Raw genomic sequence first — 72,089 nt, 5'->3', positions numbered from 1 at the left:
GAGTGATCCTCAGGATAATGAGGATTCAAAACTCGGCAGGTCATATTGCCTTCAAAAGTCAATCCAGGGAGGTTTGGCGGTGTGTCAGAGGGTTAAGGGCTTGTGGCACTCGCGAAAAGAGGGGACAGGTGGAAGGATCTGGGTTCTGGCCCCCCAGACCCCCACCTGCAGGGAAGTCGCTTAAAGGGGGTGAAGCAGGTGTTTAGGGGCTCTATCTTTCTCCCCCACTCTGTATTTCCCCTCCTCTCTCCTTTTCTCTCTGTCCGATGCAAGGTCAGTAACAACAACAACAACAACAATAATAATAATAATAATAACCACCACAGTGACCAAGCAACAAGGGCAGAGAAAGGGGAACATATGGAGTGCAGGAGCTGTGGATTATTCGTGGCGCAGGCACTGAGCTGTGGCAATCAGCCCTTGAGGCAATCAATCAATAAATGAATTAGTAATACAGGTAACAGACACGTATATGTCCCTGTGTGTTTCCACTGAGTTAATGTAAATGCACTTTTATTCATTTCTTCATTTATTTATTACCTTGCCACGAGAAATTCTTTTCATTGCTAAAAAAAAGTGTCCCATCAATGGTACCAGGTGGTGCCACACCGAGTTAAGCACTCAGGTGACAGTGCAGGATGACTGGGCTTCAAGACCCTGGTCCCCAACTGCCGGGGGAAATCTTTACAAGTGGTGCAGAAGTGCTGCAGGTGTCTCTCTGTGTCTCAAACTCTCTATCCCTCCCTTCCCTCTCAACTCCTGACTATTTATTGCAATAAATAATCAAGAACATAGAATGTAAAAGAAGAAAAAGAAAAAGAAAGGAAAATGAAATATTCCACTACTCACGGGGCTACTCAGGACAATGCTTTCCTTGTTAAGATCCTCACAGCAACCATATTCAGAAAGGCAAAGACGCCATGTATGTTTTAACCCAGTTTTTATATTTATTGATTTATTTATTCATTTATGTACTTATTCAATTTTGTTATTGATGAATTAATGTTTTACTTTTGACAGCAGACTAGAGCTCTGACACCAGCGGTCTCAGCTACCCCTATAGATGGTGCTTTGCCATTACGAAACCTATCCATTGACGTGTCCGTCCATCCATCCATCCATCCATCCATCCATCCATCCATCCATCATCCATCCATCCACCAGTCAACCAAACTAAGTACAAAAGGAGATCTCTCCTTGAATGATGAAGACAATCAACGCTGCACAGGTAGGTTGCAAAGGGGCCAGTTCGGCTGAATAGAGCAGTGGGGCTGAACCAGGGAATGTGTTGGCGGGTGTGGGTGTGGGTGGGGTGAGCCGGTGACCCTGTGAGCTGGCTGGGTCACTTCAGGGAAGGGAGGGGGTGGAAGGGCTTGCAAGCAGCGGTCACTGGAGAACCATCACAAGTGCTGGAGCTGGTGAGCAGGGCACCTGGAAGAGAGGACAGACAAGAGGAGAGAAGCAAGGTGCAGAGGAGAGGAGAGGGGACAGGATGGAGAGGAGAGGAGAGGAGAGGACAGGAGAGGACAGGAGAGGACAGGAGTAGAGGGGACCTGAGAAACATACCTGGACATTGGCAGCATACAGACATCCAGGAAGGCAGGCAGGCATGCAGGCAGCTCTCTAGCCTGGGCTCCCTGGATCCCGGGCACACCTCCTTCTTTCTTCTCTTGGCTGCCAGCCCTGAGGTCGCTCGTCGGTCAGCACTGTCTTCCTATCCCTCCGTCCCTGTGTGCCAGGGCCCTGGCGTCTGGGCGCTGCTGCCTGACCTAGTGGCAGGGCAGTTGGGCTGCCCAGTGCCAGTGTGGCCAGCACACAATGCCGGGGGCTAGGACATCACAGAGGGCTCCTGCGGTTGCTAGGTCACGGGGACCCCGCCCATCCAGTTGACCAGCAGCCATGACCCCCACCCTGAACTTGACCTGAGGGCTGGTGGCCAGCCACCAGAGCCAGAGCCCCAGGCCAAAACTGGTGGTGGCCAGCCACCAGAGCCAGAGCCCCAGGCCAAAGCAGGTGCAGGTGGGCCGGGCCAAGGGGCTATGGGCAGAGTGGGGTGTGTCTGGCCACGGGGTTGGCATCTGACAGCCCAGGGCTGGGGGCCAAGGGCCGCCAGGCCCCTGTCCCACCATGTGCACTGACACACAGTCTTGCTGACTGACTGACAGTCCCCGCCCCAGAGATACCCCATCAGGGCCCTGGGTGCCCTGAGCTGCCCCTGAGTTTTGGTGGGTGCCTGCCTGGACACATGCCTCCGTAGTGGAGGCCTCTATTAATCCCATTGCCTACTGACAGCTGCCCTCCTTCCCCTCCTCCTCCTCCTACTCCTCCTCCTCCTCCTCCTCCTCCTCCTCCTCCTCCTGCTCCTCCTCCTCTTCCTGCTCCTCCTCCTCCTCCTGCTCCTCCTCTTCCTCCACCTCCTCCTCAACTTCCTCATCCTCAGAGGGACTCACTCAGGGCCCAAGAAAGCCAGGGCATCTGCTCTGGCTGCTCCAGCTTCTATCCAGTGGGTGGGTTCAGGTATCTGGTCCTGTCAGTCCCTGATTCCTGGGACCTTCCATGCCTCCAGCTCCCCCCACACTCTAGACCAGACACCTCCTCAAGGATGCCCTCGTTCCCCTTGCCCCCTGTCCCCCAGCTCCCCAACTGACATCTACTGTGTGCCTCCCTGCGCTACTTTCCTGCCACCCTGCTGATGCCCTTCAGCCCTGGGGGCCCTGGGCCAGCCCAGCTGCCATCTCACCATCCAGCAGGGGGACCTGCCCTAACCCCCTGCCACCACTCCCACACACAGCCCTGCAAACACTCAGGGGCTCCCCTGCCTGCAGCCCGCCTCTCAATCAGTCTCCTTCTGCCCCCTTGCCCCCTTACAGCCTCTGCCATGGCCCCCCACAGACACCTGGGCATGAGCAGCCCACACATGCAACACTCTCCCATCTCCCTGCCACTCCATTTGCTCTAAGGTTGTCAAGAGTCTTTTTTTCTTGCTGTAGGGGAGTTGAGACTGTCCAATGTCCTGGGGAGCAAGAACTGCAAACAATCCATCTACAATGTAACATTTGGGTCTCAGGCTGTCCAATCCCTAGTGCGCTGTGCAGGCCTAAGAGTGGCCAAAACACCCGTCTGAGCACCCGTCTGAGCACGACATCTGGCTGGGCTAGTGGCTCTTTCTGGGGACTAGGAGACAGACAGACAGACAGAGTTTTCAGGTTCAAAACCTGTACTTCCCAGAAGATGGTCATTCACTAGGGTAAAAAAAAAAAAAAAAAAAAAAAGGCTTTTCTATTTTTTTTCCCCCTGCTTGGGTAACCAGTCTGCTGCCTGTTTCTCAGTGAAAAAAGTGAAAAATCTTTTTTGGAGGGAAAAGGACCAAAATGCAGGCAGGTGGACTCCGTGGAGGGTGGATGGGAAGTTGCTCCTGCCCTGGCACTAGAGCCCCAGCTGCTGTTCCAGGTGCTCTCTGATACCAGAGATCTCCGTGTGTCGTGTCATGACACTGTCTCCAGGAGTGATCCTCAGGATAATGAGGATTCAAAACTCGGCAGGTCATATTGCCTTCAAAAGTCAATCCAGGGAGGTTTGGCGGTGTGTCAGAGGGTTAAGGGCTTGTGGCACTCGCGAAAAGAGGGGACAGGTGGAAGGATCTGGGTTCTGGCCCCCCAGACCCCCACCTGCAGGGAAGTCGCTTAAAGGGGGTGAAGCAGGTGTTTAGGGGCTCTATCTTTCTCCCCCACTCTGTATTTCCCCTCCTCTCTCCTTTTCTCTCTGTCCGATGCAAGGTCAGTAACAACAACAACAACAACAACAACAATAATAATAACCACCACAGTGACCAAGCAACAAGGGCAGAGAAAGGGGAACATATGGAGTGCAGGAGCTGTGGATTATTCGTGGCGCAGGCACTGAGCTGTGGCAATCAGCCCTTGAGGCAATCAATCAATAAATGAATTAGTAATACAGGTAACAGACACGTATATGTCCCTGTGTGTTTCCACTGAGTTAATGTAAATGCACTTTTATTCATTTCTTCATTTATTTATTACCTTGCCACGAGAAATTCTTTTCATTGCTAAAAAAAGTGTCCCATCAAGGGTACCAGGTGGTGCCACACCGAGTTAAGCACTCAGGTGACAGTGCAGGATGACTGGGCTTCAAGACCCTGGTCCCCAACTGCCGGGGGAAATCTTTACAAGTGGTGCAGAAGTGCTGCAGGTGTCTCTCTGTGTCTCAAACTCTCTATCCCTCCCTTCCCTCTCAACTCCTGACTATTTATTCCAATAAATAATCAAGAACATAGAATGTAAAAGAAGAAAAAGAAAAAGAAAGGAAAATGAAATATTCCACTACTCACGGGGCTACTCAGGACAATGCTTTCCTTGTTAAGATCCTCACAGCAACCATATTCAGAAAGGCAAAGACGCCATGTATGTTTTAACCCAGTTTTTATATTTATTGATTTATTTATTCATTTATGTACTTATTCAATTTTGTTATTGATGAATTAATGTTTTACTTTTGACAGCAGACTAGAGCTCTGACACCAGCGGTCTCAGCTACCCCTATAGATGGTGCTTTGCCATTACGAAACCTATCCATTGACGTGTCCGTCCATCCATCCATCCATCCATCCATCCATCCATCCATCCATCATCCATCCATCCACCAGTCAACCAAACTAAGTACAAAAGGAGATCTCTCCTTGAATGATGAAGACAATCAACGCTGCACAGGTAGGTTGCAAAGGGGCCAGTTCGGCTGAATAGAGCAGTGGGGCTGAACCAGGGAATGTGTTGGCGGGTGTGGGTGTGGGTGGGGTGAGCCGGTGACCCTGTGAGCTGGCTGGGTCACTTCAGGGAAGGGAGGGGGTGGAAGGGCTTGCAAGCAGCGGTCACTGGAGAACCATCACAAGTGCTGGAGCTGGTGAGCAGGGCACCCGGAAGAGAGGACAGACAAGAGGAGAGAAGCAAGGTGCAGAGGAGAGGAGAGGGGACAGGATGGAGAGGAGAGGAGAGGAGAGGAGAGGAGAGGAGATTACAGGAGAGGACAGGAGAGGACAGGAGAGGACAGGAGAGGACAGGAGAGGACAGGAGAGGACAGGAGAAACATACCTGGACATAGGCAGCATACAGACATCCAGGAAGGCAGGCAGGCATGCAGGCAGCTCTCTAGCCTGGGCTCCCTGGATCCCGGGCACACCTCCTTCTTTCTTCTCTTGGCTGCCAGCCCTGAGGTCGCTCGTCGGTCAGCACTGTCTTCCTATCCCTCCGTCCCTGTGTGCCAGGGCCCTGGCGTCTGGGCGCTGCTGCCTGACCTAGTGGCAGGGCAGTTGGGCTGCCCAGTGCCAGTGTGGCCAGCACACAATGCCGGGGGCTAGGACATCACAGAGGGCTCCTGCGGTTGCTAGGTCACGGGGACCCCGCCCATCCAGTTGACCAGCAGCCATGACCCCCACCCTGAACTTGACCTGAGGGCTGGTGGCCAGCCACCAGAGCCAGAGCCCCAGGCCAAAACTGGTGGTGGCCAGCCACCAGAGCCAGAGCCCCAGGCCAAAGCAGGTGCAGGTGGGCCGGGCCAAGGGGCTATGGGCAGAGTGGGGTGTGTCTGGCCACGGGGTTGGCATCTGACAGCCCAGGGCTGGGGGCCAAGGGCCGCCAGGCCCCTGTCCCACCATGTGCACTGACACACAGTCTTGCTGACTGACTGACAGTCCCCGCCCCAGAGATACCCCATCAGGGCCCTGGGTGCCCTGAGCTGCCCCTGAGTTTTGGTGGGTGCCTGCCTGGACACATGCCTCCGTAGTGGAGGCCTCTATTAATCCCATTGCCTACTGACAGCTGCCCTCCTTCCCCTCCTCCTCCTCCTCCTCCTCCTCCTCCTCCTGCTCCTCCTCCTCTTCCTGCTCCTCCTCCTCCTCCTGCTCCTCCTCTTCCTCCACCTCCTCCTCAACTTCCTCATCCTCAGAGGGACTCACTCAGGGCCCAAGAAAGCCAGGGCATCTGCTCTGGCTGCTCCAGCTTCTATCCAGTGGGTGGGTTCAGGTATCTGGTCCTGTCAGTCCCTGATTCCTGGGACCTTCCATGCCTCCAGCTCCCCCCACACTCTAGACCAGACACCTCCTCAAGGATGCCCTTGTTCCCCTTGCCCCCTGTCCCCCAGCTCCCCAACTGACATCTACTGTGTGCCTCCCTGCGCTACTTTCCTGCCACCCTGCTGATGCCCTTCAGCCCTGGGGGCCCTGGGCCAGCCCAGCTGCCATCTCACCATCCAGCAGGGGGACCTGCCCTAACCCCCTGCCACCACTCCCACACACAGCCCTGCAAACACTCAGGGGCTCCCCTGCCTGCAGCCCGCCTCTCAATCAGTCTCCTTCTGCCCCCTTGCCCCCTTACAGCCTCTGCCATGGCCCCCCACAGACACCTGGGCATGAGCAGCCCACACATGCAACACTCTCCCATCTCCCTGCCACTCCATTTGCTCTAAGGTTGTCAAGAGTCTTTTTTTCTTGCTGTAGGGGAGTTGAGACTGTCCAATGTCCTGGGGAGCAAGAACTGCAAACAATCCATCTACAATGTAACATTTGGGTCTCAGGCTGTCCAATCCCTAGTGCGCTGTGCAGGCCTAAGAGTGGCCAAAACACCCGTCTGAGCACGACATCTGGCTGGGCTAGTGGCTCTTTCTGGGGACTAGGAGACAGACAGACAGACAGAGTTTTCAGGTTCAAAACCTGTACTTCCCAGAAGATGGTCATTCACTAGGGTAAAAAAAAGAAAAAAAAAAAAAGGCTTTTCTATTTTTTTTCCCCCTGCTTGGGTAACCAGTCTGCTGCCTGTTTCTCAGTGAAAAAAGTGAAAAATCTTTTTTGGAGGGAAAAGGACCAAAATGCAGGCAGGTGGACTCCGTGGAGGGTGGATGGGAAGTTGCTCCTGCCCTGGCACTAGAGCCCCAGCTGCTGTTCCAGGTGCTCTCTGATACCAGAGATCTCCGTGTGTCGTGTCATGACACTGTCTCCAGGAGTGATCCTCAGGATAATGAGGATTCAAAACTCGGCAGGTCATATTGCCTTCAAAAGTCAATCCAGGGAGGTTTGGCGGTGTGTCAGAGGGTTAAGGGCTTGTGGCACTCGCGAAAAGAGGGGACAGGTGGAAGGATCTGGGTTCTGGCCCCCCAGACCCCCACCTGCAGGGAAGTCGCTTAAAGGGGGTGAAGCAGGTGTTTAGGGGCTCTATCTTTCTCCCCCACTCTGTATTTCCCCTCCTCTCTCCTTTTCTCTCTGTCCGATGCAAGGTCAGTAACAACAACAACAACAATAATAATAATAATAATAACCACCACAGTGACCAAGCAACAAGGGCAGAGAAAGGGGAACATATGGAGTGCAGGAGCTGTGGATTATTCGTGGCGCAGGCACTGAGCTGTGGCAATCAGCCCTTGAGGCAATCAATCAATAAATGAATTAGTAATACAGGTAACAGACACGTATATGTCCCTGTGTGTTTCCACTGAGTTAATGTAAATGCACTTTTATTCATTTCTTCATTTATTTATTACCTTGCCACGAGAAATTCTTTTCATTGCTAAAAAAAAGTGTCCCATCAAGGGTACCAGGTGGTGCCACACCGAGTTAAGCACTCAGGTGACAGTGCAGGATGACTGGGCTTCAAGACCCTGGTCCCCAACTGCCGGGGGAAATCTTTACAAGTGGTGCAGAAGTGCTGCAGGTGTCTCTCTGTGTCTCAAACTCTCTATCCCTCCCTTCCCTCTCAACTCCTGACTATTTATTCCAATAAATAATCAAGAACATAGAATGTAAAAGAAGAAAAAGAAAAAGAAAGGAAAATGAAATATTCCACTACTCACGGGGCTACTCAGGACAATGCTTTCCTTGTTAAGATCCTCACAGCAACCATATTCAGAAAGGCAAAGACGCCATGTATGTTTTAACCCAGTTTTTATATTTATTGATTTATTTATTCATTTATGTACTTATTCAATTTTGTTATTGATGAATTAATGTTTTACTTTTGACAGCAGACTAGAGCTCTGACACCAGCGGTCTCAGCTACCCCTATAGATGGTGCTTTGCCATTACGAAACCTATCCATTGACGTGTCCGTCCATCCATCCATCCATCCATCCATCCATCCATCATCCATCCATCCACCAGTCAACCAAACTAAGTACAAAAGGAGATCTCTCCTTGAATGATGAAGACAATCAACGCTGCACAGGTAGGTTGCAAAGGGGCCAGTTCGGCTGAATAGAGCAGTGGGGCTGAACCAGGGAATGTGTTGGCGGGTGTGGGTGTGGGTGGGGTGAGCCGGTGACCCTGTGAGCTGGCTGGGTCACTTCAGGGAAGGGAGGGGGTGGAAGGGCTTGCAAGCAGCGGTCACTGGAGAACCATCACAAGTGCTGGAGCTGGTGAGCAGGGCACCTGGAAGAGAGGACAGACAAGAGGAGAGAAGCAAGGTGCAGAGGAGAGGAGAGGGGACAGGATGGAGAGGAGAGGAGAGGAGAGGACAGGAGAGGACAGGAGAGGACAGGAGTAGAGGGGACCTGAGAAACATACCTGGACATTGGCAGCATACAGACATCCAGGAAGGCAGGCAGGCATGCAGGCAGCTCTCTAGCCTGGGCTCCCTGGATCCCGGGCACACCTCCTTCTTTCTTCTCTTGGCTGCCAGCCCTGAGGTCGCTCGTCGGTCAGCACTGTCTTCCTATCCCTCCGTCCCTGTGTGCCAGGGCCCTGGCGTCTGGGCGCTGCTGCCTGACCTAGTGGCAGGGCAGTTGGGCTGCCCAGTGCCAGTGTGGCCAGCACACAATGCCGGGGGCTAGGACATCACAGAGGGCTCCTGCGGTTGCTAGGTCACGGGGACCCCGCCCATCCAGTTGACCAGCAGCCATGACCCCCACCCTGAACTTGACCTGAGGGCTGGTGGCCAGCCACCAGAGCCAGAGCCCCAGGCCAAAACTGGTGGTGGCCAGCCACCAGAGCCAGAGCCCCAGGCCAAAGCAGGTGCAGGTGGGCCGGGCCAAGGGGCTATGGGCAGAGTGGGGTGTGTCTGGCCACGGGGTTGGCATCTGACAGCCCAGGGCTGGGGGCCAAGGGCCGCCAGGCCCCTGTCCCACCATGTGCACTGACACACAGTCTTGCTGACTGACTGACAGTCCCCGCCCCAGAGATACCCCATCAGGGCCCTGGGTGCCCTGAGCTGCCCCTGAGTTTTGGTGGGTGCCTGCCTGGACACATGCCTCCGTAGTGGAGGCCTCTATTAATCCCATTGCCTACTGACAGCTGCCCTCCTTCCCCTCCTCCTCCTCCTCCTCCTCCTCCTCCTCCTGCTCCTCCTCCTCTTCCTGCTCCTCCTCCTCCTCCTGCTCCTCCTCTTCCTCCACCTCCTCCTCAACTTCCTCATCCTCAGAGGGACTCACTCAGGGCCCAAGAAAGCCAGGGCATCTGCTCTGGCTGCTCCAGCTTCTATCCAGTGGGTGGGTTCAGGTATCTGGTCCTGTCAGTCCCTGATTCCTGGGACCTTCCATGCCTCCAGCTCCCCCCACACTCTAGACCAGACACCTCCTCAAGGATGCCCTTGTTCCCCTTGCCCCCTGTCCCCCAGCTCCCCAACTGACATCTACTGTGTGCCTCCCTGCGCTACTTTCCTGCCACCCTGCTGATGCCCTTCAGCCCTGGGGGCCCTGGGCCAGCCCAGCTGCCATCTCACCATCCAGCAGGGGGACCTGCCCTAACCCCCTGCCACCACTCCCACACACAGCCCTGCAAACACTCAGGGGCTCCCCTGCCTGCAGCCCGCCTCTCAATCAGTCTCCTTCTGCCCCCTTGCCCCCTTACAGCCTCTGCCATGGCCCCCCACAGACACCTGGGCATGAGCAGCCCACACATGCAACACTCTCCCATCTCCCTGCCACTCCATTTGCTCTAAGGTTGTCAAGAGTCTTTTTTTCTTGCTGTAGGGGAGTTGAGACTGTCCAATGTCCTGGGGAGCAAGAACTGCAAACAATCCATCTACAATGTAACATTTGGGTCTCAGGCTGTCCAATCCCTAGTGCGCTGTGCAGGCCTAAGAGTGGCCAAAACACCCGTCTGAGCACGACATCTGGCTGGGCTAGTGGCTCTTTCTGGGGACTAGGAGACAGACAGACAGACAGAGTTTTCAGGTTCAAAACCTGTACTTCCCAGAAGATGGTCATTCACTAGGGTAAAAAAAAGAAAAAAAAAAAAAGGCTTTTCTATTTTTTTTCCCCCTGCTTGGGTAACCAGTCTGCTGCCTGTTTCTCAGTGAAAAAAGTGAAAAATCTTTTTTGGAGGGAAAAGGACCAAAATGCAGGCAGGTGGACTCCGTGGAGGGTGGATGGGAAGTTGCTCCTGCCCTGGCACTAGAGTCCCAGCTGCTGTTCCAGGTGCTCTCTGATACCAGAGATCTCCGTGTGTCGTGTCATGACACTGTCTCCAGGAGTGATCCTCAGGATAATGAGGATTCAAAACTCGGCAGGTCATATTGCCTTCAAAAGTCAATCCAGGGAGGTTTGGCGGTGTGTCAGAGGGTTAAGGGCTTGTGGCACTCGCGAAAAGAGGGGACAGGTGGAAGGATCTGGGTTCTGGCCCCCCAGACCCCCACCTGCAGGGAAGTCGCTTAAAGGGGGTGAAGCAGGTGTTTAGGGGCTCTATCTTTCTCCCCCACTCTGTATTTCCCCTCCTCTCTCCTTTTCTCTCTGTCCGATGCAAGGTCAGTAACAACAACAACAACAATAATAATAATAATAATAACCACCACAGTGACCAAGCAACAAGGGCAGAGAAAGGGGAACATATGGAGTGCAGGAGCTGTGGATTATTCGTGGCGCAGGCACTGAGCTGTGGCAATCAGCCCTTGAGGCAATCAATCAATAAATGAATTAGTAATACAGGTAACAGACACGTATATGTCCCTGTGTGTTTCCACTGAGTTAATGTAAATGCACTTTTATTCATTTCTTCATTTATTTATTACCTTGCCACGAGAAATTCTTTTCATTGCTAAAAAAAAGTGTCCCATCAATGGTACCAGGTGGTGCCACACCGAGTTAAGCACTCAGGTGACAGTGCAGGATGACTGGGCTTCAAGACCCTGGTCCCCAACTGCCGGGGGAAATCTTTACAAGTGGTGCAGAAGTGCTGCAGGTGTCTCTCTGTGTCTCAAACTCTCTATCCCTCCCTTCCCTCTCAACTCCTGACTATTTATTCCAATAAATAATCAAGAACATAGAATGTAAAAGAAGAAAAAGAAAAAGAAAGGAAAATGAAATATTCCACTACTCACGGGGCTACTCAGGACAATGCTTTCCTTGTTAAGATCCTCACAGCAACCATATTCAGAAAGGCAAAGACGCCATGTATGTTTTAACCCAGTTTTTATATTTATTGATTTATTTATTCATTTATGTACTTATTCAATTTTGTTATTGATGAATTAATGTTTTACTTTTGACAGCAGACTAGAGCTCTGACACCAGCGGTCTCAGCTACCCCTATAGATGGTGCTTTGCCATTACGAAACCTATCCATTGACGTGTCCGTCCATCCATCCATCCATCCATCCATCCATCCATCATCCATCCATCCACCAGTCAACCAAACTAAGTACAAAAGGAGATCTCTCCTTGAATGATGAAGACAATCAACGCTGCACAGGTAGGTTGCAAAGGGGCCAGTTCGGCTGAATAGAGCAGTGGGGCTGAACCAGGGAATGTGTTGGCGGGTGTGGGTGTGGGTGGGGTGAGCCGGTGACCCTGTGAGCTGGCTGGGTCACTTCAGGGAAGGGAGGGGGTGGAAGGGCTTGCAAGCAGCGGTCACTGGAGAACCATCACAAGTGCTGGAGCTGGTGAGCAGGGCACCTGGAAGAGAGGACAGACAAGAGGAGAGAAGCAAGGTGCAGAGGAGAGGAGAGGGGACAGGATGGAGAGGAGAGGAGAGGAGAGGACAGGAGAGGACAGGAGAGGACAGGAGTAGAGGGGACCTGAGAAACATACCTGGACATTGGCAGCATACAGACATCCAGGAAGGCAGGCAGGCATGCAGGCAGCTCTCTAGCCTGGGCTCCCTGGATCCCGGGCACACCTCCTTCTTTCTTCTCTTGGCTGCCAGCCCTGAGGTCGCTCGTCGGTCAGCACTGTCTTCCTATCCCTCCGTCCCTGTGTGCCAGGGCCCTGGCGTCTGGGCGCTGCTGCCTGACCTAGTGGCAGGGCAGTTGGGCTGCCCAGTGCCAGTGTGGCCAGCACACAATGCCGGGGGCTAGGACATCACAGAGGGCTCCTGCGGTTGCTAGGTCACGGGGACCCCGCCCATCCAGTTGACCAGCAGCCATGACCCCCACCCTGAACTTGACCTGAGGGCTGGTGGCCAGCCACCAGAGCCAGAGCCCCAGGCCAAAACTGGTGGTGGCCAGCCACCAGAGCCAGAGCCCCAGGCCAAAGCAGGTGCAGGTGGGCCGGGCCAAGGGGCTATGGGCAGAGTGGGGTGTGTCTGGCCACGGGGTTGGCATCTGACAGCCCAGGGCTGGGGGCCAAGGGCCGCCAGGCCCCTGTCCCACCATGTGCACTGACACACAGTCTTGCTGACTGACTGACAGTCCCCGCCCCAGAGATACCCCATCAGGGCCCTGGGTGCCCTGAGCTGCCCCTGAGTTTTGGTGGGTGCCTGCCTGGACACATGCCTCCGTAGTGGAGGCCTCTATTAATCCCATTGCCTACTGACAGCTGCCCTCCTTCCCCTCCTCCTCCTCCTCCTCCTCCTCCTCCTCCTGCTCCTCCTCCTCTTCCTGCTCCTCCTCCTCCTCCTGCTCCTCCTCTTCCTCCACCTCCTCCTCAACTTCCTCATCCTCAGAGGGACTCACTCAGGGCCCAAGAAAGCCAGGGCATCTGCTCTGGCTGCTCCAGCTTCTATCCAGTGGGTGGGTTCAGGTATCTGGTCCTGTCAGTCCCTGATTCCTGGGACCTTCCATGCCTCCAGCTCCCCCCACACTCTAGACCAGACACCTCCTCAAGGATGCCCTTGTTCCCCTTGCCCCCTGTCCCCCAGCTCCCCAACTGACATCTACTGTGTGCCTCCCTGCGCTACTTTCCTGCCACCCTGCTGATGCCCTTCAGCCCTGGGGGCCCTGGGCCAGCCCAGCTGCCATCTCACCATCCAGCAGGGGGACCTGCCCTAACCCCCTGCCACCACTCCCACACACAGCCCTGCAAACACTCAGGGGCTCCCCTGCCTGCAGCCCGCCTCTCAATCAGTCTCCTTCTGCCCCCTTGCCCCCTTACAGCCTCTGCCATGGCCCCCCACAGACACCTGGGCATGAGCAGCCCACACATGCAACACTCTCCCATCTCCCTGCCACTCCATTTGCTCTAAGGTTGTCAAGAGTCTTTTTTTCTTGCTGTAGGGGAGTTGAGACTGTCCAATGTCCTGGGGAGCAAGAACTGCAAACAATCCATCTACAATGTAACATTTGGGTCTCAGGCTGTCCAATCCCTAGTGCGCTGTGCAGGCCTAAGAGTGGCCAAAACACCCGTCTGAGCACGACATCTGGCTGGGCTAGTGGCTCTTTCTGGGGACTAGGAGACAGACAGACAGACAGAGTTTTCAGGTTCAAAACCTGTACTTCCCAGAAGATGGTCATTCACTAGGGTAAAAAAAAGAAAAAAAAAAAAAGGCTTTTCTATTTTTTTTCCCCCTGCTTGGGTAACCAGTCTGCTGCCTGTTTCTCAGTGAAAAAAGTGAAAAATCTTTTTTGGAGGGAAAAGGACCAAAATGCAGGCAGGTGGACTCCGTGGAGGGTGGATGGGAAGTTGCTCCTGCCCTGGCACTAGAGTCCCAGCTGCTGTTCCAGGTGCTCTCTGATACCAGAGATCTCCGTGTGTCGTGTCATGACACTGTCTCCAGGAGTGATCCTCAGGATAATGAGGATTCAAAACTCGGCAGGTCATATTGCCTTCAAAAGTCAATCCAGGGAGGTTTGGCGGTGTGTCAGAGGGTTAAGGGCTTGTGGCACTCGCGAAAAGAGGGGACAGGTGGAAGGATCTGGGTTCTGGCCCCCCAGACCCCCACCTGCAGGGAAGTCGCTTAAAGGGGGTGAAGCAGGTGTTTAGGGGCTCTATCTTTCTCCCCCACTCTGTATTTCCCCTCCTCTCTCCTTTTCTCTCTGTCCGATGCAAGGTCAGTAACAACAACAACAACAATAATAATAATAATAATAACCACCACAGTGACCAAGCAACAAGGGCAGAGAAAGGGGAACATATGGAGTGCAGGAGCTGTGGATTATTCGTGGCGCAGGCACTGAGCTGTGGCAATCAGCCCTTGAGGCAATCAATCAATAAATGAATTAGTAATACAGGTAACAGACACGTATATGTCCCTGTGTGTTTCCACTGAGTTAATGTAAATGCACTTTTATTCATTTCTTCATTTATTTATTACCTTGCCACGAGAAATTCTTTTCATTGCTAAAAAAAAGTGTCCCATCAATGGTACCAGGTGGTGCCACACCGAGTTAAGCACTCAGGTGACAGTGCAGGATGACTGGGCTTCAAGACCCTGGTCCCCAACTGCCGGGGGAAATCTTTACAAGTGGTGCAGAAGTGCTGCAGGTGTCTCTCTGTGTCTCAAACTCTCTATCCCTCCCTTCCCTCTCAACTCCTGACTATTTATTCCAATAAATAATCAAGAACATAGAATGTAAAAGAAGAAAAAGAAAAAGAAAGGAAAATGAAATATTCCACTACTCACGGGGCTACTCAGGACAATGCTTTCCTTGTTAAGATCCTCACAGCAACCATATTCAGAAAGGCAAAGACGCCATGTATGTTTTAACCCAGTTTTTATATTTATTGATTTATTTATTCATTTATGTACTTATTCAATTTTGTTATTGATGAATTAATGTTTTACTTTTGACAGCAGACTAGAGCTCTGACACCAGCGGTCTCAGCTACCCCTATAGATGGTGCTTTGCCATTACGAAACCTATCCATTGACGTGTCCGTCCATCCATCCATCCATCCATCCATCCATCCATCATCCATCCATCCACCAGTCAACCAAACTAAGTACAAAAGGAGATCTCTCCTTGAATGATGAAGACAATCAACGCTGCACAGGTAGGTTGCAAAGGGGCCAGTTCGGCTGAATAGAGCAGTGGGGCTGAACCAGGGAATGTGTTGGCGGGTGTGGGTGTGGGTGGGGTGAGCCGGTGACCCTGTGAGCTGGCTGGGTCACTTCAGGGAAGGGAGGGGGTGGAAGGGCTTGCAAGCAGCGGTCACTGGAGAACCATCACAAGTGCTGGAGCTGGTGAGCAGGGCACCTGGAAGAGAGGACAGACAAGAGGAGAGAAGCAAGGTGCAGAGGAGAGGAGAGGGGACAGGATGGAGAGGAGAGGAGAGGAGAGGACAGGAGAGGACAGGAGAGGACAGGAGTAGAGGGGACCTGAGAAACATACCTGGACATTGGCAGCATACAGACATCCAGGAAGGCAGGCAGGCATGCAGGCAGCTCTCTAGCCTGGGCTCCCTGGATCCCGGGCACACCTCCTTCTTTCTTCTCTTGGCTGCCAGCCCTGAGGTCGCTCGTCGGTCAGCACTGTCTTCCTATCCCTCCGTCCCTGTGTGCCAGGGCCCTGGCGTCTGGGCGCTGCTGCCTGACCTAGTGGCAGGGCAGTTGGGCTGCCCAGTGCCAGTGTGGCCAGCACACAATGCCGGGGGCTAGGACATCACAGAGGGCTCCTGCGGTTGCTAGGTCACGGGGACCCCGCCCATCCAGTTGACCAGCAGCCATGACCCCCACCCTGAACTTGACCTGAGGGCTGGTGGCCAGCCACCAGAGCCAGAGCCCCAGGCCAAAACTGGTGGTGGCCAGCCACCAGAGCCAGAGCCCCAGGCCAAAGCAGGTGCAGGTGGGCCGGGCCAAGGGGCTATGGGCAGAGTGGGGTGTGTCTGGCCACGGGGTTGGCATCTGACAGCCCAGGGCTGGGGGCCAAGGGCCGCCAGGCCCCTGTCCCACCATGTGCACTGACACACAGTCTTGCTGACTGACTGACAGTCCCCGCCCCAGAGATACCCCATCAGGGCCCTGGGTGCCCTGAGCTGCCCCTGAGTTTTGGTGGGTGCCTGCCTGGACACATGCCTCCGTAGTGGAGGCCTCTATTAATCCCATTGCCTACTGACAGCTGCCCTCCTTCCCCTCCTCCTCCTCCTACTCCTCCTCCTCCTCCTCCTCCTCCTCCTGCTCCTCCTCCTCCTCCTGCTCCTCCTCCTCTTCCTGCTCTTCCTCCTCCTCCTGCTCCTCCTCTTCCTCCACCTCCTCCTCAACTTCCTCATCCTCAGAGGGACTCACTCAGGGCCCAAGAAAGCCAGGGCATCTGCTCTGGCTGCTCCAGCTTCTATCCAGTGGGTGGGTTCAGGTATCTGGTCCTGTCAGTCCCTGATTCCTGGGACCTTCCATGCCTCCAGCTCCCCCCACACTCTAGACCAGACACCTCCTCAAGGATGCCCTTGTTCCCCTTGCCCCCTGTCCCCCAGCTCCCCAACTGACATCTACTGTGTGCCTCCCTGCGCTACTTTCCTGCCACCCTGCTGATGCCCTTCAGCCCTGGGGGCCCTGGGCCAGCCCAGCTGCCATCTCACCATCCAGCAGGGGGACCTGCCCTAACCCCCTGCCACCACTCCCACACACAGCCCTGCAAACACTCAGGGGCTCCCCTGCCTGCAGCCCGCCTCTCAATCAGTCTCCTTCTGCCCCCTTGCCCCCTTACAGCCTCTGCCATGGCCCCCCACAGACACCTGGGCATGAGCAGCCCACACATGCAACACTCTCCCATCTCCCTGCCACTCCATTTGCTCTAAGGTTGTCAAGAGTCTTTTTTTCTTGCTGTAGGGGAGTTGAGACTGTCCAATGTCCTGGGGAGCAAGAACTGCAAACAATCCATCTACAATGTAACATTTGGGTCTCAGGCTGTCCAATCCCTAGTGCGCTGTGCAGGCCTAAGAGTGGCCAAAACACCCGTCTGAGCACGACATCTGGCTGGGCTAGTGGCTCTTTCTGGGGACTAGGAGACAGACAGACAGACAGAGTTTTCAGGTTCAAAACCTGTACTTCCCAGAAGATGGTCATTCACTAGGGTAAAAAAAAAAAAAAAAAAAAAAAAAAAGGCTTTTTATTTTTTTTCCCCCTGCTTGGGTAACCAGTCTGCTGCCTGTTTCTCAGTGAAAAAAGTGAAAAATCTTTTTTGGAGGGAAAAGGACCAAAATGCAGGCAGGTGGACTCCGTGGAGGGTGGATGGGAAGTTGCTCCTGCCCTGGCACTAGAGTCCCAGCTGCTGTTCCAGGTGCTCTCTGATACCAGAGATCTCCGTGTGTCGTGTCATGACACTGTCTCCAGGAGTGATCCTCAGGATAATGAGGATTCAAAACTCGGCAGGTCATATTGCCTTCAAAAGTCAATCCAGGGAGGTTTGGCGGTGTGTCAGAGGGTTAAGGGCTTGTGGCACTCGCGAAAAGAGGGGACAGGTGGAAGGATCTGGGGTCTGGCCCCCCAGACCCACACCTGCAGGGAAGTCGCTTAAAGGGGGTGAAGCAGGTGTTTAGGGGCTCTATCTTTCTCCCCCACTCTGTATTTCCCCTCCTCTCTCCTTTTCTCTCTGTCCAATGCAAGGTCAGTAACAACAACAACAACAACAACAATAATAATAATAACCACCACAGTGACCAAGCAACAAGGGCAGAGAAAGGGGAACATATGGAGTGCAGGAGCTGTGGATTATTCGTGGCGCAGGCCCTGAGCTGTGGCAATCAGCCCTGGAGGCAATCAATCAATAAATGAAGTAGTAATACAGGTAACAGACACGTATCTGTCCCTGTGTGTTTCCACTGAGTTAATGTAAATGCACTTTTATTTATTTCTTCATTTATTTATTACCTTGCCACGAGAAATTCTTTTCATTGCTAAAAAAAAAGTGTCCCATCAATGGTACCAGGTGGTGCCACACCGACTTAAGCACTCAGGTGAAAGTGCAGGATGACTGGGCTTTAAGACCCTGGTCCCCAACTGCCGGGGGAAATCTTTACAAGTCCTGTCCTCTCCTCTCCTCTCCTCTCCTCTCCTCTCCTCTCCTCTCCTCTCCTCTCCTCTCCTGCCCTCTCCTCTCCTCTCCTCTCCTCTCCATCCTGTCCCCTCTCCTCTCCTCTGCAACTTGCTTCTCTCCTCTTGTCTGTCCTCAATTCCGGGTGCCCTGCTCACCAGCTCCAGCACTTGTGATGGTTCTCCAGTGACAGCTGCTCGCAACCCCTTCCTCCCCCTCCCTTCCCTGACGTGACCCAGCTCACAGGGTCCCTGGCTCACACCACCCACACCCACACCCACCAACACATTCCCTGGTTCAGCCCCACTGCCCTATTCAGCCGAACTGGCCCCTTTGCAACCTACCTGTGCAGTGTTGATTGTCTTCATCATTCAAGGAGAGATCTCCTTTTGTACTTAGCTTCTTTGACTGGTGGATAGATGGATGGATATATGGATGGATGGATATATGAATGGATGGATGGATGAATTGATGGATGGACACGTCAAAGGATTGGTTATGTACAGGAAAAGCACCATCTATAGGGGTAGCTGAGACCGCTGGTGTCAGAGCTCTAGTCTGTGGTCAAATGTAAATCATTAATTCATCAATAAAAAAATTGAATAAGTACATAAATAAATAAATAAATAAATATAAAAACTGGGTTAAAACATACATGGCGTCTTTGCTTTTCTGAATACGGTTGCTGTGAGGATCTTAACAAGGAAAGCATTGTCCTGAGTAGCCCCTTGAAATAGTGGAATATTTCATTTTCCTTTCTTATTCTTCTTTTACTTTCTATGTTCTTGATTATTTATTGGAATAAATAGTCAGGAGTTGAGAGCGAATGGGAGGGATAGAGAGTTTGAGACACAGAGACAGACACCTGCAGCACTTCTGCACCACTTGTAAAGATTTCACCCGGCAGTTGGGGACCTGGGTCTTGAACCCCAGTCCTCCTGCACTGTCACCTGAGTGCTTAACTGGGTGTGGCACCACCTGGTAACCTTGATGGGACACTTTTTTTAGCAATGAAAGGAAATTCTCGTGGCAAGGTAATAAATAAATGAAGAAATGAATAAAAGTGCATTTACATTAACTCAGTGGAAACACACAGGGACATATACATGTCTGTTACCTGTATTACTACTTCATTTATTTATTGATTGCCTCAAGGGCTGATTGCCACAGCTCAGTGCCTGCGCCACGAATAATCCACAGCTCCTGCACTCCATATGTTCCTCTTTCACTGCCCTTGTTGCTTGGTCACTGTGGTGGTTATTATTATTGTTGTTGTTGTTGTTGTTGTTGTTACTATCCTTGCATTGGACAGAGAGAAAAGGAGAGAGGAGGGGAAATACAGAGTGGGGGAGAAAGATAGAGCCCCTAAACACCTGCTTCACCCCCTTAAAGGGACTTCCCTGCAGGTGGGGGTCTGGGGGCCAGACCCCAGACCCTTCCACCTGTCCCCTCTTTTCGCGAGCACCACAAGCCCTTAACGCTCTGACACACCGCCAAACCTCCCTGGATTTACTTTATAAGGCAATATGACCTGCCGAGTTTTGGATCCTCATTATCCTGAATATCACTCCTGGAGACAGTGTCATGACACGACACACGGAGATCTCTGGTATCAGAGAGCACCTGGAACAGCAGCTGGGGCTCTAGTGCCAGGGTAGGAGCAACTTCCCATCCACCCTCCACGGAGTCCCCCTGCCTGCATTTTGGTCCTTTTCCCTCCAAAAAAGATTTTTCACTTTTTTCACTGAGAAACAGGCAGCAGACTGGTTAACCAAGCAGGGGGAAAAAAAATAAAAAGCCCTTTTTTTTTTTTTTTTTTTTTTTACCATAGTGAATGACCATCTTCTGGGAAGTACAGGTTTTGAACCTGAAAACTCTTGTCTGTCTGTCTCCTAGTCCACAGAAAGAGCCACTAGCCCAGCCAGATGTCGTGCTCAGAATGGGGTGTTTTTGCCACTCATAGGCCTGCACAGTGCACTAGGGATTGGGTGGCCTGAGATCCAAATGTTACATTGTAGATGGATTGTTTGCAGTTCTTACTCCCCAGGACATTGGACAGTCTCAACTCCCCTACAGCAAAAAAAAAAAAAAAGACTCTTGACAACCTTAGAGCAAATGGAGTGGCAGGGAGATGGGAGAGTATTGCATGTGTGGGCTGCTCATGCCCAGGTGTCTGTGGGGGGCCAGGGCAGAGGCTCTAAGGGGCCAAGGGGGCAGAAGGAGACTGTTTGAGAGGCAGGCTGCAGACAGGAGAGCCCCTGAGTGTTTGCAGGGCTGTGTGTGGGTGTGGTGGCAGGGGGTTAGGGCAGGTCCCCCTGCTGGATGGTGAGATGGCAGCTGGGCTGGCCCAGGGTCCCCAGCTATGAAGGGCAGCAGCAGGGTGGCAGGAAAGTAGCGCAGGGAGGCACACATTAGATGTTAGTTGGGGAGCTGGGGGACAGGGGGCAAGGGGAAAGAGGGCATCCTTGAGGAGGTGTCTGGTCTAGAGAGTGGGGGGAGCTGGAGGCATGGAAGGTCCCAGGAATAAGGGACTGACAGGATCAGATACCTGCACCCACCCACTGGATAGAAGCTGCAGCAGCCAGAGCAGCAGCCCTGGCTTGCCTAGGCCAAGGGACCTGAGTGTGTCCCTCTGAGGATGAGGAAGAGGAGGAGGTTTAGGAGGAGGAGGAGGAGGAGGAGGAGGAGGAGGAGGAGGAGGAGGAGGGGAAGGAGGGCAGCTGTCAGTAGGCAATGGGATTAATAGAGGCCTCCACTAAGGAGGCATGTTTCCAGGCAGGCACCCACCAAACCTCAGGGGCAACTCAGGGCACCCAGCGACCTGGTGTTGGTATCTCTGCTGTGAGGACTGTCAGTCAGTCAGCAAGACTGTGTGTCAGTACAAATGGTGGGAGAGGGGCCTGGCGGCCCTTGGCCCCCAGTCCTGGGCTGTCAGATGCCAGCCCCGTGGCCATACACACCGCACTCTGCCCATAGCCCCTTGGCCCGGCCCACCTGCACCTGCTTTGGCCTGATGCTCGGGCTCTGGTGGCTGGCCACCACCAGCTTTGGCCTGGGTTCTGGCTCTGGTGGCTGGACACCACCCCTCAGGTCAAGTTCAGGGTGGGGTTCATGGCTGCTGGTCAACTGGGTGGGCGGGGTCCCCGTGTCTCCCAACTGCAGGAGCCGTCTGTGATGTCCTAGCCCCCAGCATTGTGTGCTGGCCACACTGGCACTGGGCTGCCCAACTGCCCTGCCACTACATCAGCCTGCAGCGCCCAGATGCCAGGGCCCTGGCACAGAGGGATGAAAGATGGGAAGACAGTCCTGATCGACGAGGGACCTCAGGGCTGGTAGCCAAGAGAGGAAAGGAGGAGGTGTGCCCGGGATCCAGGGAGCCCAGGCCAGAGCTGCCTGCATGCCTGCCTGCCTTCCTGGATGTCTCTATTCTGCCTTTGTCCAGGTAGGTTTCTCAGGTCCCCTCCACTTCTGTCCTCTCCTGTCCTCCTGTCCTCTCCTCTCCTCTCCATCCTCTCCCCTCTCCTCTCCTCTGCACCTTGCTTCTCTCCTCTTGTCTGTCCTCTCTTCCGGGTGCCCTGCTCACCAGCTCCAGCACTTGTGATGATTCTCCAGTGATAGCTGCTCGCAACCCCTTCCACCCCCTCCCTTCCCCTGACATGACCCAGCTCACAGGGTCACAGGCTCACCCCACCCACACCCACACCTCCCAACACATTCCCTGGTTCAGCCTCTTTCCCCTATTCAGCAAAACTTCCCCTTTGCAACCTACCTCTGCAGCGTTGATTGTCTTCATCATTCAGGGAGACATCTCCTTTTGTACTTAACTTGGTTTACTGGATGATGGATGGATGATGGATGGATGGATGGATGGATGGGTGAATGGATGGACGGATGGATGTACAGGTCAATGGATTGGTTTTGTAGAGGCAGAGCACCAGCTAGGGTAGTTGAGACCGCTGGCGTCAGAGCTCTAGTCTGCTGTCAAATGTAAAACATTAATTCATCAACAACAAATTTGAAGAAGTACATAAACAAATAAATAAATAAATAAATAAATATGAAAACTGGGTTAAAACATACATTGCGTCTTTGCCTTTCTGAATATGGTATGCTGTGAGGATCTTAACAAGGAAAGCATTGTCCTGAGTAGCCCCTTGAAATAGTGGAATATTTCATTTTCCTTTCTTTTCCTTTTTATTTTTTTACTTTCTATTTTATTGATTATTTATTGGAATAAATAGTCAGGAGTTGAGAGGGAAGGGAGGGATAGAGAGTTTGAGACAGGAGAGACACCTGCTTCACTTCTGCACCACTTGTCAAGATTTTCCCCCCGGCATGTGGGGACCAGGGTCTTGAACCCCAGTCCTCCTGCACTGTCTCCTGAGTGCTTAACTGGGTGTGGCACCACCTGGTACCCTTGATGGGACACTTTTTCTAGCAATGAAAAGAAATTCTCGTGGCAAGGTAATAAATAAATGAAGAAATAAATAAAAGTGCATTTACATTAACTCAGTGGAAACACACACGGACATATACGTGTCTGTTACCTGTATTACTAATTCATTTATTGATTGATTGCCTCAAGGGCTGATTGCCACAGCTCAGTGCCTGCGCCACGAATAATCCACAGCTCCTGCACTCCATATGTTCCCCTTTCGCTGCCCTTTTTGCTTGGTCACTGTGGTGGTTATTATTGTTGTTGTTGTTGTTTTTGTTACTGCCCTTGCGTAGGACAGAGAGAAAAGGAGAGAAGGGGAAATACAGAGTGGGGGAGAAAGATAGAGCCCCTAACGACCTGGTTCACCCCCTGTAAAGCGACTCCCCTGCAGGTGGCGGTCTGGGGGCCAGTTAGTGCGGCAAGAGTTTTGATCCCTCTCCCACATGGCAGCTTAGATCAGCTCCAGTTGAGTTCTCTCCAACCCAGAGAGCACTAGCTCGGGAAGAAGCACCCTCAGGCTCTCCCGGCTTTTGGCGCACAAACAGGGACATGAACCCTGGAACAAGGAGGGACAGTACAACCCCAAAAGGTGTGCCACTTATCTGTCTCCCTGCCTCACAAAGTGTCCCACATTCCTGATACTATGGCATATAGTAAAAAAGAAATGGGGAGATGTTGGATAGTATGCCAGCTCCCCCAGCTTAAACACCATATGTCTGTATGAGATTAATTTGATACCATTCTAAGCTGTGGTCTATTTACATAAATCACTTTTACATTTACATAAAACACCACCTTCCCTCCAGGGCATTAGTGGTTTAGTGGTAAAATTCTCACCTGCTCCACCCCCTTTCCTTGTCACACCCTGATCTTCTCCTTGTCACACCCTGATCTTCCACCAATTACTTTTCGTTCCACCCTCTCAATGTCACATCCTGTTTCCACCCTACTAGGAGAGTATAAAAACAGCTGCTCTTCTGATTAAACACACTTGGAAATTGCTTTCCATCTCTGAGAGTTCAGAGTGTATCTCCTGCGAAGTTACTGCGGCATGAGTTCCTGATCCCTCTCCAACACAGCAGCCTAGATCAGGTCCAGTTGAATTCTCTCCAACCCAGAGAGCACTAGCTCGGGAAGAAGCACCCTCAGGTTATCCCGGCAAGCGTTGATTGTCTTCATCATTCAAGGAGATATCTCCTTTTGTACTGAGCTTGTTTGGTGGATGGATGTATGAATGGATGCACAGGTCAATGGATTGGTTTTGTAGAGGCAGAGCGCCACCTAGGGGTACTTGAGACCGCTGGCGTCAGAGCCCTAGTCTGCTGTCAAATGTAAAACATTAATTCTTCAATAAACAAATGAATAAGTACATAAATAAATAAATAAAGATGAAAAAACAGGGTTAAAAATACATGGCGTCTTTGCCTTTCTGCCTTTCTGCAAATGGTATGAGGATCTTATCAAGGAAAGCATTGTCCTGAGTAGCCCCTTGAAATAGTGGAATAGTTCATTTTCCTTTCTTTTTCTTTTCTTTTTACTTCCTATTATCTGGATTATTTATTGGAATATATAGTCGGGAATTGAGAGGGAAGGGAGCGATAGAGTTTGAGCCACAGAGAGACACCTGCAGCACTTCTGCACCACTTGTAAAGATTTCCCCCGGAGGTGCGGACCAGGGTCTTGAACGCAAGTCGTCCTGCACTGTAACATGAGTTCTTAACCGGGTGTGGCACCACCTGTTACCCTTGATGTGACACTTTTTTAGCAATGAAAACAAATTCTCTTGGCCAGGTAATAAATAAATGAAGAAATACATAGAAGTGCATTGACATGAACTCAGTGGAAACACACAGGGACATATACATGTCTGTTACCTCTATTATTTATTCATTTATTTATTGATTTCCTCAAGGGGTTATTGCCACAGATCAGTGCCTGCACCACGAATAATCCACTGCTCCTGCAGACCATTTGTTCCCCTTTTGCTGCCCGTGATGCTTGGTCAATATTTTGGTTATTATTGTTGTTGTTACTGACCTTGCATCGGACAGAGAGAAAAGGAGAGAGGAGGGGAAATACAGAGTTGGGGAGAAAGGTAGACCCCCTAAAGACCTGCTTCAGCCCCTGTAAAGTGACTCCCCTGTAGGTGGGGGTCTGGGGGCCAGACCCCAGATCCTTCCACCTGTCCCCTCTTTTCACAAGGGCCACAAGCGCTTAACCCTCTGACATACCGCCAAACACCCCTGGATATACTCTTTATAGCAATATGACCTGCCTAGGTATGAATCCTCATTATCCTGAGGATCAATCCTGGAGACGGTGTCATGACACGACACACGGGGAATCTCTGGTATCAGAGAGTAACTGGAACAGCAGCTGGGGCTCTAGTGCCAGGGCAGAAGCACCTTCCCATCCACCCTCCACAGTCTACCTGCATGCATTTTGGTCCCTTTCCCTCCAAAAAAGATTTTTCCCTTTTTTCACTGAGAAACAGGCAGCAGACAGGAAAGCCAGGCAAGGAAAATAAAGCCTTTTTTTTTTTACCCCTAGTAAATGACCAGCTTTGGGGAAGTACAGGTTTTTAACTTGAAAACTCTGTCTGTCTGTCTCCTTAGTCCATAGAAAGAGCAACTAACCCAGCCAGATCTCGTGCTCAGACTGGGTGTTTTTTTTTGCCAGTCATAGGCCTGCACAGTGCACTAGGGATTGGGTGGCCTGAGACCTTTCGGGTTGTCTCTCTCCTTCTCCGGCAGGTTGTCCTCCAGGGGAAAGGTAATGGGCTGGTTTTTTCTCGCTCACGACAGGGGTGACACGAAGCAAAAGACACCGGGGGACTCTTAGCGTGAATCTAGAATCTGAGTCCTTGAGTCCCAGAATTCTAGAGTCCGTTTATTAGCAAAATTGACATGAGTTAAATAGAAAAGCAATGGAGGTAATTATTGTTGAAATATGACAGAAATTACAGGTTTCTTAACAGTCAGCATGCCCCTAAGGTAGGCGGCTGGTATGACAGGAATTGATGAGATACAAAACAGTTATTCTCCATGACACAAGCAACTTAATTATCCAAAGGTATTCGAGAGAAGCACAGGGGTTAAACTCGTAGGTTGAGACAGAGAGAAGATGAATATCAAAAGGCCATATAGTTTGGAATTTCTTGTCTTGGGTCTGAGGTGTGTGATGAAGTGTGTGATAAGGCGTGTTCTTCTGTGATCAGAAGGTGACTTTGAATAAGTGAATCTGCAGCCATGTGGCCTATGGTTAATGGAGGGAAGTACTGGGTTATCTGTGGGCCTGAGAGTCAAGAAGGAAAGAAACAAGTCTGAGTTTCCTCCTTATGCTCACCTCGGTTGAGAGAGACTTACCAAGAGGTTATCTTCTCAGACCTCCCTCCAAAGATGGGGGTGGTTCTCCCTAAGCTCTATCAGGCTCACACATGTTCCCAACATCTCCTCCTAATTTCTTTAATTAGTGTTTAACAGTGTTTATGGATCAATGTCAGTTAGAGCATTTCTTTCCTCTAAAGGAATAAGAGTGTAAGGGTGAACTGAGACTCTCTGTACTGTAACATTAATTATGTCACATATGCGTTTCTTGAGGAATTGAATGAGGCAAGGAATAATCAGCGATAGAGCTACCATAGCTAGCAAAGGGCCTAGGAGAGGTAGAAGCCAAGCACTTTAAGGAGAAGAGAACCAGGAGTTAGTATTGAAAGGGGAAAAGGAATTCTTAATATCACGGCTAAGTTTGTGCAAGGTATCAACATTCTGTTCTACAAATCCAGTTTCATTTACAAAGAAACAACATTCTTCCTGCAATGCCAGGCAAAGACCACCCCGTTCTGCATATATTAAGTCCAAACCACGACGGTTCTGGAGTACCACCTTGGCAAGGGAGTTTATCTGTCTCTGGAGAGACTCCAAGCTGTCAGAGGTAAAGTCAACGGACTGTTGGAGCTGATTTTCAATGCATCCAGCAGCATAGAGAGATTGTCCCAAAGCTCCAGCAGCAATTCCAAGGGAAGCGGTTAATCCGATTCCAACAATCAGAGGGAGAAAAACTGCACATCTGGTCCTCCGGTGGGTAGCCATCGCCAGCTGACGAAATTCTTCTTCATAGAGGGTCAGCTGTGGAACAAGAGAAACTAGGAGGCAAGGACCAGGTAGAGAAGAATTGACACAAAAATATAGGGTAGTGTTGCACCAAAACACAAACAGAGAAGGTGCATACACATTAGAAGTCAAGGTGAGGTTCCTTGAACATCGAGGAACACTGGGGGTAAAAGAAGAGGTCAATAAACATGTAAGAGTGAAATCAGAACCAATGGATTCTGTATAAAGAGGAATTGAAGTCAGAGGTGGTAGGTCAGCAGAAAGAGAAGACTTGGGTAGGCTGGTGAGGTTAGCTGGAGTATTATTTACTGGTGTGACAGCTAGAAGAGGCCTATTGAGAGAGGCACATAAAAAGCAATTGGAAGTGTTTGGGAGAACAGGGGACTGGTCGATAAGAGAGACAGCATATTGAAGGAAGTCTGGCCATGATATATCATAGCTGGCTTGAGGAGCAAGGGCTTTAGAAAGGGCTTGCTCTTGTTTGGTTATCTTGTTATGAACCTGAATTTCCCTAGGGGCGAGGACTAACAGTCGAGAAATAAAAATGTCAGCAGAGGGAGAGTTAGAAACAGCACTATAGTAAAGTTTTCCACTGACCCCAGAGGCCCACCTTGGGTACCAATGGTCATGGATGATAAATCTGAGAAATCCTTCACCATAAAAATATTGTTGGGCAGGGTTATATACTGGCAAGTTGGCTGTACTGTGGCGCCGAATATAAGCAACAGGAACTCCATGAATTTTGCAAGACCAATAACGGCATCCACCATAACAATTTACATCTGTGAGACAACTGCCCGAATTGTCAAAAGGAAAACAAACATATGGGCAGCCACTTGTTGCTTCTGATTTGACAGGTATAGTTACAGCTGACTGGCACCCCTTATGGGAGCAATTTCCAGTCCCAATAATCTTATTAATTCCATTGTAAGTTTCCCTTACTTGGAACTGCCAAATGAGAACTGGGGAGGAGGAAGCAGGAGCAGGAAAGCAGACAGCAGGATGAGGTATACTGAGAGAGCAACGGGTGAGAGGAGGGCAGTAGAGGGATTCTGCCCCTGGATGTGATGGACCAGGTTTCTCAGGTCCTGCCAGGTTGCATTACGTCTCCTCGGGGGTGTTCTGCGGTTCCAGCGCCTCTTATTCCTCTTCAGGTCGAGCAGCGCCATCTTCTGGGCAATACCGGACACTGCGGGCAGGAACCCAGATGGGTGTGGAAGCTTTCTGCGGGAAAATACAGGCGAATCCCTTCCCTGTTGTTAGCAAAGAATCTGGCCCTTTCCATGTGCCATCTAAGGGATCCTTCCATTTGACTTTAATCGCTGGAAGGGTGGATGCTGTTTGCCAGTGAGCCACAATAGGTGGGCAATCTGAATTTTTGTATATATTAAAAAGGTTTAGTGTACTTAAAGCTTTAGCTAGCTGAATACTGGGAGGGTGCATCCCTCCCCCCTTTTCCTTTTTTAATTGGGCTTTTAGAGTTTGATGTGCTCTTTCAACAATGGCTTGTCCTTGGGGATTATAGGGAATCCCTGTAGTGAGTGCAATGTTCCAGATAGAGCAAAATTCTTTAAATTGTTTACTTACAAAAGCTGGCGCATTGTCACTTTTCAATTTTTTTGGCATGCCCATGACGGCAAAACAAGAGAGCATATGACTAATAAGCTTTTTTGAGCTTTCACCTGTCTGAGCTGTAGCCCACATAAATTTAGAATATGTGTCAATTGTAACAAAAACATTTTTGTTTACCAAACATGGGCAGGTGAGTTACATCTATCTGCCACAGAGCATTGGCTTTTAAGCCATGGGGATTAACCCCTAGTGTTTGAATAGCAGGTGTTCTAATCAGGCCTGCGCAGGTGGAACGTGTGGTGATGATGCGCTTTAACTGTGCTAGAGGAATATCTGGAAATTGAGCCCGAAGGCTTTTAAGATTAACATGAGTCAGAGAATGAAAATCAGCAGGGTTAGTCACAGGAGCGAGTAGAACTCCTGTAGAAGCAAGCCTGTCGGCTTCGGCATTCCCCTCAGACAGGGGGCCAGGGAGTGGACCATGAGCACGGAGGTGTTGGACATACAGTGGTTGAGTCCGAGAACAAAGCATAGAAGCAATTTGAATGGGAGGAGAACATAGATTGTCATCGATCTTTACATAAGAACAAGCAAGCCATGGAAGCAAGTTTACAGTATATACAATATCAGAAAAAAGGTTAAGAGTCTGGTACAGCTTTTAATGCAAGAAAGACAGCATAAAGTTCTTTGTATTGCGGAGAGTTATCAGGAAGTTCAGTAAAGAGAGATGTGGGACATTGTTCGTCGGGGTAATATATAACGGCAGCTGCTCCCTTTTTTCCACCATCCATAAATATTATAGGAGCAGATGGGATGGGTTCACGAGAGAAGAATTTAGGTACTAGTAGAGGCAAAAGGGGGTAGAGATGCTGTCAATTTATTAGAAGGAAAATAATTATCTAATTGCCCTGGGTAACCCATCAGGCTTACAGCAAACCCAGAGTGGTGACACATAAGCCATTCTATATCTGTCAAAGAAAAAGGGGTAATAATTGAATGTGGTTCTTTCCCAAATACTTGTAGGGCATGGCTGCGTCCAAGCCGAATCATGGCTGCGAGGGCATCAATTTCAGTAAGAAGCCTCGGAGCCCCCCCAATGGTGTATGGAGCCACTCAAGAATGCCGTGGGGCTGACTTAGAGCCCTGACCACAGTAGGGGAAGAGTTAAAAACCAAAAGTTAAAAACTGGATAGGAAGGGGAGAATCTAACAAGATGCATATCTTGCAAGGCCTGGTTAACTCTCCCCAGTGCCAATGAGGCTTCGGGAGTCAGTGTTCGCCTTGAAGAAGGCTGTTTGTCTCCTTTTAACAGATCAAACAGCGGCTGAAGGCAACTAGTGGGAAGTGACAAATATTGCCTAAGCCAATTCAAATTACCGAGAAAACTTTGCAAGGAAGCAAGAGTAAGATTAGAAGGAAAAATAACACAAGGTTTCTAAGGACGAACCTTAGTTAGAGAAATTTCTGAACCCAAGAAGGAAATCGGAGAAATTAGCTGTACCTTTTCGGGGGCCACATTAAGGCCATTCTGTTTCAAGGCAGGGATAAGAAAATCACGTAAAGCAGAGAGACCTGTGTCTATATTTCCCCATATCAAAATGTCATCCATGTAATGAAAAACTTCAGGCCTTTATGAATATAAGGAAGAAGAGCAGCTTTAACAGCTTCTTGGCAAATTGTGGGGCTATTGTCCATGCCCTGAGGCAATACCACCCATTCAAATCTATCAGCAGGGCTGGCATTATTAATAGAAGGAACAGAAAAAGCAAAACGCTTACAATCTTGTGGGTGGAGGGGAATGGAGAAAAAGCAATCTTGAATGTCAATTGCCATAATCGGGATTCCTGCAGGAATCGCAGAAGCAAGAGGTAAGCCTCTCTGGGGGGGCTCCCCAGACCTGCATTGTTTTATTAATTGCACGGAGGTCTTGAAGGAGGCGCCACTTTCCAGAGCGTTTTTTAATTACAAAAATTGGGGGAGTTCCATGGGCTTCGGGAATGGCGAATGTGTCCTAAAGACAGTTGTTCCTGAACAAGTTCTTTTAAGATTTTTAGTTTTTCCCCTGGCAAGGGCCACTGCTCCACCCAGACGGGATCATCAGAAAGCCATTCTAGGTGAGGGGTTTCGTGACGAACAGTGGCATTTAGAATTGGAGGTGCTGGTAAGATTCAGAATTTTCACCCTCGTGAGAGAGACGCCCTGTAGAGGGGTCAGAACAGATAATCACATTTAAAGATTCTAATAAATCTCTGCCCAATAAGTTAGTGCTGATGTCAGCGATCAAAGGGTGGAAGAGTCCGGTAGTCCCATCAGGATCTTCCCAAACAAGTGGGTCTTGGGTCTGAAAGGCCTGTGTAAGGCCGCCCACCCCCATGAAGTCTAGGTCCAGGGAGGAGATTCCAGTGCCTGGGCACCTCCTTCTGCCTTAAAATAGTTCTGTCAGCTTCAGTATCAATCAGACATTTAAAAGGTTTTTTGTCAATCAGGAGTGTCATAATTGGGTGACCTCGTTCAATAACAGGGGTAGTCCACAATACTTCTGGCTCTGGACTAGCACCTACACTTTCCAGCTGGCTATCTTTATCCTGGGGCCTCTCGTGGACTGGGTGCTCTCCCCTATGCTCAGCAGGGAGCAGTGCAGGGGGCAGCAGACAGGCTCCCTGGCTGGATGGAGGCATGATATCTACAGAGCATTTTATTATTTCCATATCTTTCCCTCTTTCAGGGGCTAAGGGTTGCCCCAAATCTAGTTTAAATCTTTGTCAAAGTCTGGTAAAGGTGTGCCATCTTTATGCGTTTTAGAACGACACTCTTTTCTACGATGATAGCCCTTCTGGCACCAAGAACAAAGTGTCTTAGTTTTCTGGTTGCCAGATGGGGTGCAGGGTCCCTGTTTGCCTTTAAAACACTGATTACACCAGTGCCCCTCGCGACCACACTGAAAGCAGGCTCCCTTCTGTTTATCTAAGGCAGCTGTAAAAGCTTGCGCCAAAGTGGTGGCCTGGTGAGTGCTGGACCCTATCTCTTGAGTGGCTAAAATCCACTGACTTGGGGTCTCATTCTTTAGAGACAAACATGCCTGACGGAAGTCTGGAAGCATTCCTTCCCATACTATAGTTTTTGATAATAACTGACGGGCATTTGGATCAGAAAATTTTCTCTCTAGGCTGGCCTGTATTCTGGTGATAAACTTACTTAAAGACTCGTCTCGCTCCTGGCATAGGGTAAGTATAGGGGCAGGACTCTTGCCTGTAGGCGGTGTTAATCGGTCCCATGCCTGCATTGTGCAGAGGCGCACCTGGTCAAAATAACCAGGTGGAAACCTGGCCTCTGCCTGAAGAATCCCAGTGCTCAAGCAGCCTGTGCCAAATAATGCATCGAAATTCCAATCTGGTTGCCCTTCAGTATTTCTACGGGCTTGCTGCAAACACTCATCGCGAAAAAATGCTTCCCACTGGAGAAAAAGCGGGCTAGGCAGTACAGCTCTCATAATATCCCTCCAATCATGGGGAGTATTTAAACTTTGCAGATAACCATGGAGAATAGACTTTGTCCAAGGGGAATGAACCCCATCTTCCCGAATAGCGATTTTGAGTTCTTTTAATTCAGAAGCTGCATAGGGGTACCAGGAGCTAGGTTTATGCCTGTTTGGGACCAAATTTACAGGGTATGCACTAAGCTGTCCCGGGGAAAACTCATCTCTTAGCTGGCATAAACATTCAGAGTCTGTCATGGCCACTTTTGGAGCAACAGGGAGGAGTGAGGTAGTTGGAGCAGGAAGAGGAGGGAGAGGGGCGGTGCACAGGGTCTGTGCAGGTGGCTGTGGATCCCGCAGATGCCTTTCATTTACTGGCATGTCCTGCGGTTCTGGCACAGCCAGAATCACTGGCACGGGCAAAAGCACCTGTTGTGCTGAGGGCGGCAGCGCTTGTGGGAGCTGTACAGGTTGCGGCAGTGATTGCATTGAAGCCTTGGGTGCCTCTAACTGCAAACAAATTTAAAACAGACATTCTTGGTGAAAAAAATTTTTTTCCTTAGCTCACAGCCACTCACCCCTCACCCCGACCCCAGGAGGGGTGGGTGTGGCTAGAGGAATGATTGACTGCAGTTTTTGCCAATCTGTGGAGCAGGAATTCTGTGATGTGAACAGAGACCCAAATGTTACATTGTAAATGGTTTGTTTGCAGTTCTTGCTCCCCAGGACATTGGACAGTCTCAGCTCCCTCCCCTACAGGAAGAGAAAAAGACTCTTGAGAACCTTAGTGCAAATGGAGTGGGGGGGAGGGGAGAGAATTGCATGTGTGGGCTGCTCATGCCCAGGTGTGTTGGGGGGGCCATGGCCAAGGCTGTAATGGGGATAGGAGCAGGAGACTGGTGGAGGGGCAGGCTGTAGGCAAGGGAGCCCCTGAGTGTGTACAGGGCTGTGTGTGGGTGTGGTGGCAGGGGGTTAGGGCAGGTCCCCCTGCTGGATGGTGAGATGGCAGCTGGGCTGTCCCAGGGCCCCCAGGGCTGGAGTGCAGCAGCAGGATGGCAGGAAAGTAGCACAGGGAGGCACACAGTAGATGGCAGTTGGGGTGTTGGGGGAAAGGGGGCAAGGGGAAACGGGGCATCCTTGAGGAGGGGTCTGGACTAGAGAGTGGGTGGAGCTGGAGGCATGGCAGGTCCCAGGAATCAGGGACTGACAGGACCAGATACCTGCAACCACCCACTGAATAGGAGCTGCAGAGCCTCTGGGCTCTGGCTCTGGTGGCTGGCCACGACCCCTCAGGTCAAGTTCAGGGTGGGGGTCATGGTTATGGTCAACTGGATGGGGGGGTCCCCGTGGCCTAGCAACCGTAGGAGCCCTCTGTGATGTCATACCCCCTGGCATTCGGTGCTGGGCACACTGACACCGGGCAGACCAACTGTCCTGCCAGGAGGTCAGGCAGCAGTGCCCAGACCCCAGGGCCCTGAACAGAGGGACGGAAGGATAGGAGGACAGTGCTGACTGACGAGGGACCTCAGGGCTGGCAGCCAAGAGAAGAAAGGAGGTGCACCCGGGAGCCAGGGAGCCCAGGCCAGAGCTGCCTGCATGCCTGCCTGCCTCCTGGATGTCTGTATGCTGCCTTTGTCCAGGTAGGTTTCTCAGGTCCCCTCCACTCCTCTCCTGTCGTCTCCTGTCCTCTCCTCTCCTACGCTCTTTGCTTCTCTCCTCTTGTCTGTCCTCTCTACCTGGTCGCCTGCTCACCAACTCCAGCACTTGTGATGTTTCTCCAGTGACAGCTTCTCGCAACCCCTTACACCCCCCTCCCTGCCCTTGACATGACCCAGCTCACAGGGTCACCGGCTCATCCCAACCACACCCACAGCCCCCAACACATTCCATGGTTCAGCCCCTCTGACCTATTCAGCCAAACTGGCCACTTTGCAACCTACCTGTGCAGCTTTTGTTGGATAGTATGCCAGCTCCCTCTTGGTTAAACACATGTCTGTATGAGATTAATTTGATCCCATTCTAAGCTGTGGTCTATTTACATAAATCACCTTAACTTTTACATAAAGCACCACCATCCCTTCAGGGCATTTTTGTTAATTGGGAAAATTCACACCTGCTCTGCCCCCTCTCGTTACACCCTGATCTTCCACCAGTCACTTTTTGCTCCACCTTCTCTATGTCACATCTTGTTTCCAACCTACTTGGAGAGTATAAAACAGCTGCTCTTCTGATTAAACACACTTGGAAATTGTTTTCCGGATCCGAGAGTTCCAGAGTGTATCTCCTGCGAAGTTAGTGCGGCATAAGTTCCTGATCCCTCTCCCACTCAGCAGCTTAGATCAGCTCCAGTTGAGTTCTCTCCAACCCAGAGAGCACTAGCTCGGGAAGAAGCACCCTCAGGCTCTCCCGGCATTTGGCGCCCAATCAGTGACATGAAGCTTGGAGCAAGGACGGACAGTAGAACCCCAAAAGGTGTGCCACTTATCTGTCTCCCTGCCTCACAAAGTGTCCCACATTCCTGATACTATGGCATATAGTAAAAAAAGGGGGAGATGTTGGATAGTATGCCAGCTCCCCCGGGCTTAAACACCGTATGTCTGTATGAGATTAATGTGATCCCATTCTAAGCTGTGGTCTATTTACATAAATCACTTTTACATTTACATAAAGCACCACCTTCCCTCCAGGGCATTAGTGGTTTAGTGGTAAAATTCTCACCTGCTCCACCCCCTCTCCTTGTCACACCCTGATCCTCTCCTTGTCACACCATGATCTTCCACCAGTCACTTTTTGCTCCACCCTTTCAATGTCACATCCTGTTTCCACCCTACTTGAAGAGTATAAAAACAGCTGCTTTTCTGATTAAACACACTTGGAAATTGCTTTCCGGCTCTGAGAGTTCCAGAGTGTATCTCCAGCGAAGTTAGTGCGGCATGAGTTCCTGATCTCTCTCCCATGCAGCAGCCTAGATCAGCTTCAGTTGAGTTCTCTCCAACCCAGAGATCACTATCTTGGGGAAAAGCACTCTCAGTCTATCCCGGCAAGCGTTGATTGTCTTCATCATTCAAGGAGATATCTCCTTTTGTACTGAGCTTGTTTGACTGGGGGATGGATGGATGGATGGATGCACAGGTCAATGGATTAGTTTTGTAGAGGCAGAGCACCACCTAGGGGTACTTGAGACCACTGGCGTCAGAGCCCTAGTCTGCTGTCGAATGTAAAACATTAATTCTTCAATAAACAAATTAATAAGTACATAAATAAATAAATAAATAAAGATAAAAAACTGGGTTAAAAAATGCATGGCGTCTTTGCCTTTCTGCAAATGGTATGCTGTGAGGATCTTATCAAGGAAAGCATTGTCCTGAGTAGCCCCTTGAAATATTGGAATAGTTCATTTTTCTTTCTTTTTCTTTTCTTTTCTTTTTACTTCCTATTATCTTGATTATTTATTGGAATAAGTAGTCAGGAATTGAGAGGGAAGGGAGCGATAGAGTTTGAGACAGAGAGACACCTGCAGCACTTCTGCACCACTTGTAAAGATGTCCCCCGGCAGGTTTGGACCAGAGTCTTGAACCCAAGTCGTCCTGCACTGTAACATAAATTCTTAACCGGGTGTGGAACCACCTGTTACCCTTGATGTGACACTTTTTTAGCAATGAAAACAAATTATCTTTGCCAGGTAATAAATAAGTGAAGAAATATATAGAAGTGCATTGACATAAACTCAGTGGAAACACACAGGGACATATACATGTCTATTACCTGTATTATTTATTGATTGATTGATTGCCTCAAGCGGTTACTGCCACAGCTCAGTGCCTGCACCACGAATAATCCACTGCTCCTGCAGACCATTTGTTCCCCTTTTGCTGCCCGTGTTGCTTGGTCAATGCTGTGGTCAGATGCCAGCCCCATGCCAAGACACACCCCCACTCTTCCCATAGCCCCTTGGCCCACCCCACATTCACCTGCTTTGGCCTGGGGCTCTTGCTCTGGTGACTGGCCACCACCAGCTTTGGCCAGGGCCTCTGGCTCTGGTGGCTGGCCACCACCCCTCAGGTCAAGTTCAGGGTGGGGTCAAGGTTACTGGTCAACTGATGGGCGGGGTCCCCGTGGCCTAGCAACCGCAGGAGCCCTCTGTGATGTCATACCCCCTGGCATTCTGTGCTTGGCACACTGGCACTGGGCAGCCCAACTGCCCTGCCACTAGGTCAGGCAGCAGCGCCCAGACCCCAGGGCCCTGACACAGAGGGACAGAAAGATGGGAGGACAGTGCTGACTGAAGAGGGTCCTCAGGGCTGGCAGCCAAGAGAAGAAAGGAGGAGGTGCGCCCGGGAGCCAGGGAGCCCAGGCCAGAGCTGCCTGCATGCCTGCCTGCCTTCCTGGATGTCTGTATGCTGCCTATGTCCAGGTAGGTTTCTCTGGTCCCCTCCACTCCTCTCCTATTGTCTCCTGTCCTCTCCTCTCCTCCGCTCTAGCTTCTCTCCTCTTGTCTGTCCTCTCCTCCTGGTGCCCTGCTCACCAACTCCAGCACTTGTGATGGTTCTCCAGTTACAGCTTCTCGCAACCCCTTCTGTTGTATGCTTTACATTGGGTTGTTCTAGTTCTCCCCCACCAAGAAAATTGGATCAGTCCTGCTAGTTTCGCTGGCCTGGACCCGCCCCTGGGAACCCCGAAAGAGTTCCAGAGTTCCAGAGTTAGAGAGTGCTAGTAAAAAAGAAAGGGGGATATGTTGGATAGTATGCCAGCTCCCCCCAGCTTAAACACCATATGTCTGTATGAGATTAATTTGATCCCATTCTAAGCTGTGGTCTATTTACATAAATCACTTTTACATTTACATAAAGCACCACCTTCCCTCCAGGGCATTTTTGTTTATTGGGAAAATTGACACCTGCTCTGTCCCCCTCTCCTTGTCACACCCTGATCCTCTCCTTGTCACACCCTGATCTTCCACCAGTCACTTTTTGCTCCACCCTCTCTATGTCACATCCTGTTTCCACCCTACTTGGAGAGTATAAAAACAGCTGCTCTTCTGATTAAACACACTTGGAAATTGCTTTCTGGCTCTTAGAGTTCCAGAGTGTATGTTCTGCAAAGTTAGTGTGACATGAGTTCCTGATCCATCTCCCACACAGCAGCCTAGATCAGCTCCAGTTGAGTTCTCTCCTACCCAGAGAGCACTAGCTCGGGAATAAGCACCGTCAGGCTATCCCGGCAAGCGTTGATTGTCTTCATCATTCAAGGAGATATCTCCTTTTGTACTGAGCTTGTTTGACTGGTGGATGGATGGATGGATGCACAGGTCAATGGATTGGTTTTGTAGAGGCAGGGTGACACCTAGGGGTACTTGAGACCACTGGCGTCAGAGCCCTAGTCTGCTGTCAAATGAAAAACTTTAATTCTTCAATACACAAATGAATAAGTACATAAATAAATAAATAAATAAAGATAAAAAACTGGGTTAAAATACATGGCTTCTTTGCCTTTCTGCAAATGGTATGCTGTGAGGATCTTATCAAGGAAAGCATTGTCCTGAGTAGCCCCTTGAAATATTGGAATAGTTCATTTTCCTTTCTTTTTCTTTTCTTTTCTTTTTACTTCCTATTATCTGGATTATTTATTGGAATATATAGTCAGGTTGAAAGGGAAGGGAGCGATAGAGTTTGAGACACAGAGAGACACCTGCAGCACTTCACACCACTTGTAAAGATTTCCCCCGGAGGGTGCGGACCTTCAAGACCAGGGTCTTGAAACCAAGTCCTCCTGCACTGTAACATGAGTGCTTAATCGGGTGTGGCACCACCTGGTACCCTTGATGTGACACTTTTTTAGCAATGAAAACAAATTCTCTTGGCCAGGTAGTAAATAAATGAAGAATTAAATGAAGAAATACATAGAAGCACATTTACATGAACTTTGTGGAAACAAACAGGGACATATACATGTCTATTTCCTGTATTATTTATTTATTTATGTATTGATTGCCTCAAGTGGTTACTGCCACAGCTCAGTGCCTGCACCACGAATAATCCACAGCTCCTGCATTTGTTCCCCTTTCTCGGCCCTTTTGTTTGGTCACTGTTCTGGTTATTATTGTTGTTGTTGTTACTGTCCTTGCATTGGATAGAGAGAAAAGGAGAGAAGAGGGGAAATACAGAGTGGGGGAGCAAGATAGAGCCCCTAAAGACCTGCTTCTGTTGTTAAAATTTGGAGGCTCCAGCTGGCCAGGCTAGATTCTTAGGCGGGTAACAGAGATGACCAGAGACATACGGCAGGGCTGGGAAGCTGTATTTCTTTATTCAGGAACAACAATTTATAAACTAAGACAAACTAATCACCAAACAAAACTCTCCTGCCTCCTTCACACATGGTGGCGCCAAGAACTCTCCAACTCTGGATCTCTGGAACTCTCTTGGGGATCCTTGGTGCGGGGACAAGCGGGCCTACGAAACTAACAAAACTGAACCAATTTTCTTGGCGGGGGAGAGCTAGAACAACCCAATGTAAAGCATACAACATGCTTCAGCCCCTGTAAAATGACTCCCCTGCAGGTGGTGGTCTGGGGGCCAGACCCCATATCCTTCCACCTGTCCCCTCTTTTCACAAGGGCCACAAGCACTTAACCCTCTGACATACCGCCATACATACCTGGATATACTCTTTACAGCAATATGACCTGCCTAGGTTTGAATCCTCATTATCCTGAGGATCTGTCCTGGAGACAGTGTCATGACACGACACATGGAGAACTCTGGTATCAGAGTGCACCTGGAACAACAGCTGGGACTCTAATGCCAAGGCAGGAGCAACTTCCCATCCACCCTCCACGGAGTCCACCTGCCTGCATTTTGGTCCTTTTCCCTCCAAAAAAGATTTTTCACTTTTTTCACTGAGAAACAGGCAGCAGACTGGTTACCCAGGCAGGGGAAAAAAAGCATTTTTTTACCCCTAGTAAAAGACCAGCTTTGGGGAAGTACAGGTTTTGAACTTGAAAACTCTGTCTGTCTGTCTCCTAGTCCACAGAAAGATCAACTAACCCAGCCAGATCTCATGCTCAGACTGGGGTGTTTTTGCCAGTCATAGGCCTGCACAGAACACTAGGGATTTGGTGGCCTGAGACCCAAATGTTACATTGTAAATGGTTTGTTTGCAGTTCTTGTTCCCCAGGACATTGGACAGTCTCGACTCCCTCCCCTACATCAAGAGAAAAAGACTCATGAGAACCGTAGTGCAAATGGAGTGGGGGGAGAGGGGAGAGTGTTGCATGTGTGGGCTGCTCATGCCCAGGTGTGTTTGGGGGGCTGTAATGTTAGAGACCATGGCTGAGGCTGTAATGGGGATAAGAGCAGAAGGAGACTGTTTGAGGGGCAGGCTGCAGACAGGGGAGCCCCTGAGTGTGTGCAGGGCTGTGTGTAAGTGTGGTGGCAGGGGGTTAGGGCAGGTGCCCCTGCTGGATGGTGAGATGGCAGCTGGGCTGGCCCAGGGATCCCTGGGCTGAAGGGCAGCAGCAGGGTGGTAGGAAAGTAGCGCAGGGAGGCACACAGTAGATGTTAGTTGGGGAGCTGGGAGACAAGGGGCAAGGGGGCAAGTTGCAGCCCTGGCTTGCCTAGGCCAAGGGCCCTGAATGAGTCCCGCTGAGGATGAGGAAGAAGAGGAGGAGGTGGAGGTGGAGGAGGAGGAGGAGGGGAAGGAGGGCAGCTGTCAGTAGGCAGCGGGATTAAGAGAGGCCTCCACTACGGAGGCATGTGTCCAGGCAGGCACCCACCAAAACTCAGGGGCAGCTCAAGGCACCCAGGGACCTGGTGTGGGTATCTCTGGGACGGGGACTGTCAGTCAGTCAGCAAGACTGTGTGTCAGTGCACATAGTGGGATAGGGGCCTGGAGGCCCTTGGCCCCCAGCCCTGGGCTGTCAGATGCCAGCCCCGTGGCCAGACACACACCACTCTGCCCATAGCCCCTTGGCCCGGCCCACCTGCACCTGCTTTGGCCTGGGGCTCTGGCTCTGGTGGCTGGCCACCACCAGCTTTGGCCTGGGTCTGTGGCTCTGGTGGCTGGCCACCACCCCTCAGGTCAAGTACAGGGTGGGGGTCATGGCTGCTGGTCAACTGGTTGGGCGGGGTCCCCATGACCTAGCAACCGCAGGAGCCCTCTGTGATGTCCTAGCCCCCGGCATTGTGTGCTGGCCACACTGGCACTGGGCAGCCCAACTGCCCTGCCACTAGGTCAGGCAGCAGCGCCCAGATGCCAGGGCCCTGGCACACAGGGACGGAAGGATGGGAAGACAGTGCTGACCGACGAGGGACCTTAGGGCTGGCAGCCAAGAGAAGAAAGGAGGAGGTGTGCCAGGGATTCAGGGAGCCGAGTCCAGAGCTGCCTGCATGCCTGCCTGCCTTCCTGGATGTCTGTATGCTGCCTATGTCCAGGGAAGTTTCTCAGGTCCCCTCCAGTCCTGTCCTCTCCTGTCCTCTCTTCTCCATCCTCTCCCCTCTCCTCTCCTCTGCACTTTGCTTCTCTCTTGTCTGTCCTCTCTTCCGGGTGCCCTGCTCACCAGCTCCAGCACTTGTGATGGTTCTCCAGTGACAGCTGCTCGCAACCCCTTCCACCCCCTCCCTTCCCCTGTCGTGACCCAGCTCACAGGGTCTCAGGCTCTTCCCACCCACACCCCTCACCACTTTCCCTGGTTCAGCCCTTCTGCCCTATTCAGCCGAACTGGCCCCTTTGCAACCTACCTGTGCAGCGTTGATTGTCTTCATCATTAAAGGAGAGATCTCCTTTTGTACTTAGCTTGGTTGACTAGTGAATGGATGGATGATGGATGGATGGATGGATGCACAGGTCAATGGACTGGTTTTGTAGAGGCAGAGCACCATCTAGGGGTACTTGAGACCGCTGGCTTCAGATCCCTAGTCAGCTGTCAAATGTAAAACATTAATTCATCAATAACAAAAATGAATAAGTACCTAGATAAATAAATAAATATAAAAACTGGGTTAAAACATACATGGCGTCTTTGCCTTTCTGAATATGGTTGCTGTGAGGATCTTAACAAGGAAAGCATTGTCCTGAGTAGCCCCTTGAAATAGTGGAATATTTCATTTTCCATTCTTTTTCTTTTTCTTTTTTTACTTTCTCTTTTCTTGATTATTTACTGAAAAAAATAGGAATTGAGAGGGAAGGGAGGGATAGAGAGTTTGAGACACAGAGAGACACCTGGAGCACTTCTGCACCACTTGTAAATATTTACCCCAGCAGCTGAGGACCAGGGTCTTGAACCCCAGCCTCCTGCACTGTAACATGAGTGCTTAACTGGGTGTGGCACCACCTGGTACCCTTGATGGGACACTTTTTTTAGCAATGAAAAGAAATTCTCGTGGCAAGGTAATAAATAAATGAAGAAATAAATAAAAGTACATTTACATTAACTCAGTGGAAACATACAGGGACATATACATGTCTGTTACCTGTATTACTTATTCATTTATTGATTGATTGCCTCAAGGGGTTATTGCCACAGCTCAGTGCCTGCGCCACGAATAATCCACAGCTCCTGCACTCCATATGTTCCCCTTTCGCTGCCCTTGTTGCTTGGTCACTGTGCCCCAGATCCCCACCTGCAGGGGTGTCACTTCACAGGCAGTGAAGCAGGTCTGCATGTGTCTATCTTTCTCTCCCTCTCTGTCTCCCCTTCCTCTCTCCTTTTCTCTCTGTTCTATCTAACAGTGATGACATCAATAACAATCATAACCACAACAACAAAAAACAAGGGCAACAGTAGTGAAAATAAATAAATAAAAACCTTAGATGTATTTACATTAAACCTATGTAATACTTTCATGTATAATGCATTCACACACATACAGTGCTCTATGTTTTTTTAAATGAAGTGATTATCTCTCTAGTATGTTTGAGTCTCTCCTACAACTCTGTTTTTTTTTTCCCTCCTCCAGGGTTATTGCTGGGCTCGGTGCCTGCACCATGAATCCACCGCTCCTGGAGGCCATTTTTCCCCCCTTTTGTTGCCCTTGTTGTAGCTTCGTTGTGGTTATTATTATTGCCCTTGTTGACGCATTTCGTTGTTGGATAGGACAGAGAGAAATGGAGAGAGGAGGGGAAGACAGAGAAGGGGAAAGAAAGACAGACACCTGCAGACCTGCTTCACCGCCTGTGAAGCGACTCCCCTGCAGGTGGGGAGGCGGGGGCTCGAACCGGGATCCTTACACCGGTCTCTGCGCTATGTGCCACATGCGCTTAACCCACTGCGCCACTGCCCGACCCCCTCTGTTTTGTTTTTTAATCCCTTCTATATGTAATACTTTGAGGTTATTTAATTTGATATATGTGTTCAAGGATTCTTATTACTGTTTCCATCTATAGCCAAATTACCTACATTTCTAAACCAGATTGCTTAGCTTATATGTTCTATATAAAGAGCTGAAACACATGGACTTGTATAGGTTTAAAAGGCCAGATTTTGGCAAAATTATAGTGGTTATCCTTGAAGGGAGGTGGAGAGTGGTGAGAGTACTGAACTGTGGTGGTTGGTGAGGTATGGAACTACACATGCTTTTGTAATCTTATGATCTTTTAAACCATTTAATGACTTATAAAATAAAAAAAACAAATAAACCAAAAACAAAAGGAATGACTCACACCTAAGTAACCAACTTTTTGTATAATCATCTTTCTGGAAGCCTCTCCTGCTCAGGGATTATTTCCCAAACATGTCTTGTGAAAGACAGTTCAGAGACATGCTTTGGAAATCCAGAGATATTAATGAACTGCTAGGTTAAGACGAGAGACCACACCCTATTTTTGTAGCCACAATTGATATTCAGAGTAAGGCCTATACCATTTTACAAGGATAGAGTTGTAGCTCTTGCACCATTTCCCTCAGCATCTGGGAAAAAGCCCGGTGAGAACGCCAATGCACACACAATGCCTCCTTCCAGCTTTCACTCGTTCTGATAACTTTGTGACTTTTGAGTTCACCTGGTCTTTCTTTAGTCCTTTCTTGTAGAAGAACTTTTCCTTCTCTATTTAAAACTAGCTTGAATCAGCAAACTACAGTCAAATGATTCGTTTAGAAAATGCCAGATAAGCAGAAGTTAGATACATTCTAAATATTGGCAGCATATAACCTTGTGGAACACATTTTTAAAAGAGCATTTTCCTTTTACTACCAACACTCCTGAGGGAAGAGGGGTGTGTCATAAAGACTTTGCTGTTTCCTAGTAAAATACATATTATTTATCAGAGTGAAGAAATTCTACAGTTTTTGAGAGTTTAATAATAACAAGAAACTACTTTCCTTTTCTTGCTACGCAAAGCCACCCATTAGTTACCAAACTCATTCCCAGTTAACAAAGAGAAGGAACAGAAAACTTATATGTAAACACATGAAAAAAGAAAAAAAGTGTGCTGATTATAATTCATCATAAGCTATAAAAGATAATTTTAGACAACCAAATCATCACCAGAAAATATCCCATTGCATTTCTCCTTGAGCCAGAGAATTTCAAGCTTTCAAAAGTTGTGAAAAGGAAAGTAAAGAATTTTCCACACTAGCTAAGCTTTCTTTTCTTTTTTTAAATATTTATTTATTTATCCCCTTTTGTTGGCCTTGTTTTATTGTTGTAGTTATTATTGTCATTGCTCTTGATGTAACTGTTGTTGCATAGGACAGAGAAACGGAGAGAGGAGTGGAAGACAGAGAGGGGGAACGAAAGATAGACACCTGCAGACCTGCTTTACCTCTTGTGAAGCAACTCCCCTGCAGGTGGGAAGGGCAGAAGGCTCAAACCAGGATTCTTATTCTGGTCCTTGTGTTTTGCAGCCACTTGCACTTAACCTTCAGCACTACCTCCCAACTCCCTCTAGCTAAGCTTTCTAAGGGCCCATTACCATAACCTGAGATAATGTCTCCAGTTAGCACCACCTTTGAGTTTTGATCCATCTTTCCGCATCCACTCCCATAAAGCAGACATGGTACTCTGACCAAGTCGGCAAACTCACCGTCACTGGTGTGCTCTTCCTTTCCCATTCAGATGTATTTGTGTGTGTGGTGTGTGTGTGTGGGGGGTTGTTCTAGTGAACCCATGAGTAGGAATAGCCCACTACTATATCATGCTCAATTTTAACTAGACTAACTATTTCGCAGCTCCAGAAAACTGGAGACAATTGGAGATCTGTTTATGGCTGTCCCCAAGGGCAGGGTTATAAAATACCTGAAAAGGGTAGTCAGGCAATAGTGCAGTGGGTTAAATGCATGTGGCACGAAGTGCAAAGATCAGTGTAAGGATCCCAGTTGGAGCTGCTGGCTCCCACCTGCAGGGGAGTCACTTCACTTCACAAGAGCTGAAGCAGGTCTGCAGGTTTCTGTCTTTCCCCCTCTCAGTCTTTCCCTCCTTTCTCCATTTCTCTCTGTCTTATCCATCAATAGTAACCACAATAAAACAAGTGCAACAAAAGGAAATAAATACTAAAAAAAAAAAAAAAAAAAAAAAAAAACCTGAATAGATCCTGTCATTGAGACTAAGGGTTTCTTTGATTGAAGAAGAGCTTTCTGTGGTTCCCAACTTTCTTTTATCCTGCTGCAGTCTAAACTGCATCTTGCAAAGCCATGTGGCTACATCTCTGCTCTCCTGTGCCCCCCCCCCCCCAGAATTTAGGCAGGTTAGTGGCACAGGGTGGAGTCAGTATAGACCTAATTTAAAGGCAGCAGTTGTCTCATCAAAAACAAATGAAGGGGGTTAGGCAGTAGTAGCACATGTGGCACACAGCATGAGGGCCGGCATAGGGGTCCTGGTTCAAGGCCCAGGCTCCCCACCTGTAGGGGAGTCCCTTGACAGACAGTGAAGCAGGTCTGCAGGTCTATCTTTCTCTCCCCTTCTGTCTTCCCCTTCTCTCTGTCCTATCCAATAACGAACAGCATTAACAATAACAATAATAGCCACAATGAGGCTACAACAACAAGGGCAACAGAAAGGGGAAAAATGGCCTCCAGGAGCAGTGGATTCATGGTACAGGCACTGAGTGAGCCCCAGCAATAACCCTGGAGGCAAAAAAATTAAATTAAAAAACAAAGAAATAGTTTTAATTTATCCGGTAGGCCTCATTAGGGTTGCTGTTTCTGCTCTCCTGCCCTTTTAAAGGTCTCAGTACTCCCTGACTTGCTCCATCTAATCTTTTGGTGAAAAGCACTCAGGAATGTTATTACAGTCAGAAATATTTTTGTAACTGTGTGCTAGTCTCTGAAGGAGCAACAGATCAGCTAATCACTGTTAATTGTTCTTCACTAGATATTTGTATTATCACCCATTAAAAAAGAATAATAGTGTTGTAATATTTGACACACAATTGTTTTAAAGCATGGCTTATTTTAGGAGACAAACTCAAAGATAGTTGTTTCCAATACCTCTGGGAAGTTATATCAAACATACTCGAGTTGTATATAATTTCATGCTTCTTTAAAACCCAAGAGGTTGTCAGTCCTGGTCTACTCTGCGGTTTTTTTTTTTTGGAGTGGACGGAGCAAGCCCCTATTCCAACTCCTAGCTCCAAAAATCCATTTAATATATTGTCCTCGGATAGAGGACGTATCAGATATTAAACTGATAAGAACAGAGTACTCTGCGGTTTTATAGGAAACCATCCTTTCCTTTTTTTTAATTCTTACACATTTTATTGTGTCTAGTGATGTTAGAAAATGCTTAGAACGACACAGAATAGGAAGCTGACTATATTCTTTCATGCATCATAATGTCTCCTCAAGGATCTCTCACTAGACCAGAGATACTCAGCCCTTAGCTTGCATTAGAACCACCTAGACGTTCTTAGAAACAGATTGCTGACAGAGAGAACTTTTGCTTGTCTGATATCTTCAGAGTTGGTGAGGATTCTTCCCATCTTAGAAACATCTTCCAATTTCACCCAAATATAATATTCTAAGGGTAGAACAACACCTTCTTTTTGGATTCATTAAATCACACTATTTCTCCCATACAGGAGATAGTTAATAAATAATTATTTAAAAATTCTGGGACTAGCAGAGTGGCATAATATTTGGCTAATAAGGCTCTATGGGGCCTCAGTTAACAGTAAACTCAGCTACCACAGAGAAGAGTCTAATTCCATCTGTTAGCTTTGACATTTTTTGTGTGTTTTTTTAATTTATTTTTTATTTAAGAAAGGATAAATTAACAAAACCATAGCTTTGCCATTTTTGTGCAATTGGGAGATTCTACTTTTGAATTTGAAAATAAACTTTGTTATTTTTCTTCAACAAAGTGATTCAGGTTTATGTATGCATCAAATCCTAATTCCTTTCCTTTACATGCAAGTAGCCAAAATAGGATAAGATCTAACAAATTGTTAAATCTAGGAGGAATCATACATTGAACTTTCCTTTAAATTCAATTAACTTGTATTTACATTGAATTTAATGCCTGTGTATATATATGACTGGGAAGTTGTTCAGTGGTAAAACTCATCCCTTACAAATGTGGCAGGTCCAGGTTTCTATCCCTGAAGAACATAAAAAAGAAAACCAGAACATCATAAATGAATACTACTATGGTCTCTCATAGAATTGCACAAAAAAATCATAGAGACACATTTTATTCTTAACAATTTTTCACTTTCTCTTGGGGGTGGGTAGGATAAAAGATGAAGCAGATTACACTTTTGTCTTTTCTTTATGAACAGACGACATCCCAACTTCAACAAGGCAGCTAAAATTAGACAAAAAGTGTTCCTTATAATGGAGGTGTCTTTTTTTTCCTTTCTTTTTAATTTCCCTAGCAGCTAAGGCAAACCTGGTTCATGTCTACCAAAACTGCCTCTTTCTTTCTGACACCCAACAGCTTTACACTTCCTTCCCTTCCTTGTAGGTGTGGCTGTGTTAATAAAATTCTTGCCAGGAAATGTGGCTGTGAATGGTGTAAACTACAGCCATCTGGGGTGAGACAGACAGACAGACAGACAGACAGACAGACACACACACACACACACACACACACACACACACTTCCCACAGGATTCCTTGCTCAGAGCAGGACAGACAAGAAGATAGAAGGAATCTGGTCTTTGAATGACCCTACAGAACAGAATAATCCACACCCTCCACTATTTTTACTTCGGCAAGAAATAGACTTCTATTGAACTAACCTATTAAGACAGAGATTTTTTTTCTGTTGGAATTGCTCTTAGCTCTCCATCCAACATCCTAAATTCCCAAATTAGTATGCTGTAGCTGATTCCTGTCATCATAACATGAAGGAGCACATTTTGATAAAAGTATCACCTGCAACAATTTAGAAGTCAAACAACATAGAAATTCATATTCTAATGTTATCCCTTATAAAGAGGAATTGGATTGTGATAGTTAATGACTGCCTTCGCAAAAGGACAATGAGAATGCAACTAGTATTGAGTACTTCTATTTTTCTTTTTTTTTTTTTTTTTACGATTTATTTATTGGTCAGAGAAAGAGAAGACCAGAGCTTCACTACAGCAAATTCAGTGCTAAGGATTGAAGTCAATAACTCCTGCTTCAGGTTCCAAAATCTGTTTCTGTACCTCCTTCTTGGGCATGAGAATTTCTAAGTAGAGACAAAAGGAAAATAGATAAAGGGGGTTTTTGCCATTTGTAAAAGCTGATAGCCATCTGAACTTAGCAGTAGAAAGACAGCTGGTTTAGAAAAGTCAATTAAACAAAATGACTTGGGTCCACACGGTGGAAAGACTGGTAAAGCATACAAGTTACTAGGCTCAAGGACCCTACTTCAAATTCCAAATCTCCATCTGCATGTGGGAATTTTCAGGAACAGTGGGATAGGTTTCAAGTCTCTCTCTCTCTCTCTCTCTCTCTCTCTCTGTCTGTCTCTCTCTTCTCTCTCTCTCTCTTTCCCCCCTTATTTCTCTTTGTCACTATTATAATTAAAAATAAAATAAAATAAAATACCATGCAATGGCTCAGTGAGTAAAGTGCACATGTTACATTGTTCAAGGACCAGGGACCCTGCCTTCAATGGGAAAGCTTTAGAAGCAGTGCTATAGGTGTCTCGCTATCTCCCTCTATCTTCCTATTTCACACCCTGTTTCTCTGTCTCTAATATATACTTAAATAATCTTCTTGATATATAAGGTGTTTTTTTTAAATGACTAATGAAAATGATGACTTTCTCATATAGACATCTAGCCCAAGCAATAATCCTGGTAGTAAAAATGACAAAACCAATATTTTTTGTCATTATTGTTGTTGTTATTGATGTCATCGTTGTTGGATAGGACAGAGAGAAATGGAGAGAGAAGGGGAAGACAGAGAGAGGGGGAAAGAAAGACAGGCACCGCAGACCTGCTTCACTGCCTGTGAAGCGACTCCCCTGCAGGTGGGGAGCTGGACCAGGATTCATCCTTTCATGCACTAGTCTTTTTTAAAACCTGGCTTAAATAGAATGCTTCACACCCAGACAAGTCACTGAAAGTCGAAATGAAGACTAGACAAGGCAACAGTTAACACCCTTCAGAGGAGGAGTCCACTTGATGCAACTAAGTTCTCCCCAAGCTCTAGATACAAGTGACTCAGCAGAGAGAGCCATCACCACCCCCTGCCACAGAACTCACAGGGGTGCTGGCCAGAGCATGCCAGAAATATTAGCATCTCCTGTGGAAGCACAGGAGGTGTTCCAAGAGTCCCTCAGGACAGTGGGAAAGTAAGTCACTATGGCAGAAGGGAGGGGGAGGATCTTTAGTTTCTGTAAGTAAGTCCTTAATGGCAGTAAGCCATGGGAGGGGGCCTTCTTGCTGGGATCTCCTGACGCCCAGGAGGAGGCACCCAGGTGACTTGTCTTACCAGACCAGACAAGGTGACAGCCTTGATGCAGCTCAAAGTGCAGCTGAAGTCCTGCCACCCCAGGGGCCCTGGAGCCACCCCCTCCCCCAGCCCCTTCATATTTACCATGACTAGGATTTATAGGGCTCCTGAACACTGGGGAAGGCAGTGAAGCAGGTCTGCTAGTGTCTAACTTTCTTCACCCTCTCTGTTTTCCCCTCCTCTCTCAATTTTTCTCTTTCCTATGAGACAGCAATTACAACAACAATAACAATAATAATGAAAACAAACAACAAGGGCAACAAAAGGAAAAAAAGAAGCCTCCAGGAGCAGTGGATTCATAGTGCAGGCACGGAGTCCCAATGATAACCCTGGAGGCAAAAAAAAAGATGGAAACAGCCCATGTATCTAACACTATATAAAGGATATGTGATTATACATATATATATAGAGAAAGAGAGAGATGAGAGAGAGGAGAGATATACAAATCAACTTTTCATAGCTGAGTAGTATTCTATTGTGTGTATATATTTTATATTCTTTTTTTGGAATGGGGCAATGAGGGGATTGTGAGGTCACATATAGATGATATCTCTGCTTCAACACACTTTTTTTTACCTAGAGAGAAAGATAGAGACAGAGTCAGGGGTAGATACCACAGACCAAAGCTTCCTTCACTGCTGTCTCCCATGGGATGCTGGGCTTGCACCTGTGTGGCACACAATGCAATGCAGGTGTCATATCTCCTGAGCTATATCTCTGACCCTCAATACAGTAATCCTTATTGAAGTTTATAAACAAATAAATGTCCCAGAATACCATGCACAGTCAATTTGAATTCTATTTTATTTAGTGTCACTTTATTCCTTCCTGTGTTTATTGTTAGAATGATGGTACCAAGTCTAATTAGTAAATATACAAAATTTTTCAGCATATTTCAATTGTTCTCTTACTTTTTATTTTGTTTAATTGTCATTATGGTTATTACTGGGACTAGACAAATAGAAAGGAGAGAAAGATAGACATCTGCAGACCTGATTTATAACTTGTGAAAGTGTCCCCCCTGTAGGTTGGGAGCAGAGGAAGGAGCGGTGAGCTCAAACCCAGGTCCTTGTGCATTGTAATGTGTATAATACTCAAATGGGTACACCACTACCTGGCTCCCTTTTAACACTAATTTAGGCATTTATTGTAGATTTGATGATAAATATTTGGCATGATTTACCCCCATCACATGATTTATTTATTTTTAAAATTGTCCAAAAATCTAAAAAATGTCTTCTCTTCTTTTAGTTCTTGTATGTATCCATCCTTGTACATTTTTTTCTTTACCTTGACCTAATTTTATTTACCTAAATTAGTAATACTTCTTTTAAAGAGCATTTTTCTATGATTATACTGCTTAGAAGTACTAGCTTATAAAAAACCTGAAGCCAACTATGTTTCCTTCAAATCTTAGCAAAATATATTTTTAAAAATGTTATCTTGGGTGGAGGGTAGATAGCATAATGGTATGCAAACAAACTCTCATGCCTGAGGTGCCAAAGTCTCAGGCTCAATCACACTCACCACCATAAGCCAGAGCTGAACAGTGCTCCGGTTAAAAAATAAAAATAAAAATAAATGTTATCTTAATAAAAATGCTAATCTCAAATCAGCAATATTACTCATCTGGACAGTTCACCTGGTTTGTCATATATGCATGCCAAGTTCAAGCTTGGCCTCCCTACATGGTAGATAGTTTGGTGCTGTGGTCTCTCCATCTGAAAAAGTCATCCAGGAGCTGTGAAACCCCAGTGTCATTTCGGTTCAAGTAGATGTAGCTCCCAAACAAAAGCACCCAGAGTAGATCTGATTATGTTGTTTTAGAGGCATTGTTCTAGAAGTATCCAAAGGATCCATTCCATCTATTTCCCAAATATTTCTGAGAATAAAATGTCAACACAGATCAATTTAAGATCAGACTATTGAGCTACACATACAGGGCTTTGGACTGACGTTTACAATTTGAAGAACAAAGTGCTAATATTTCATACATCCTCTTATGGACTCTGGATTCTCTTTCATGGAATGGTCTCTTTGGTTTCTTTCTCTGAATTCTTGTCACTCTGAAATTGACTCGCTGAAATTGAAATCTATTTCTTTTGGATACACTGTCTTTTAGAGACTTGCATGCTTCAAGATGTCACTAAAACTACTTGTGGTTTTGGAGACAATCTCATTCTCAGGTCAAGTAGTAACTAGACTGGGCTTTGGAGTAAAGGAGCTACATAGTTTACAACTGGGTCATAACTGTTCACAAGATCAGGCTTATAAAAGGAAATTAAGGGGAGTCAGACTGTATCATAGCAGGTTAAGTGTATGTGGCAGAAAGCGCAAGGACCAGCATAAGGAACCCTATTCAAATCCCTGGCCCCACCTTACACATGTGGTGAAGCAGGTCTGCAGGTGTCTGTCTTTCTCTCCCTCTCTGTCTTCCCCTCCTCTCTCCATTTCTCTCTGTACCATCCAAGACCGACATCAATAACAACAACAAAAAAAGGGCAACAAAAGGGAAAATAAATATAAAAACTTTCTTAAAAGTAAATTAATATGTATGCTAATATATAGCTTTTGTCTGATCTTATTTGTATCATTGAGAGGTAATGACAAAAGAGCTGTCTATCTACCTACTTATCAATTATCTATCATGATAATGAAATTCATTTTAAGGAATTGATTCATTTTATTGTGCATGACTTGGTGAGATCAAAATAAGATGAAGTAGGAAAATAAGCTCAAGATTCAGATATTTATTAAATGATTCAAAAATAGTCTGCTAGGAGATATATTTTTTCTTGCTCAGGAGAGGTATGTCTTTGTTATATTAAGGCCATCACCTGACTGCATGAGGACTGCCAACATAATGAAAAGTAGACCTTTTCACTTGAGTTCAATGATTCAAATGCTAATCTCATGCAAAAACATTTTAGAAATCTGGGAGAATAATGTTTGACCAAGCATATGCCCACAAGGTCCAGACAATCTAGTATAATAAAATTAACCATCACATCATCTCTATATGCTTTCCGAAGATATAGACTCTGGGAAGAAAACATTTGAAGTTCTTCCTGGCTATGCCAGTTATACAAAAATCATTTCTTAGACTCTAAAGAACTCTTCTACTTCTCACCACACAACTTCTTCAAAAGTAAGACTTTTTCCTGCACCAGGAGAAGCACTATTCTTTTTTTTTTTTCTTAGTTATACTGTTTTGCAAGCCTCATACAAGGTTAATATTCTCATCATGTTTATTTACTTTCTTTGCTCCCAAAACAGTATCAGTGAAATGATTTTTGGCTTCCTTGCCCTATATCTAGATGTCCCGTGAAACCACTTCTCAGTATTTAACATCCAAGATTAGTTCTACACTTAAATGATCAGATTAGAGATCCAAGAAACTGCACCATGGGCCCAAAGGCCTTGACCTAACAAGATACAATTATTCCAGCACCAGTTTTTTGAGTGAAAGTGCTTCTGTGTGACATAATTTATATTTTTTAATTTAGTTCTCTGTTTTGCCTAGGCTCTTCAACAGAGGCAGATTTTCTTGTATAACAGAAGTGATGATAACCTCAGGCATGAGTCTTATTGCCTTCCTCTTCATTGAGTTTGATATGAATTTTTGTAACCTTATTGAAACCATTTCTGAAGGCTGTTGTCTTTCATGGAAATGGAGTCCCAGTAGAGATCCTACTTTTTTCTCCATGGCTGTCTGAATATTCATCACTTCTCTCACAAATTTAGGAAAAGGGACTGCACTTTATTTTTTTATTTAAGAAAGGAGACATTAACAAAACCATAGAATAAGAGGGGACTGCACTTTTTATCTTTAACATTCCTTCTATATATCCCTAGTAATAATACATATCCCTATAAAATAATACATCTGTTAAGGATGAAGGCACAATTTTGTTTGTTTACAAAACAATCTTATATTAAAGTACTTGTTTCTGCACAGTATAGTCTTCCTTTTTGTCCCCCCTTTCTTATTCTCCTGAGATTTATATCTATTTCTGATTGTGTTCCCTAAGCCCTCCGTGAAAACAGGAAGGCAATGAACTCATTTGATTTTTGTTTGAGCAATACCTGTCTTTTCAGTCAGTAAATTGCTCTGAAAACTCTACTCTCTCTGCCACTGACCTTTTTATTCCTCCCATGCTTGAAAAATGTCTTAATATTTGTCTTAATGTCATCTGCAATCTTCTTTTCATTTTCCACTTTTCCTTTTCTTGTTGTATTTTTCTTTTACACTTCAAGCTTCAAATTCACTTATATATTCATAGATTTTGCATGAACTTCCTCTCCGATACTCTTTTTGCATTTGGGGCTGGTTGTGTGAGAACTGCCTCAATAACGTTACATTCAAACACAGTGCATTAGGGTAAAATGATTAACTTTAGCTTTTTGTTTCTATCTCAATTTCCAATGGGAAGTATTAAAAAGTATATTTACTTAATCAGTCATGAAAACAAAATTATACTCAACCTACTGTGCTTTAATGCTTAAAATTTATCATAATTAAATTCAACTAAGAAAAAGTACACTCTTATTAACATTATGTTTGTCCCACCCTCCCTGTCCTCACTCCTGCCCACTCTTCCCTTTGCTAACAGTATGATTTTTTTTAATCTGGTTGCAGATATATTCTTAAATACATTGGAAAATCTCTCTGAAATATTTTTTTCTGCAGTAAGATGGGGCAAATGTCTATGTGGGATTTTTTTTTTCTACTTTTTCATATATACCATTGTCAAAAATGATAAATGGCATAGTTTCATAGAACAACTGTGTATTTTTCAATGCTTTCTGCTTATGCAATGGATTTTTTTTCCAATAAGAAAAACTATAAAGTATCCATCAATGGGACCCTGCCTGGGCAAACTTTTACAATGCAAGAGAGCTGTCACATTGACACAGGGAATGGAAAGTTCAGCTTCTCTGCTGTTGTGTGGTCATGTGCATAAGTTCCACTACCTTAAGGAAGGTGAACTCAGAAACTTACAGTACTTTAAAAAAGTTTAAATTGTATCAAGATTTCTAGAAAACATAAAACAAGTGGTCAAATTTTTGTTTGGGTTTAAAGCCAAATAGAGATGAATCATGCTGAGACTTGGAAAAAGAAAAAAAGAAAAATAAACACATTGCCATTTACTGAGTGCTTAGCAATTCTGAACAGTTTTAAGTAATTTAGTCAGATCAAGTGGTGTAATTGTGAAAGACAAAAAGCGTGGGGCAGGGCTAGATAGCATAATCATTATGCAAAGAGACTGTCATGCCTGAGGCTTCAAAGTCTCAAGTGCAATGCCCCACACCACTATATGCTAGAGCTGAGCTGTGCTATGGTTAAATAAATAAATTAAATGTGTGTTTAAAAAAATGTAAGGGAGGTATTATTGGTTCCATTTTATAGAAAAAGGAAAATCAGATATAGAGTTACCACAACCTATTCAAATTCTTAAAGTGAAAAAATAGCAGTGATAAGTTTGAACTCAGACTGTCATACACTGTAGTTCAATCTTTCACCTCATACACCCCAGCAAGATGCCCCTGGCTTTCCATCTATCTATCTATCTGTCTATCATCTATCTGATTTATCATCTATTCAAGCTGAATCATCATCTATCTGGAGTCGATCTTCAACATCATCATCTGTAAGTTGCTGTTCCCTATCTACAAATAAACAGAAACACCTAGCTAGCATAATCTCAAAATTAGTGGGTATACCAATGCATACTAAGATGTATATAAGCTATGCTGTAGCTTCCCCTTCACTTGCAAAGTAAATAATTAAATTGTTAAAAGTGGACATATATTAGATTCCTTGTTCTTTTTTCATATTGGACAATTTCTATGAATTTGTCTTCAACATCAATAAATCTATCTTCCATGAACTTTAATCTGTTACTAGGCTCATCCGGTTCATATTCCATTTCACATCATGTAGTCTTAAATTGGAAAACTTCTATCTTTTTCCTTTCTTTGGTACACTTTTTATTCCTTTTGTATTATGAGATGTTTATATATTACAGAATTAAGATGCATTTTATTTGCAGTCACTAAATAGATATAGAATAATCAATATCTGCTGAGTACAATACTAGAGGTGTCTCAGGTTTTTTTGAAATTTCTTTTGATAGAATGCTCTTAACAAAATTCTTTATTTTTTATTGCATGCTTAGTGTGATGAGTACTTCTTTTTCATTTTTTTCTTTATAAAGCCTTAACATTGATCTGTAAATATCACAATGCAAAACCTGAGTTGCACATAGGCCACAGTAGTGCACTATCCCAGTGAGCTACTTTGCCAACCCAATCCATATTTCTTTTATTCTGGAATCTATATGAGGGCTTTTGGTCTTGACATTTGCACTATCAATTTCAATATAGAGTTCTTAAAAATTAAATTCCCAATTTGGGGCATTTTCTCCTCAGTCTCTTTATTTAAACTCTTCTCAATCAAGTCTGTGACCTAGGGCTGCCAATGACAGCCAATGACAATGTATCTTAGGGATAATTAAATGAAGTCCAATTTTATAGGAGGTAATTATATCCATATTTATCAAAGTGAAAGACCCAACAAATCACATTTATTTGCATTTAAATTACCAATAATGACTTGTTCCCACTGATAGCACTACTTGAGAGGATGGGCCAAGGTAGAGGAACACTATCTTACAACACTGTTCTCAGGTGCCCCACTGTTAATGAACACTACCAGAATTACAATTGATTAAAAAGTGGCTCATAGTTATTACTCTTTTCTGTAATCAACCTGCCCAGCTGTACCTGTAAGTCTAAACTCACCAGGCAAGAAGCCCTTGTCAGCCTGGCTCTAGATTGTTTTATTTATGCTTATTTATTTATTTATGGTCTGCAGGGCTATTGCTGTGGCTCAATGTCTGCACTACCAATCAACTGCTCCTGGAAGCTATTCTTTCCCTTGTTGTTTTTTGTCATTGTTATTATTATTGTTGTTGTTATTGATATCATTATTAGATAGATAGAAATCGAGAGAAAAGGGTAACAAAGGGTAAGAAAGATAGACACCTACAGACCTGCTTCACCACATGTCAAGGACCACCCTGCAAGTGTGGACCCTGGGGCTGGTACCGGGAGCCTATGCTGGTCCTCTCTCTTTGCACTATGTGCACTTAACCTGCTGCACTCCTGCTTAACACACTGCATTACCTCCTGCCCAACCCAACTTGCATTTTTTTTTAACTTGAGAATATCACATTTAATATAAATCACAGTAGCACTGAAAATGGCTCCAGTGGGGAGGCCTCATTCAGTTTAGGCAACTAAGGGGAGTAGGGTTTCCTAGTCCTCTCCCTGAAGCTAAGTATTCATCTGTGAAATGCAGGATCTGGAGAACAGAGGTATATTCTGAAAGGGAAAAGAACTAAACTCCCAGCCTATGTTAGAATCAAAAACTGCTGTGCTCAGGCAGCAGCTACAAGGTCACTCCAACATAAGGAAGGCTGGGATACTGTAGGCTTCAGGAAGACAGGTACCATCCCTTGGTCAACTTTGCCCATAGCACCTAACACATAGGTCCTTGATTACTATGTGGTGAATCAAAGTGAATGCTCAGGATTATTTACTAATAATTGGGTTCAAGAATCTATCAGGGAAAACAAAACCAACAACAACAGCAACAACAACAACAACAAAACAACCTTAGGTAGACTTCCGGAGGTGAAGCTACAGCAGCAGCAGCAGCAGATCTTTTTCTCTCCTCTTCTCTCCTCTCCCAGATCAACAAGGAATACCAAATGAGACAACCTGGGATGAAACATGACAGGACTAGAATGACTACAGAAACCCACTAAATCACCAGTGAGTACAAACACGTGTGGCTGGTGACAGAGAGGAGTGTAGGGAGAGATAAAGTGACTGCTAACAGTCAAGCAGTTTATCAGTTGAGACATCACCTCCAGTCTGCTCCACCAACTGGGGGAGGGCTTAAGGGAGGAGAGGATTCCCCAGAGACTCACTAAGTGCAACTCTAAGTCTCCATGACTACTGCCCTCAGAATCTGGAGCAGTGACAGGGAGGGACACCAGGGGACAGAGATCTAACCAGGAAACTCAGGAGAAGACCTATACCTCCATGGCATAATTGAGGAGCTGTGAAAGTCTCTTTGCATAGCCATTGGATTATCTCTGCCACACCCAGATTTATCTCTTGGTCAGGAGTCAGTGATTAAGCTAAGAAGTCTACTGATAGTTTAAAAGTCCTCAGGCTCCCATAGCCTACAGGGAAGAAAAAAAGAGGCTTTTAAACCACTGAGCTCCAACTCAGGGATTAAAATACTATTGAAACAACTGTTAACTTGCACCACTGTGAACTCTTTAATTAATTTACTTAGACACAAGTCAATCCAAGCAATAGTGATCAGTAATTTTAAAAGTACTGAGAGTGGGAACTCATAATATATAAAATGGTTAAAACAACAAGGAGAAATATTGGAGAAATGAACCAGGACAAGCGTCCAGCTAAAAGTCCCCCAGAGGTTGAGGCACAAAATAACGAGTTCAACATCCAAACACTAGCTAAGGAAATAATCACAGGAGTAAAGAATTTGAAAAAATTGTAATCAGAAATACAGGAACAACAAATGAGACTATGGAATAAAATACTAATTATCTTATGGTTATTAGAGAGCTAAAAGCTGAAATCACTGAGCTAAGAATGCAACTAGCTGAACAAGCTAAAATAGTATCAGAACATGGCAACAAAATAGATGAACTCCAGAAAAGATAGAGGGCAGAGAGAATAGAATCTATGAGGCTGAAGACAGAATTAGCAAGATTGAGGACAAGCTAGAGACAACTAAAAAATAAGTAAGAGATCTCAAAAAGAGATTAATAGATGCTGAAAACAACAACAGTGTCCTATGGGATGACTTCAAAAGAAACAATATATGCATTATTGGCATACCAGAGGAAGAAAGAGAAAGAGAGGAAGAAAGCATTCTCCAGGCCATAAAAGCTGAAAATGTCTCTAGTCTAAACAACATCAAAGACATAAAGATTCAAGAAGCCCAGAGGATCCCAAACAGAATTAACCCAGACCTAAAGACACCAAGACATATCTTACTTAGAATGGAAAAGAATAAGAGAATCAAGAAAGGATCCTGAAGGCTGAAAGAGAAAAACTGAGTCACCTACAAAGGAAAACCCATAAGATTAGCAGCAGACTTCTCCATACAAACACTACAGGCCAGAAGAGAATGGCAAGATATCTATCGAATGCTCAATGAGAAAGGCTTTCAACCAAGAATACTATATCCTGCTAGACTGTCATTCAGACTAGATGGAGGCATCAAAACTTTCTCAGACAAGCAACAGTTGAAGGAATCAACTATCACCAAGCCTGCCCTGAAAGAAGTTCTGAAAGGTGTCCTATAAACAATCAGACCACCATAAGTAGGACATATATCAGAATACTCTAAAACTCTACAAGAATGGTGTTAAAATATCTTCAATCTTTGATATCAATAAATGTCAACTCACCTATTAAAAGACACAGAGTAGGAAGATGGATCAGAAAATACAACCCAACAATATACTGTCTACAGGAAACCCACCTAACTCAACAAGAAAAACAGAGACTTAAGGTGAAAGGATGGAAAACTATCATACAAGCCAATGGCCAACAAAAAAGGGCAGGAACAGCTATTCTCATATCTGACACGATAGACTTTTAAATAGATAAGTTTTAAAAAGATAGGAATGGACACTACTTAATGCTTAGAGGATCAATCAATCAAGTGGACTTAACAATTATTCACATCTATGCACCCAATGAGAAGACATCTAAATACATCAAACGTCTACTGAAAAAGCTACAGCAATATATTAACAGAAACACAGTCATAGTAGGGGACTTCAACACCCCACGCTCTCAACCTGACAGACCATCCAGGCAGAAAATCAATAAAGACATAAGGGAGCTAAATGAAGTGATAGATAAACTAGAACTATTGGACATTTTCAGAGTCATTCATCCCAAGAAACTGGAATACACATTCTACTCAAATCCACATGGGTCATTCTCAAAGATAAACCATATATTAGGCCACAAAGTCTGCATCAGCAAATTCAAGAGCATTGAAATCATCCGATGCATCTTCTGAGACCACAGTGGAATTAAACTAACATTTAACAATCAACAAATGATTATTAAGTCCCAAAATATGGAAGCTCAACAGTACACTTCTTAACAACTTCTGGGTCAAAGAGGAAATAAAGGAAGAAATCAAAATGTTTCAAGAATTCAATGAAAATGACGACACAAGCTATCAAATTATTAGGGACACAGCTAAGGCAGTACTAAGAGGGAAGTTCATAGCTATACAAGCACACATTAGGAAACAAGAAAAAGCACAAATAAACAGCCTTATTGCACACCTTAAAGACCTAGAAGAAGAAGAGCAAAGGAACCCTAAAGCAACCAGAAGGACAGAAGTAACTAAAGTTTGGGAAGAAATAAATAACATTGAGAGTAAGAAAACCATACAAAAGATCAACAAAAGTAAATGTTGGTTCTTCTAGAGAATGAACAAAATTGACAAACCTTTAGCCAGACTCACAAAACAAAAAAGGGAAAAGACTCAAATAAATCGGATACTAAATGATAAAGGAGTTATCACAACAGACACTGCAGAAATTCAACATATCAAGTGAGGTTTCTAAGAACAACTATATGCCACCAAGCTAAAGAACCTGGAAGAAATGGACGATTTCCTAGATACCTACCAACTTCCAAAACTAAGTAAAGATGAAGTGGATAACATGAACAGGCCCATCACAGCTAATGAAATTGAAACAGTTATCAAAAATCTCCCCAAAAAGAAAAGTCCTGGACCAGATGGTTTTACAAATGAATTCTACAAAACCTTCAAAGAAGAACTAATACCTTTACTTTTAAAAGTCTTCCAGAAGATTGAAGACACTGGAACACTCCCTGCCAGCTTCTATGAAGCCAACATCACTCTGATACCAAAAGCATACAGGGACACAACCAAAAAAGAAAAGTACAGACCAATATCTCTGATGAACATAGATGCGAAAATACTGAACAAAATTTTAGCCAACCGGATAAAGCAGTATATTAAAAAGATTGTTCATCATGACCAAGAGGTGTTTATCCCAGGCATGCAAGGTTGGTTTAATATACATAAATCAATCAAAGTGATCCACCACATCAAAAAAAGCAAGACCAAAAACCACATGGTCATATCAATAGATGCAGAGAAAAGCTTTTGACAAAATCCAACATCCCTTTATGATCAAAACACTACAAAAATGGTAAAAGATGGAAAATTCCTGAAAATAGTGGAGTCTATATATAGCAAACCTATAGCCTACATCATACTCAATGGTGAAAAACTGGAAGAATTTCTACTCAGATCAGGTACTAGACAGGGCTGCCCACTATCACCATTACTACTCAACATAGTGTTGGAAGCTCTTGCCATAGCAATCAGGCAGGAGCAAGGAATTAAAGGGATACATATTGGAAGAGAAGAAGTCAAACTCTACTTATTTGCAGATGACATGAAAGTATACATAGAAAAACCTAAAGACTCCAGCAAGAAGCTTTTGGAAATCATCAGGCAATACAGTAAGCTGTCAGGCTATAAAATTAACATTCAAAAGTCAGTGGCATTTCTCTATGCAAACATCAAGTTAGAAGAAATTGAAATCCAGAAATCAACTCCTTTTACTATAGGCACAAAAACAATAAAATACCTAGGAGTAAATATAACCAAAGAAGTGAAAGACTTGTATACTGAAAATTGTGAGTCACTACTCAAAGAAATCGAAAAAGACACAACGAAGTGGAAAGATATTCCATGTTCTAGGGTTGGAAGAATTAACATCATCAAAATGAATATACTACCCAGGGCCATCTACAAATTTAATGCTATCCCCATCAAGATCCCAAACACATTTTAGGAGAATAGAAAAAATGCTACAAATGTTTATCTGGAACCAGAAAAGACCTAGAATTGCCAAAACAAACTTGAGAAAAAAGAACAGAACCAGAGGCATCACACTCCCAGATTTCAAACTGTATTATAGGGCCATTGTCATCAAAACTGTTTGGTACTGGAGCATGAATAGACACACTGACCAGTGGAATAGAACTGAGAGCCCAGAAGTGGGGCCCCACACCTATGGACAGTGAATCTTTGACAAAGGTGCCCAGACTATTAAATGGGGAAACCGGAGTCTCTTCAACAAATAGTGTTGGATACAGTAGGTTGAAACATGCAGAAGAATGAAACTGAGTCACTGTACTTCACCAAATACAAAAGTAAATTCCAAGTGGATCAAGGACTTGGATGTTACACCAGAAACTATCATATACTTAGAGGAAAATATTGGCAGAAATCTTTTTCAAATAAATTTTACCGACATCTTCAGTGAAATGAATCCAATTACAAAGAAGACTAAGGCAAGTATAAACCTATGGGATGACATCAAATTAAAAAGCTTCTTCACAGCAAAAGAAACCACTACCCAAACCAAGAGACCCCTCACAGAATGGGAGATCTTTACATGCCATACATCAGATAAGAGTTTAATAACCGGGAGTTGGGCTGTAGTGCAGCGGGTTAAGCGCAGGTGGCACAAAGCACAAGGACCAGCATAAGGATCCCGGTTTGAACCCTGGCTCCCCACCTGCAGGGGAGTCGCTTCACAGGCGGTGAAGCAGGTCTGCAGGTGTCTATCTTTCTCTCCTCTGTCTTCCCCTCCTCTCTCCATTTCTCTCTGTCCTATCCAACAATGACAACAACAATAATAACTACAACAATAAAACAACAAGGGCAACAAAAGGGAATAAATAAAATAAATATTAAAATAAGAAAAAAAAGAGTTTAATAACCAACATATATAAAGAGCTTGCCAAACTCAACAACAAGACAACAAATAACCCCATCCAAAAATGGAGGGAGGACATGGACAGAATATTCACCACAGAAGAGATCCAAAAGGCCGAGAAACACATGAAAAAATGGTCCATGTCTCTGATTGTCAGAGAAATGCAAATAAAGACAACAGTGAGATACCACTTCACTCCTGTGAGAATGCCATACATCAGAAAAGGTAACAGCAGCAAATGCTGGAGAGGGTGTGTGGTCAAAAGAACCCTTCTACACTGCTGGTGGGAATGTCAATTGGTCCAACCTCTGTGGAGAACAGTCTGGAGAACTCTCAGAAGGCTAGAAATGGACCTACCCTATGACCCTGCAATTCCTCTCCTGGGGATATATCCTAAGGAACCCAACACATCCATCCAAAAAGGTCTGTGTACACATATGTTCTTGGCAGCACAATTTGTAAGAGCCAAAACCTGGAAGCAACCCAGGTGTCCAACAACAGATGAGTGGCTGAGCAAGTTGTGGTCTATATACACAATGGAATACTACTCAGCTGTAAAAAATGGTGACTTCACCGTTTTCAGCTGATCTTGGATGGACCTTGAAAAATTCATGTTAAGTGAAATAAGTCAGAAACAGAAGGATGAATATGGGATGATCTCACTCTCAGGCAGAAGTTGTAAAACAAGATCAGATAAGAAAACACAAGTAGAACCTGAAATGGAATTGGAGTATTGCACCAAAGTAAAAGATTCTGGTGTAGGTTCGTGGGGAGAATACAGGTCCATGAAGGATGATAGAGGACCTAGTGAGGGTTGTATTGTTATATGGGAAACTGGGGAATGTTATGCATGTGCAAACTATTGTATTTACTGTTGAATGTAAAACATTAATTCCCCAATAAAGAAATAAACAAGAGAAGTGAAACTGCTGACTAAAGGGGATGAGGGCTTGGATTTCAGATTGATATTTGTGTCCTCTGTTTAACAAGGCAGTATTGAAAGGGGCTGCAGAGGTGGGCAGAGAACAGTAGAAACACAGCCTCAAGGAAGTTTATCTTATGCTAGGGGGAGACAGTATAAAATTAAAAAAAAAAACTTAAAGCTAGAATTTCCTATTGGAAAGTCTTAAAACCTGGAAGACAAATCTGGGAAGGCAGTCCAAAAAGTAGACACAGGTTGGGGGGCAATGGGCATGGGGGCCCCTTCTGGATGGCACTCAAAAGTATCCAGTGCTGGGAGTCCATCCAGATCCTTGAGCGTGCACAGGCCCATGAGGGTGCTGAATGTTATTTCCATATAGCTGTTTCTTTTTTTTTTTTTTTTTTTTTTTTTTTTTTTTTTTCCTCCTCCAGGGTTATTGCTGGGCTCCGTGCCTGCACCATGAATCCACCGCTCCTGGAGGCCATTTTTTTTTTCCGCCTTTTTGTTGCCCTTGTTGTAGCTTCGTTGTGGCTATTATTATTGCCCTTGTTGACGCAATTCGTTGTTGGATAGGACAGAGAGAAATGGAGAGAGGAGGGGAAGACAGAGAAGGGGAGAGAAAGATAGACACCTGCAGACCTGCTTCACCGCCTGTGAAGCGACTCCCCTGCAGGTGGGGAGCCGGGGGCTCGAACCGGGATTCTTACGCCGGTCCCTGCGCTTTGCGCCACATGCGCTTAACCCACTGCGCCACCGCCCGACCGCCCATAGCTGTTTCTTATAAACTGACACCAACAGTTGTTTCTCTTCTCCCTGGTCTAATATTATAGGTGATTTAACATGTCAAAGAACAAGTCATTATGAGAGATGTATTAACAATTTGAGCCCATTATTAAAATTCAATCTGATTACCAATTTGAAGTCTTAAGTGCTTAGATTGAAGGCATATATACTCAAATGGTCTATGCATCAAAAGTTTGAGGAATTCAATACATTTTTACCCTCTTATATTAATTTAGTAGTGATTTGTGAGACTACAAATTATTATTAATGTATATTAACACTATTCACACCACCAAATGTCTGTGTCCCTCCCTCCTGCCCCCACAGTGAAGCTGAGCATCTCCCCTCACCCTCCCCCCAAATAATTACTTAGAAGTGTTACAGAGAAATTGTCAATAGCCTTTATTTCATCTATTTTTTTCTCAAACCATCTTCTATTAAGAAACTGTTTTTAGACTAAAATTTCTTGACTACTAGACAATAATTTGGCACAATTATATAAGAAAATATCTTTACTTGGGGTTCCACAAAATTTTTGCTTCTAGTAATTCTCACACAAATCCAGATTTTTGCATTAATAGAAATAATATCTGAATGTTCCACTACAAATGTAAGTGCATGTAGTGCAAAGCATAAAGATCGATTTAAGGATCCCAGTTAGAGCCCCCAGTTCCCCACCTGCTAGGAGTAAGCATCAACCTGTAAACATCCATGTTCAGAGGGGAAGAAATTACAGAAGCCAGACCAACCTTCCACCTTCTGCTCCCCACAATGATCCTGGATACATTCTCCCAGAGGGATAAAGAACTGGAGAGCCAACAACCTAGCCACCATGCTACCAATTTTCCCATTATTGTTTGCAGCTTGTGAAGCAGCAGTAAGCTTATCACTGCTAGTTAGTTTTAAATACATATGGGATTGGCTATGATCAATCTAAATTGATACAAATACTAAACATTATTGTTCCTACAGTTATATTAATTGTAATTAGACTAGAATGATTATCTGACAAATTTCTGTGTATTAATATTACATCATATGGCCTATTAATTCACACATTAAGTTTGACATATTTAAGCCAAGCAGACTTTATAAGCTTAAACCTGTCAATAACTTTCTTCTATGATAGACTTTTGCAACTAACAATGAAATGCTTCATATTGCCCCCCTCCTTTTTAAAAATTTTTATTAATTTTTTATTTAGTTATGTTTAGATAAGACAGAGAGAAATGGAGAGAGGTGGCATAGTAAGAGAGGAGGAGAGGAAGCTAGACACCTGCAGACCTACTTCATCGCTTGTAAAGCTACTCCTGTGCAGGTGGGGAGCCTGGGCTGGAACTAGGATCCTAATGCATGACCTTGCACTTTGCGCCATGTGCGCTTAACCCGCTGTGCTATGGCCCAACCCCCTATTGTCCCTGTTTTAACAGTTACTCACACCCAAAAGTATTCTAGGATCTCTATTCTGATGACAGAGGTCAATAAAACATTAGATTGTGAACCTAACATTAAAAGCTTACAGGTTCTGGAACAGAACACATTATGGATTCCCCAATAAAGAAATTTAAAAATAAATTACGGAAATAAAGAAAAAGAATGAAAGAGCAAGATTATAGGAAGAAGGGAGGAATTTGGAGTTCATGAGTTATCTTTGAGATTCTGGGCTCTACTAGATTTGTAAAAAAAAAAAAAAAAAAAAAGCAATTCGAGGCAAGAGGCAAGAGTGACTTCTAGGAAATTTAAGAGTTGTTCAAGCAAATTATATTTCAGTCAAGAGAATAATTGGAACCTCTGATATCAGCAACTGGTTAGTCAAAAGCACAGAGAGAAACTACCTACCTCTTACTGACTACAAACTCCTGAGATAACAGCTGAGACAGACTTGCTTCCGACGCCCATGTTTAGCAGGGAAGCAATTACAGAAGCCAGGCCTTCCACCTTCTGCATCCCACGATGACCCTGGGTCCATACTCCCTGAGGGATAAAAAATAGAAAAGCTATCAGGGGAGGGGATGGGATATAATGTTCTGTGGTAGGAACTGTGTGGAGTTGTACCCCTACTATCCTATGGTTTTGTTAATATCTCCTTTTTTAAATAAATAAATTAACTAATTTAAAAAATCATATCTCTCCCAGTTCTGGAACCTTTGGAACTTTGCTTATATTTCTTTACCCCTCTTACCCTATGGTTTTCATAATTTTTACTTTTTATATATAAAGGTTTAAAAAAAGAAGTGTACAGAATCTTATTCAGTATGTGACAGTTGCTCCTTCCTGCTGCCGCCCCAGCTCACCTGCCCTGCTCCCCACACTCCCGAGAGACCCTGAGCTCCCACTCTGCCCACACCTGCCCCGCGGCGCACCTGTCCCCCTTTCCTGCTCTCGCCCTTCAATGTCCTCCAGGAACCCTGCCCCATGTGCCCACCATCCCCTTACTGGACCCCAGTCACCTTGTCCACACTCCCCTCCCCACTCTCTCCTCTCCCCCATTCTCCCCTCCCCCTTCCCCACCCTTGACCAAGCGGAGCTGCCCAGACCCCGCTGCTCACCTGCTCAGGTGTCCCCACAGATCACACGCCAGCTGCTCCTGGAAGCGCTGGACTCCCTCCTTGCACAGCATGCACACTGGGGGTCATGCATGGAAGCCTCTGTCCCCATCTCAGGAGAGAGGCCGGACACAGCTGCACCTTCTATGGAGAGCGGCCTTTCTTGGACCCAGGGCCCTCAGTACTTGTCTTCCCAGCAGCCATTGAGGTAGCAGCCAATCAGGAGGGCTCAGGCGGTTCAGGAGGGAGCCAATCAGCTTCCTCGCAGATGATACCACCACCACCACCACCCCCCCCACCCCCACCCCCACCCCCACCCCACCCCACCCCAGCCAGCCAGGGCAGAGGAGTGAGACCCCGCCCTCAGTGTGCCTGTGGATGTCTGGAAGTGAACCCTGAAGTGACCTTGGCGCAGGCAGGACACCGGGATTTGCACCCCAACCCAGATGCGAGGCGAGCTGGAGCTCAGCCAGAGCGCCACCCAGCGTGTCTGTCCTGCGGGTGGCTTCCTGTGTCTCTGGAGCTGAGCTGCCTCAGGTCACCACTAATTCTCTGAGCTGGACCCTGTCCCAGGGGCCATGGGGACTGTTTAGGGGTGTTTCCAGCTCTAGAAGCTGGGGATCCCTGGCCTACTGGCCACTACTAGTTATTTTTATTAGTACTTATTTCACTGAGCATTGTCACTTCCACTCCCATGGAGTGAATTTTTTTTTCTTTTTTTTTTGGACTGTGATTGGGAGCTGGGACTCTGGGGGGCTGACATCCCAGGTTTCTTTCTTTCTTTCTCTCTTTCTTTCATTTTTATTTATAAAAAGGAAACACTGACAAAAAACATAGGAAAAGAGGGGTACAACTCCACACAGTTCCCAACACCAGAACCCCATATCCCATCCCCTCCCGATAGCTTTCCTATTCTCTATCCCTCTGGGAGCATGGACCCAGGGTCATTGTGGGATGCAGAAGGTGGAAGGTCTGGCTTCTGTAATTGCTTCCCCGCTGAACATGGGTGTTGACAGGTCGATCCATACTCCCAGTCTGCCTCTCTCTTTCCCTAGTGGGGCGGGGCTCTGGGGAGGCAGAGCTCCAGGACACATTGATGGGGTTGTCTATCCTGCAGTATGAATTCACTGCTCCTAGAAATTGTTTCTTTTTCTTTCCATTTTATTGAATAGGAAGGACAGAGAGAATTTGAGAGAGCATATGGCATTGAGACAGGGCAAGAGAGAGAGAGAAGGATAACCTGCAGATGTGCTTTGCCTTTGTGAAGCGTCCAACCTGCACCCCCTCCCGCTGGTGTGGAGGGGGGTTCTGGTATCTGAATCCTTGCCAGGTCCTTGTGCTAAGTAGTGTGTGCATTTAACCGGGTACACCATGACCCAGGCCCTGCAAAAACAATTTTTAACTAGAAAAACTATAAACTTCTTAAATTCCATTTTGTCATGCATTGTCTAAAGTCATATAAACATAAGGTTATTATGAGTTCTTTTATTGCCACTAGAGCTAAGACATTACAGTGGCAAACAAGCCCTATAAACCTCTGGCTTTTGATTAACATAAACTTATTGCAGGAATCACAATTCATATCAATTATACTTATTTATGTTTTCTTCCATTATTGTTGAACTGTATTACTTTAGCTGATCTTTTCACATAGTAAGACAGAGACATAGAGAGGGAGAGATGCCACATCACCAAGTCTTCACCCAGTGCTCCCAGGTGGTGGACCAGGAGTTCAAATTTGTGTCTTCCATTTGGCAAAGCAGACACCTCCCTGGGTGAACTATCTTGCCAGCCATAGTATTGATTTTATTTAAAACTTTCCTTCCTTATCTTTGCAAATCTTATCCAGATTATTGGCCAACATAAATACATGACATTTTCAACACTCTTCTGAGTAGTTGGGCAAAAAGTAGAGAGGAAATAGTAGAATAGTCAATGGACAATAATGAATCTACTACTTTAAATGGAAGCTAAATGAATGAAAATCCGATAATGTACAACAAAAGTTTTCCTATGGTTACTGGTAAAAAAATTAGGAGCAATTTTAGAACATGTCTGAACTAAAGAACATATATATATATATATATATATATATATATATAGTTCACCACCACTAATCTAAATCCTACTTCCCTTAAATTAGAAGAAATCAGGACCAATAATTAAGTACAAACTAGGGTCCAATGTAGTTATTTTCAAGTTACTATATAAGTTGGAGTTTAATCTGAAAAATGACTTGAATAATTTGCAAATTCAGAAATATCACTACAAGGATGGAGAGACTTTGGATTAAACAAAATTATCACTGCTCTGAATTAAGAAAGACCCACAAAAGCTGAGGCCTAGTCCTGTCTGTTTATAAGGACTGAAGTCACAGAGTAGAAATGCCTTTTCCTCCAAAGAAAAGACTGGTAACATATATCATATATTTCTCCATAAACGACTGACACTCTTTCATATGTATACTTACACTGTAAACAACTTATACAAGTGTCTGGGAAAAGTCAGTCTCTAGAATTCATTATTTTTATTATAGAACAGCAATAGCATGAACATAAAGAATCTAAAAGACTCAACCTATCTTCTCATAATACATGGTGGAAGCTAATTTTATCAGTTTGATGTTTTTAAATCACATTGTTATATGAAGTAAAATGCCACCCATTCTACTTTTTCTTTTGCCTCCACGATTATCATTGGGCTCACTTGCAGGCACTATGAATCCATTGCTCCTGATGGTCAATTTTTCCTTCTTTATTTTTCCTATTTTATTTTATAGGACAAAGAGAAATTGAGAGGGGAGAAGAGCTAGAGAGGAAGAGAAAGACTTCTACAGACAGACCTGCTTCAGGGGTTATGAATCATCCCCCCTGCAGGTGGGAAACAGGGGCTGGAACCTGGGTCCTTGTGCAGGTCCTTCCTCATAGTAAGCTCAGCTGGGTGCACCATTGCCAGGACCCTACTTTTTCCACTATATGATTAATGTAAGAAAGAATGAATGATTTGGTGACTGACAGTACAGGGGATCGATTAAATAGCTATGTTAATATATATATATGGGTGTGTGTGTGTGTGTGTATACTGTGTTTTCTTATTATAAGATGTAAATTGACCAACACTGATATATATTTACATGTTATCAACCCATCCATATCTAATTTTCATATTTTTTAATTTAAGAAAATAGAAATTTTATAGTCATAGGTGTGATGATATCATCTCTTCACTGTATTTAAATACAATGGACGATGATAATTCTGTATATATTATGACAGGTGTTTCCTAAAATCTATTTTGATAAAAAAATAGGTCATGTTAAATCACATTAATTCCAGAGTGATAACTATGTTTAAAATTCTACTGAAACTTTCTGAATAAGAAAGAATCAAATTATTCCTAACAACCCTTTTAAAGTCCCACTTCATAGGACCATAACAGTGTCTGGACTAATGATTTCCTACTGCTCACCATACTCCAGAGTAGCCCACTTGAAAAGATCAGTCCTAGGGGGCCAGGCAGTAGCACACCGTGTTAAGCTCACATAGTGAAAATCAGTCCTGGGAACAAGTGAGCAAAAATAATAATTTAAGATAAAAATCACATAATAATTGGGACCTATTATATCAACTGAAATGTTTAAATTTTAGTATATATATTATATATATACTAAATATATATTATATATAATACATATTATATAATATATATATTTAATTTTAAATTTTTTAAATTTTAGAATATATAGTATATGTACATACGAATATATACATAATTACATATATACATATATGAAGCCACACAGAGTTAGTACATGTACACATATTTAAAAAAGGAGCATTTCTTTTATTGTAAATATTTTAATATCTTTATCTATTGGAGATAGAAATCAAAAAAGAACGGGGAGGCAGAGAGAAAGAGTGACAGAGAGACACCTGCAGCACTACTTCAACCACTCACAAAGCTTTCCCCCTGCAGGTGGGGACCAGGGGCTTGAACCTTGGTTTTTGCGCCTTGTAATGTGTGTGCACAGCCTGGCCCGCTACCTCCCAGTCCCCCAAATGAGGGTTTCTTTGGAGAAAGAAATGAATGGGGGCCAGGCAGTGGTGCACCTGGTTAAGCACATACACACAACTGTGTTCAGGAACCCAAGTTCAAGCCTCTGGTCCCCACCTGCAGAGGGAAGGCTTCACAAGTGGTGAAGCAGGGCTGCAGGTTTCTTTCTGTCTCTCTCCTTCTCTATCCCTCCCCTCTATCCAATAATAAATAAATAAAAATTAAAACAAGAAAATAACAAAAGAAATGGCACATCTCAAATGTAATAGTTAGCATATGAAAAGTACAAAGCAGCTAAATATGCTTAAAAAACTAAAATAAAATTATATTTAAAGAATGAAAACAAATTTTATAGATAAATAATGACCATATCAGTAAATATATAATTCCTTGATTTAAAGTAAAGAAAAACTACTCAGGTAACTCAATGGAAAATTCAAGATGATAAAATAACTAATGAAGCTGAATATAACTTACCAGAAATTATCTATGCACAGAGAAAACATCTGCTGAGTCAAATGTATCTCAAAGTAAAATGAATTCAGATCAACTCACACTTAGATACATAGACAAAATATTGACAGATTAGAAAAACAAACAAAAAGCAATCTAGAGCACAGTACACAATAGACAAGTGGCAACAAAAGCTGTGGTATATATAAACAATAGAATACTACTCAGTTATTAAGAATGATGAAGTTGGATTCTTCACCTCATCTTGGATGGAGTTTGAAAGAGAGAAGCCATAAAGTGAAGGATGAATATGAGATGATCTCATTCATGGGCATTACTTAAGAAACAAGAACAGAGAGAGAAAACACAAAGTAAAACTTAGGCTAGGTTTGGTATATTGAAACAAAGCAAAAGACTCTGGGAAGGCATGGCTCGGAGGGTGTCAGGGGAAGGTTTAAGGTTCTGCTGATTGATAGTGGAAAGGGCCTAGGCTGGGGGTGAAAATGTTTTGCAGAGACAATTCATAGTAAGATGAGGAATTTTGCTCATCTGTCAACAACTATATTGTAAATCACTGAGCCCCCAATTAAAAAATAATTAAGTTATTGTGAAGCATCAAAATGTGTCACAGTTGACTTTCTGATAGATACAGAAGACAAAAGAATTTGTGGCACATAACCTATTATTGGTAAGAGAAGAAAAAAAAGCCACCTAAGAAACCTATACCAAGTATAATCATTCTTCAAAAAGTTTTTGAAATATTAAACAAGGTCTTGGCCAACCGGATACAACAGCACATCAAAAAGACTGTTCGTCACAACCAAGTGGGATTCATCCCAGGAATGCATGGCTGGTTCAACATCTGTAAGTCAATCAATGTCATTCGCCACATCAATAAAAGCAAAGTCAAAAACCACATTATCTCAATAGATGCAGAGAAAGCCTTTGACAAAATCCAATACCCATTCATCCTCAAAACTCTACAAACAATGGGAATAGATGGGAAATTCCTCAAGATAGTGAAATCTATATATAGCAAACCTGCAGCCAACATCATACTCAATAGACAGAAGCTGAAAGTATTACACCTCAGATCGCGGACTAGATAGGCCTGCCCACGATCACCATTACTCTTCAACATAGTATTGGAAGTTCTTGCCATAGCAATCAGACAAGAGACAGAAATCAAAGGAATACAGATTGGAAGGGAAGAAATCAAACTCTCACTATTTGCAGATGACATGATAGTTAGTATACATAGAAAAACCTAAAAGAATCGAGCAGAAAACTACTGGAAGTTATTAGGCATTATAGCAAGATGTCAGGCTACAAAATCAATGTACAAAAATCAGTGGCATTTCTTTATGCAAACACTAAATCTGAAGAAGAAGACATTCAGAAATCACTCCCATTTACTGATCAGAAAAATCAATAAAATACCTAGGAATAATGTTGACCAAAGAAGTGAAAGATTTTTATACTGAAAACTATGAGTTGCTACACAAGGAAATAGAAACTGATACCAAGAAAAGGGAAGACATCACATGCTCATGGATTGGAAGAATAAATATCATCAAAATGAATATTCTCCCCAGAGTCATATGCAAATTTAATGCAATACCCATCAAAGTTCCACCAAGCTTCTTTAAGAGAATAGAACAAACACTACAATCATTTATCTGGAACCTGAAAACACCTAGAATTGCCAAAACCATCTTGAGGAAAAGAAACAGAAATGGAGGCATCACACTCCCAGATCTCAAACTATATTGTAAAGCCATCATCATCAAAACAGCATGGTACTGGAACAAAAACAGGCACACAGACCTGTGGAACAGAATTGA

At 45.6% G+C, this 72,089-nt stretch overlaps 1 pseudogene; it reads right to left on the bottom strand.

The window, feature by feature from the left end:
• Positions 1-45,194: 45,194 nt before the first annotated feature.
• Positions 45,195-45,370, bottom strand: LOC132535470 (U2 spliceosomal RNA; annotated as a pseudogene).
• Between the last annotated feature and the right edge of the window lie 26,719 nt (positions 45,371-72,089).

The sequence above is a fragment of the Erinaceus europaeus genome, chromosome 22 (assembly GCF_950295315.1).
Source record: "Erinaceus europaeus chromosome 22, mEriEur2.1, whole genome shotgun sequence".
NCBI lineage: Eukaryota > Metazoa > Chordata > Mammalia > Eulipotyphla > Erinaceidae > Erinaceus > Erinaceus europaeus.
The sequence above is the reverse complement of the archived record's forward strand: the minus strand, read 5'-3'. Positions and strand labels throughout refer to the sequence as shown.